Source organism: Marmota monax, unplaced genomic scaffold (assembly GCF_021218885.2).
Source record: "Marmota monax isolate L192 unplaced genomic scaffold, Marmota_monax_Labrador192_F-V1.1 WCK01_AAM20220418_F8-fsc00105, whole genome shotgun sequence".
Taxonomy (NCBI): domain Eukaryota; kingdom Metazoa; phylum Chordata; class Mammalia; order Rodentia; family Sciuridae; genus Marmota; species Marmota monax.
The window spans coordinates 6,680,139-6,740,333 of record NW_026692947.1 but is presented as its reverse complement, the minus strand read 5'-3'; the positions used below and the strand labels follow the sequence as shown (position 1 = coordinate 6,740,333).

General features: G+C 41.0%; 1 protein-coding gene, 1 long non-coding RNA gene and 1 other non-coding gene across 5 annotated transcripts; 1 reads left to right on the top strand and 2 right to left on the bottom strand.

Annotated features, from left to right (window-relative positions):
- The first annotated feature begins 13,225 nt into the window (after positions 1 to 13,225).
- LOC131424460 (uncharacterized) lies at positions 13,226 to 50,595 on the top strand. Of its 2 annotated transcripts, none has more exons than XM_058581965.1 (3): positions 13,226 to 20,855; positions 47,147 to 47,272; positions 49,625 to 50,595. In XM_058581965.1, the coding sequence occupies exon 1, from the start codon at positions 14,239 to 14,241 to the stop codon at positions 15,286 to 15,288; it is 1,050 nt and encodes a 349-aa protein (XP_058437948.1). In that variant the 5' UTR covers positions 13,226 to 14,238; the 3' UTR covers positions 15,289 to 20,855; positions 47,147 to 47,272; positions 49,625 to 50,595. The 2 variants fall into 2 exon arrangements, with proteins under 2 accessions (XP_058437948.1, XP_058437947.1); XM_058581964.1 differs by having other exon boundaries at positions 47,147 to 47,313.
- Positions 29,364 to 29,494, bottom strand: LOC124097730 (U8 small nucleolar RNA). Its single transcript, XR_006853349.1, has one exon. It is a non-coding gene; the product is annotated as a U8 small nucleolar RNA (small nucleolar RNA).
- A 338-nt stretch (positions 50,596 to 50,933) lies between the features above and the next one.
- LOC124097714 (uncharacterized) lies at positions 50,934 to 59,988 on the bottom strand. 2 transcript variants are annotated; one of them, XR_006853341.2, is made up of 3 exons: positions 59,683 to 59,988; positions 53,933 to 53,983; positions 50,934 to 51,553 (listed from the first exon to the last, which is right to left on the bottom strand). It is a non-coding gene; the product is annotated as an uncharacterized LOC124097714 (long non-coding RNA). The 2 variants fall into 2 exon arrangements; XR_009227496.1 differs by lacking the exon at positions 59,683 to 59,988 and adding an exon at positions 54,118 to 54,388.
- Between the last annotated feature and the right edge of the window lie 207 nt (positions 59,989 to 60,195).

The window sequence follows — 60,195 nt, the reverse complement described above, 5'->3', positions numbered from 1 at the left end:
GGCTAGCTTCACTTAGCATAATCTGCTCTAATGCCATCCATTTCCCTGTAAATTCTATGATTTTGTCATTTTTTAATGCAGAGTAATACTCCATTGTGTATAAATGCCACATTTTTTTTATCCATTCGTCTATTGAAGGGCATCTAGGTTGGTTCCACAGTCTTGCTATTGTGAACTGTGCTGCTATGAACATCGATGTAGCAGTGTCCCTGTAGCATGCTCTTTTTAGGTCTTTAGGGAATAGACCAAGAAGGGGAATAGCTGGGTCAAATGGTGGCTCCATTCCCAGCTTTCCAAGAAATCTCCATACTGCTTTCCAAATTGGCTGCACCAATCTGCAGTCCCACCAGCAATGTACAAGTGTACCCTTTTCCCCACATCCTCGCCAGCACTTGTTGTTGTTTGACTTCCTAATGGCTGCCAATCTTACTGGAGTGAGATGGTATCTTAGGGTGGTTTTGATTTGCATTTCTCTGACAGCTAGAGATGTTGAGCATTTTTTCATGTACTTGTTGATTGACTGTATGTCCTCCTCTGTGAAGTGTCTGTTCAGGTCCTTGGCCCATTTGTTGATTGGGTTGTTTGTTCTCTTATTGTCTAATTTTTTGAGTTCTTTGTATACTCTGGATATTAGGGCTCTATCTGAAGTGTGAGGAGTAAAGATTTGTTCCCAGGATGTAGGCTCCCTATTTACCTCTCTTATTGTTTCTTTTGCTGAGAAAAAACTTCTTAGTTTGAGTAAGTCCCATTTGTTGATTCTAGTTATTAACTTTTGTGCTATGGGTGTCCTATTGAGGAATTTGGAGCCCGACCCCACAGTATGTAGATCGTAGCCAACTTTTTCTTCTATCAGACGGCGCGTCTCTGATTTGATATCAAGTTCCTTGATCCATTTTGAATTCACTTTTGTGCATGGCGAGAGAAAGGGATTCAGTTTCATTTTGTTGCATATGGATTTCCAGTTTTCCCAACACCATTTGTTGAAGATGCTATCCTTCCTCCATTGCATGCTTTTAGCCCCTTTATCAAATATAAGATAGTTGTAGTTTTGTGGATTGGTTTCTGTGTCCTCTATTCTGTACCATTGGTCCACACGCCTGTTTTGGTACCAGTACCATGCTGTTTTTGTTACTATTGCTCTGTAGTATAGTTTGAAGTCTGGTATCGCTATACCGCCTGATTCACACTTCTTGCTTAGCATTGTTTTTGCTATTCTGGGTCTTTTATTTTTCCATATGAATTTCATGATTGCTTTCTCTATTTCTACAAGAAATGCCATTGGGATTTTGATTGGCATTGCATTAAACCTATAGAGAACTTTTGGTAATATCGCCATTTTGATGATGTTAGTTCTGCCTATCCATGAACAGGGTATATTTTTCCATCTTCTAAGATCTTCTTCTATTTCTCTCTTTAGGGTTCTGTAGTTTTCATTGTATAAGTCTTTCACCTCTTTTGTTAGGTTGATTCCCAAGTATTTTATTTTTTTTGAAGATATTTTGAATGGAGTGGTTGTCCTCATTTCCATTTCAGAGGATTTGTCGCTGATATACAGGAATGCCTTTGATTTATGCGTGTTGATTTTAAATCCTGCCACTTTGCTGAATTCATTTATTAGCTCTAATAGTTTCTTTGTAGAGCCTTTTGGGTCTGCTAGATATAGAATCATATCATCTGCAAATAGTGATAATTTAATTTCTTCTTTTCCTATTTTTATGCCTTTAATTTCTTTCGTCTGTCTAATTGCTCTGGCCAGTGTTTCGAGAACTATGTTGAAGAGAAGTGGAGAGAGAGGGCATCCCTGTCTTGTTCCAGATTTTAGAGGGAATGCCTTCAGTTTTTCTCCATTCAGAATAATGCTAGCCTGAGGCTTAGCATAGATTGCTTTTACAATATTGAGGTATGTTCCTGTTATCCCTAGTTTTTCTAGAGTTTTGAACATAAAGGGATGCTGTACTTTGTCAAATGCTTTTTCCGCATCTATCGAGATGATCATATGGTTCTTATTTTTAAGTCTATTGATGTGGTGAATAACATTTATTGATTTCCGTATATTGAACCAGCCTTGCATCCCAGGGATGAATCCTACTTGATCATGGTGTACAATTTTTTTTATATGTTTTTGTATCCGATTCGCCAGAATTTTATTGAGGATTTTTGCATCTAGGTTCATTAGAGATATTGGTCTGTAGTTTTCTTTCTTTGAAGTGTCTTTGTCTGGTTTAGGTATCAGGGTGATGTTGGCCTCATAGAATGAATTTGGAAGTTCTCCCTCCTTTTCTATTTCCTGAAGTAGCTTGAAAAGTATTGGTATTAGTTCTTCTTTAAAGGTTTTGTAAAATTCTGCTGTATACCCATCGGGACCTGGGCTTTTCTTAGTTGGTAGTCTTTTTATGGTTTCTTCTATCTCCTCAATTGATATTGGTCTGTTTAGGTTTTCTATATCCTCCTGACTCAATCTGGGCAGATCATATGACTTAAGAAATTTATCTATGCCTTCACTATCTTCTAATTTATTGGAGTATAAGGATTCAAAATAGTTTTTGATTATCTTCTGTATTTCTGAAGTGTCTGTTGTGATATTGCCTTTTTCATCCCGTATGCTAGTAATTTGAGTTCTCTCTCTTCTTCTCTTCACTAGCATCGCTAAGGGTCTGTCGATTTTGTTTATTTTTTCAAAGAACCAACTTTTAGTTTTGTCAATTTTTTCAATTGTTTCTTTTGTTTCGATTTCATTAATTTCAGCTCTGATTTTAATTATTTCTTGCCTTCTGCTTCTTTTGCTGTTGTTTTGCTCTTCTTTTTCAAGGATTTTGAGATGAAGTATGAGATCATTTATTTGTTGGTTTTTTCTTTTTTTAAGGAATGAACTCCAAGCAATGAATTTTCCTCTTAGAACTGCTTTCAATGTGTCCCATAGATTCCGATATGTTGTGTCTGTGTTTTCATTTATCTCTAAGAATTTTTTAATTTCCTCCTTGATGTCTTCTATAACCCATTGATCATTCAGTAACCTATTGTTCATTCTCCAATTGATGTATGCTTTTTCCTTCCTTCTTTTATCGTTGATTTTCAGTTTCATTCCATTATGATCAGATAAGATGCATGGTAATCTCTCTACTCCTTTATATTGTCTAAGAGTTGCCCTGTGACATAATATATGATCTATTTTTGAGAAGGATCCATGTGCTGCTGAGAAAAAAGTGTAACTGCTTGATGTTGGGTGGTATACTCTATATATGTCAATTAGGTCTAGGTTATTAATAGTGTTATTGAGTTCTATAGTTTCCTTATTCAACTTTTGTTTGGAAGATCTGTCCAGTGGCGAGAGAGGTGTGTTGAAGTCTCCCATGATTATGGTGTGGTGGTCTATTAGACTCTTGAACTTGAGAAGAGTTTGTTTGAGGAACATAGCTGCACCATTGTTTGGGGCATAAATATTTATGATTGTTATGTCTTGTTGGTGTATGGTTCCCTTAAGCAGTATGTAGTGTCCCTCTTTATCTCTTTTGATTACCTTTGGCTTGAAATCTATTTTATTTGATATGAGTATGGACACGCCTGCTTGTTTCCGAAGTCCATATGAGTGATATGATTTTTCCCAACCTTTCACCTTCAGCCTATGTATGTCTTTTCCTATCAAATGCGTCTCCTGTAGGCAGCATATTGTTGGGTCTTGTTTTGTGATCCATTCTACTAGCCTGTGTCTCTTAATTGGTGAGTTTAAGCCATTAACATTTAGGGTTATTATTGAGATATGGGTTGTTCTTGCAGCCATATTTGTTTATTTCTGTTACTAAACATTGTTTGTTTTCCTCTTTGATTGTTTCCCCCCCCCTTTACTGTCCTACCTCCCACTGTTGGTTTTCATTGTTATTTTCCATTTCCTCTTCCTGTAATACTTTGGCTAGGATGTTTTGAAGAGATGGTTTTCTAGCTGCGAATTCTTTAAACTTTTGTTTATCGTGGAAGGTTTTAATTTCATCTTCCATCCTGAAGCTTAATTTCGCTGGATACACAATTCTTGGTTGGAACCCATTATCTTTCAGTGTTTGAAATATGTTATTCCAGGATCTTCTAGCTTTCAGAGTCTGTGTTGAAAGATCAGCTGTTATCCTGATTGGCTTGCCCCTAAATGTAATCTGCTTCCTTTCTCTTGTAGCTTTTAAAATTCTCTCCTTATTCTGTATGTTGGGCATCTTCATTATAATGTGTCTAGGTGTGGATCTCTTATGATTTTGCACATTCGGCGTCCTGTAGGCTTCTAGGATTTGGGATTCTGTCTCATTCTTCAAGTCTGGGAAGTTTTCTTGTATTATTTCATTGAATAGACTGCTCATTCCTTTGGTTTGGAGCTCTGTACCTTCCTGTATCCCAATGACTCTTAAGTTTGGTCTCTTAATGTTATCCCATATTTCTTGGATGTTCTGCTCATGGTTTCTTAACAGTCTTGCTGAGCTGTCTATGTTCTTTTCCAGTTGAAATACTTTGTCTTCATTGTCTGATGTTCTATCTTCTAAGTGTTCTACTCTGTTGGTAGTATTCTCCATTGAGTTTTTAAGTTGGTTTATTGCTTCCTGCATTTCTAGGATTTCTGATTGCTTGTTTTTTATAACCTCTATCTCCCTGTATAGTTGATCCTTTGCTTCCTGGATTTGTTTGCGTAATTCGTTGTCGAAGTGATCTTTCATTGTCTGATTTTGCTGTTTAATGTCTTCCTTGATACTCCAGATCATCTGAAGCATGTATATCCTGAATTCTTTATCTGACATTCCATCTGCTGCAGCTGTTACCTCTTCTAAAGTTGCGTTGACCTGCATTGCTTGTGGTCCTTTCTTTCCTTGTCTTTTCATACTGCTTGCGTATCTTTCCTGCAGGTGCGGGCGGCGGCTCTGCTCTCTCCTTATTCCAATTGGGGTGTCGTGGCTACCACGCCGGCAGGTCACTGGGCCTGTTCTGGGAGCTGGTGGCGGCTCTGTTCTGCCCCTACTCCAATTGGGGTGACGTGTCTGTCGTACCAGCAGGCCACTGGGCCTGTCCCGCTGGTCTGTCGCAGATCTGCCCACCTTTCGGGCACGGGTGGAGGCTCTGCTTTGCCCCTACTCCAATTGGGGTGTCGTGACTACCCCGCCTGCAGGATGCTGGGTCTGTTCCTGGCAAGGGAGGCGACTCTGCTCTGTCACTACTCCAATTAGGGTGGTGTTTGTACCACGCCGGCAGGCTCCTGGGCCTGATCCGCCGGTCTGTTGTAGGTCTGCCTACCTTGAAGGCGCGGGCGGCGGATCTGCCCTGCCCCTCCTACCACGCCTGCGGACCCCTGGGCCTGATCTGCAGGTTGATCACTGGTCTGCTCACCCTGGGGGCACGGGTGGCGGTTCCGCTCCACCCCCACTCCAATTGGGGTCACGTGACCACCACACCGGCAGGGCCTGATCCGGGCGTGGGATAAGGATCTGCTCTGCCCCTACTCGAGTTGGGGTGACGTGTGTACCACACTGGCAGGCCACTGGGCCTGACCCGCCAGGCTGTCACAGGTCTGTTTACCTTGCAAGCGCGAAGGGCGGCTCTGCCCTGCCCCTCCTACCACGCCCCTGTACTACTGGGTCGTGGGTCTGCCCACCTGGCGGGTGTGGGTGGCGGCTCCGCTCCGCCCCCTCTCCAATTGGGGTCACGCGGTCACCACGCTGGCGAGCCGCTGGGCCTGCTCCGGGGGCTGGCGGCGGCCCGGCTCCTTCCCTCTGGCTCGAGGACAAATTGAGGAGACTCGGGTGACTGAGCCTCACCCCCCTTACCAGGAGACCAACTGCTTATTTCACCGCTGGTATTGATGAAGATCTCTCCTCCACCGCTTTCTGCTGACATCAGATCTCTGCCATGTTGGTATCCTATGCGAATGGCAGCATTTCGTTCCCCTTGCCTGGCAACCCAAGCAATGGGTGAGTCCTGACCTGCCCTCAGCAGGACCCGGACCGAGACACAGTTTCCGCGGGCTCCTAGCCCCGGTCCAGGGAAGTTCCGGGAGCCGGAACTCGGCCGCTCCGTGCTCGGTGTAAGCTCCTATAAGTGTAAGCTCCAAGAAGCAGCCCCCGCGGGCTCAGTTCCGGGAGCCGGAATTCGGCCGCTTGGTGCTTGGTGTATGCTCTGATAGTAGCAGGGTCCAAGAAGCAGCCTCCGCGGGCTCCGCAGCCCTGAGCCAGGGCGGTTCCGGGACGGTTCCGGGAGCCGGGACTCGGCCGCCCCGCGCTCCGTGTTCACTCCGATAAGATCAGATTTTAAGAAGCCCCCAGGCGCTGAACCCTAGCAATCTGTCTGCAAGCCGCAGGCGAATTGCAGCCTGAAATTACCTGTTCTATGGCTGAATGAGCTGCGGTCAGTCAAAAACAGGTGTGGTGACGTCAGTTTACCAACATGGTGGCTGCTGGCCTCCTCTGTGGTCTGACCGGTGTGGAGAACCGAGATGGACCGCTTCCTTCCCCCGTCTCGAACCCAGAATTCAGCCCTGAGTGCGGTGCTTGCGCGTCTGGCAGAAACTGCAGCGCTGTAACCCTGCGTCCAGTACTAGATTTTTGAAAGCAAAATATGAGTTCAATTTCATCACAGGCAAACAAACTCTTTCCTCTGGCCAATTAAAAAGAATGGAAGTACAATTTTTTTTTAAGTCAGATACATATTTTTACATAAGTTATGTCTTATTTTACTTATAACTTTAACAGATGTTTGTCTTTAGAAAAGTCTGTTTGAAAAGTTATGTTTTGAAACCTATCTAGTTTTGCGAAACAAAATTCAGAGGTTATAAACAAAACATCTCATCTTTTTTCACATTTATCAATTTAGAGGTACAGGACTAACAATAAATTCAAATAATCTTTGACTTCTGACAATAACTATAATTCTAGAACATCTTTTACTAATAAGTGTGAAACAAAGACAAAACTAATTAAACAAAATATAGTTTTTGAAGACATTTAAGATTTGATAGCCCTGAATGCAAGTTCTAAGCCCCGTCATTAAAAAAGTATTTTTTCAGGCACTTAACTTCCTTAGCCATTGTCTATAAAGTTTATTCATCAATTAAGCAAAACCTGAGAGAGTATCTGAGAGCTAAAAATCCCATGCACTTTTCTCCCTACTTATAACAAAGCTTCTCTCATGAAATGACTAGAGAGCTAATTATTTAGAACAACAAGAATGAAAATCAGTTCCCAAAGGAAGCTAAACAGAATGACCCCTGTGGTCCTATTCAGCACTAGAAGACTCAATTAGATACACCACAGTAAGATTATAGTAGGTGCAATTAGCATCACCATTCCAGTAGGAGGTGTGTGTTCCCAAGAAATATCTTGCCTTCAGTATCCAAGTTAGAAACAGGTTGTTTGAATTCCATCATGTGAACCTATCATATTCAGCAAACAACCAAAAAAAAAAATCTCAGTAGGATTCTTTAGGAAATCTGAATCAAATTACAAAATTTCTAAAATACTTCATTACTCACTCAAAAAGCCCACATAAACAAATTCCTTTAGGGAAGAGTTCAAAAAGATAGACATAAAAAAATATTCTTGAAACTGCTTATTAGTCAATTATCCTGCTCAGACAAGTAAAATCTACTTTGCATAAACCCAGACTGTCATGTAAAACTCTTGCAGCAATTAAATTCCTTGTTACATAATAACACATTAAAAGTAATTATATATTTTAAATCTCTTCCTTTCATCTCCTTCAAGGACATCCTTGTAAATAAACTGCACCTCGACTTTAGAAATTACTGTTAACAAATTATTTCAGTTTATTCAATCTTAAATATACACGTTTGTGTTAGAGAATCAACCCAGTAATACTTTTCCACACAGTTTTATACAATAACTTTGTAGCAACAAATCAATGTTACACATCACTTACACTAGTCATTGGCCAAGTACAAGAACAAACAATCTTTTGCTTTAAACCTACATTTACTATTTACTATCAAACTATTAACCCAGAATTCATTTACTTTAAAAGGCTTGAACCAATTTTAGGAGAAATATATTAAAACAAAACCCAAGTAAAGAGAAGAAAATCAATCTCTGGTAGACAGCATCGAACATCACTGGAGTCTGTAATCCCAGTGGCTCAGGAGGCTAAGGCAGAAGGATCGTGAGTTCAAAGCCAGCCTCAGCAACTCAGTGAGACCTGTTTTTACATAAAATACAAAAAAGGGCTGAGGATGTGGCTCCGAGTGATTAAGCACCCCGGGGTTCAATCCCCAGTCCAAAACATAAAACAACAACAAAAACCCTGATCACTGGAAAAAGCACCATCAATGGTGGTGGGGTGGAGGGTAGAGGCTAGAAGACAACCAATAGGTAATTTCCTAGTCAAAGTAGTGATTGTCTACATGATCACATTTATTATTCATAGAATACTATATCAAGTACTATGATGAGTTTTGAAAAAACAGTAAAAGATATCTGTTTTCACAAAATAAAAAATAAAAAGTTATCACATCATTCTAGACAGAGAACATCACTATATAACAACTGAACACTCACCCAAATGACAAATCAACAAATACAAGTATTATACAAACTGGAAGCAGAAAGGTTGAAGGCAAAATAGAGATACGAATAAAAGGGGTTCTGGATTCTCACTGCCGTACCTTCAATAAAAAGCTGTGGTCCAGATTAGGGGCTGGGGTTATAGCTCAGTAGTGGAGCCCTTGCCTAGCACATTTGAGGCACTGGTTTTGATCCTAAGACCACATACAAATAAATAAATAAAATTATTGTGCCCATCTACAATTAAAAAGAATATTTTTAAAAAGATTACATAAAACCATAAATATGAAAACATTCTGGAGAAACCTATTTATTGATCTAAAATAAATACAAAGCATGAGCAAAACCACAGTAAAGTCCAATAGTTCAGTAGCTTTTATTCAACATGTCAGTACTAATAGGTCTAAATCTTCAAGAAGCTGATCAATATGTATTATATAAAAGAAATCAGTTTATCTTCCAAAGTGGTGGGAGTCATCACTTGTTATCCTGAATGAGGGGATTAAAAATAGGCAAACCTCTACTATGTATTCTCAATTTTACTTGCCTACTCAAGACTCTGTTCTAAAAATCAGAGTAAAGAAAACTGACCACCTGGCACTGAATGATAGCTGAGCCTTAATTATGATAGTACAGCAAAATCTAATAAGAATTATATCAACATGCCTAAAACTCCAGAATCTAACAAGCACTATCCCCTTCAGGAAAGCAGCTGATCAGCCATAGGGGGCAGCAAAGTTAAGAAAGTGAACGTAAATACCAGGGGGTGAAGTGAGGGCAGGAAATGTTAATAGGCTGGGTAATGAGCCATGAGTATCAGAGAAAAAAGGACAAAGTCTCAATTAATGAATTAAATCAATAGGACAGATAATGCTAAGCCAGTGATTCTCAACACTGACTACACATTAGAATCACCCTGGGAGCTTTTAGAAATACACAAGCATGGATTTTACCTTGAACCAATTAATTTAGAATCTTCTGTGAGGGGGACCCAGATATTGATATTTTTTTAAAGCTCTCCAAGTGTATAACTAGAACTAAGCACTGCAGTGCTAAACACATAAAAATAGAAATAAACTCATCTCATTCCCCAGCTGTTTACAATTTTAAAGGCTAAATTGAAAATACAAAGCATAAAAATTTACTTTTTCCCAAATCTATTATTTTTGTTGATAAACTTGTTTTTGAAATCCAAAGGGGGTAATAACTCATTAAAGACTAATTCATCTATGATTTTTATCAAGGGAAAAATGTTATTCTTACAGGTGAAAATAATTAAACTAGAGTTCAAAGGGGTTAAACAACTTGCCCAAAGCAATTGTGAATCATCACTGATGTAGAAGACGACTTAAATCTACTCTTCATAGGACAGGGCTCTTCCCCAATGGTCATCAGTTTGCCGAATACATTTTCCTGGATTATCACTTTATTCACTTCATAAAATAATCCAAAATTAAATTAATAATCAAAGAAGATAATAAAATGGGGAAGAGGATATAATCCTGAATAGAATTCTGAAGATGTTAGACTTAAAAAGCTTTTCCTCCATGTGGCTAGATGAAATGATATTAACTTTGTGAACATCTATAAACCTTAAAAGTTAGTTGAGTAGCAGTATTACCCACATCCCCCCACACACCAAAGTTAAGATAGTTATGAAACTTCAGCTGACAGTGTTCTTGTCTCAATTAACTCAGAAGACCATATACCTCAACACACACACACACACACACATACACACACACTTTTCCCCTAATGCTAAGCCAGCCACTTCAATCAGTGGTACTGTTACTGGCCTCAATACTTCCAGTGGGACCCAGTTTCTAAGAATGGACCAACAAAGAATTTTAGTGATACTTGGGAAGTTCTTGACCTCATCTGAAGGGGACTTAAATCTCAAAACCAATTTCTTCTTTTCTTTCCTATTTACTGGCAGTATCCTATGAGAAATTAATATCTATAAAATTCATGAGAAATGAATATCTATAAAATAACTGAATTTATTTGGTTGGTTAAAATAAAATTACCACAGCTTTTGATATTTTGAAGAGTTTGATTTAACCCTATTTTCATTTTTACATGCATGCTGAAAATGTTACAGTCTCATCTCACTTCACATAAATCACAATTAGGAAAGTTTACGATTTAAATAATCCTATTAATTCTTCATTTAAAAATATTTTTAATCTAGATTTTCAAATATCAAAGAAAGTGGGAACTAACATTCTTTGCCTATTTTTAGGTATTTAAATTATTTCACTAAATCCCTTCAATCCTGGGAGACAGGAGGCATTATCCCCATTTTACAGATAAGAAAAACAACTCAGAAAAATTAAAAATTTATCTTTGACTCAGAACTAACCTTAGTCACTATCTATCATACTGCTTTAATTTACGTAAAACAGATTAGTAGCAAAAATACTGAAATCATTTGACCTGAGTCCCAATATCAGTTGCAACACCATCCAGATAAATAATCACAGGTCTGAAACTAATCTGTTTAAGCTTCAACTTTCTCATCAACAAAACAGATATACTATTGATTTTGCAAGAAGTTAATAGAATGTCCTAATGAAATAACAATATTTGTAAAAATACATTGAGCCATGGGCTATCACACAACAGTATTTCCTTCTGGTGTGAAAAAGCAGATATCAGAAATTAAGAATTAGATACCTTTGGATTGTTCTACTTGTCATGAGCAAGACTAACTTTTGATTAAAAATAAAGAAAAACATAAAATGATTTGAAAATGCTAAATTGTCATAAATGTAAGGCATCAACTACTTTATCAAACTAATCCTTCCAGTAACTTTAAACAAAATAGGTTAAACAGACTGAAAAACCACCTGTGAGTAACATGTTCTTTAAAGTTTCCTAATTGTTGGTTACCAGATGAAAAGTTTAAGGTGGAAAAATTAGGCCCACTACCAATATAAAATATATTTCTATATTTTAAATATAGAAAAAAAATTGATAAATGTTCCTAATTTTATTTTTAGCATCTCTCAGATGAGCTTACATAATTAACAAGAGATAAAGTGTTTTGAAAAAATAATTAGTTTTATAATATATGGCTGTTTAATTTTCAGGACCCACACAACAGTTTCTTAGTTTTAAAAAGCCTTTTAACAAGACTTGTTTATTTAATACTTTCTATAACAAAACTATTTTGTATATTTTCACCATTAAATCCTGAAACCCACTTACTAAGTGATTATACAAATATAAACTTCTGGTAGATGAAAAGGTTGGATTATTTTGTTAATCCTTACTCGCAGTATGCTTTGAGGAAAACTCCTTGGCACCTTTCCAGTTTAGACCCACGTGGACAAAGTGTAACATAAGCAGGTTGTTATAAACACTTAAAAGATCTTGGATGCCCACGGATATCTGAATCATTCCACACTAAGATTATATTTCAGAGGAAGAAGAAAAATTCTCTTTCATACACATACTAAGTGGTTCTCCACTGTTTTTTGTTAAAGCCACAAATGGAAAAAACTACTACTGACAGAAAAACACACAATACTGTGGTATCAAATACACCGCCAAGCTACAAACTGAAACAACTGAATTTTTCAAAAAAGTCACTTTTCAAGCATTTGGCACCTGCAGCAAAAGTAGTTTTTCCTATTAGTAAGTAACCCAAGTAAGGTCTTATTTTCCTCAATTAAATCTGCATAAATTTACCTTGGGTAATTTTCCTATAAGGAATACTATATTTTCATGCAAATATCTAGAATTAATCTGAAATTCCAATTTTACTATTTTTTGCCCTATTATGACTAAACCCTATAAATAAAACATTTAAGGCACCTTCAACTTGTTGAATAAGACACTATATAACTCAGATGATTATTGAGTCTATGCATATTTTCCCCAGGCTTTTAAAAGTATACAATAAGGTGCATCTCCTGGCTGAAACAAATAATATTCAATTTATTTTTATTAGATAAAGTGGAATATTAACAAGTACAATACTAGGAACCAGAATATCTTACTAAAAGCAAGTTCAATAAATATGAAAGAAAAATGTTAGCAACAAACCTTCAAACTGCAAAGATAACTTGATTAATGAAAAAAATAAAAAGCATAAAAATACTATGATTTCTAATTAAGTGTAAAATGACAAATTAAAAAAAAATTTTAGTTGTAGATGGACACAATACCTTTATTATTTTATTTATTTATATGTGGTACTGAGGATGGAATCCAGGGCCTCAAACATGCTAGGGAAGTGCTCTACCACTAAGCCACCACCCCAGCCCATAAAACAGCAAATTTAATGCCCTCTTAGGTAAGATGGTATTCTTTTATAGCCATGACATTACTCAAGAATTAAAGTCTTAGCAATGTCTACCATTGTGGTCTACCATTGATTAATATATGTAAATTGCTAAAGAGCAATCAAATGTGATAGCACAGATATCTTAAACATTCTTCTCAAAAGTCAGTTTATTCTGGCTCTGAAATATCCTTGGTTTAGAAGCACCCCAAGAGGCAGGGTAATGTAGGGTCTGAATGGGGTTCCAAAGCTATTATAGGTCAGTTGTGATTTGATCTAGGGTTTTCTTTAGACTCCTTGCCAACTCAGGCTGGATTCATAGGCCCAAAGACAAATCAGAACCAGATTGGCCTTGCTGGATCTTTTTCAAATGGACTGAAAATCTGCTGAACATTTATCTATTTTAGTATGAACCTTCAATTTCCTGGTCTTGTAAAACAGATTATCTAGATTTCTATCGGGTATCTTTTGTTGCAATAATTTTTAAATGTCTAGAAGCATAATCATCTTGTTCCATAATATTTCTATCTCATAAAAAGCAAAGACATTAAAATGTCTTTTAAAATTAAAAGCCAGTAATTCTCAAAGAACAAGAAAGAACACCAGAAAACAACTTACTGAAAAACCTCTAAACCTAGTGGGAAAGTGTGCCAAAGGGAGTGCCAAGTACTCCTGCAAGGCATTAGGCATGGTTACCAACTTGAATTACTGTACAAACCTACAAAGTCCCTGGAATCACTGTCTAGTGAACTAAGTTCCCACTGCATTGCAAAGCAACACTATCTATTCCTTGATACTTCTCCAAACTGGTCGTGTGTATCCTCTTAGACGACAGAGTATTTCAGGGGATAATATTTAAACCGAGTGATACAGTTTTAAAAAATACTACACTGATCTGATTTTTAGTTTTTTACTTTATAAATATATCTAAAGACAGCTAATTCAACCGCTGGTTGCATTCAGATTCCTGGTCTAATGACTTAGGAATAATCAATGGGCAGGACAATTGATAAGAGGGTGGTGCGCACAGATTTATAATAGAAAAAGTAAAGGGCTAGCTAAGAGCGGCTGAAAAAAAAAAAAAAACAGGAGCTGAGACGGGAAAAGTGAGGGTCGAACGACAGGACAGGATGTTAAAGCAAGATAGGGAAAGGATAAGTCTCCGGGAAGAGTGAATAACTCTATCTTGCGGGACGCAAGAGTCCCAGTTGGAAGGGCAGGTTAAGCAAGCGCGCAGGTGGGAAGGGGTGTTGGCTTCCAAGATGGGAAGAGTTAAGGTGAATCAGGGAGAAGTAAGAAGCAAATGCCTTCGCATCAAACCTGTTGGAATAAAGGGCGAGGACGACGCCAAGGTATCTAAAGGAACACACACCGAGACCCCAGCAGGGTAGGAAAACCAAGCTCCAGAAGGAAATGGCTCAGCTGGCACAGAGGCGAGCGGAGCCAGCCCCTGCGCTCGCTCCCGGGGCTGCGCCCTCGGAGGTTACCTTTGAGTTGGGGCAAGGGGTGCAGCTCCGCCTGGCTACCCTGGCTGCGGAACTGCGACGAGCCCTGAGAGCGCTTCTGTCTCTGCGCCTTGCGCACCGATTTCCGGGTGAAGCCGTCCACTTTCTCCGAGGCCGAGATGGCGGCGCTGGCAGCCCCCGCCGGCGGCGACGACGACGACATCTCTGCGGCCCTGGCGCTTGGCAGCTCCGGCGGCTGCTTGCACCGCACAGGCAGCGGCAGCGACGGCAGGAGGAGGAGGCGGGGGAGAGGCGCGGAGAGCTCGCGCCCCTGCGCCCCGAGCTCCCGGCCACTCCGCCCTCCCGCTCCCGGGCACCGCCGAGCTTCTCCTCGCCGCCCGACAACGCCTCACGGCCACATCTCAGCGCCGGAGGTTCCTGGTCCCCGCGGCGCGGCGAACTCCCCGGGCTGACGGAGGGAAGGGCGGGGGTGGAGGGGGGTGAAGAAGTTGTTGACTCCGGGCGCGGAGGGCGGGTGGAGGGGAGCCTGAAGTTTAGACAACTGAGACGAGAGCGCGGGGTGGCGGACGCGGAGTGCGCCTCTCGTCCCTTTAGTCCTAGTCGCCAGCCGGCCAGCCGGCCAGCACCTCAGCGCCCGCTGCCAGAGCCGTCCGCCCTGCCTGGAGCCTCCTCCCGGGGCGCTGCCATCGCGGATCCTCTTGGAGCCGTCGTCGCGGTGCCTTCTCTTTCCTGTCAGCGCTGGCCCCTCATCGCCCGGGCGGTGACCCGCTGCCCCGACCCTCGGTGCACACACACTCGCCTCTGGCAGCGTCGCGCGGTGCGAACCCCCCTCCCCCAGGCGCCCGCCAGCCGCCCACGGAGAAACCCGGCGAGCGACCGCTACAACTTGAGAAGGTGGTTGGTACAGGCAAGGGAGAATGTGTGTGCGTGTGCGCGCACGCGAAGGCGCGCGGCCCGGGGGAAGGGCTTCGCGGGGGGGTGGGAAGGAGGAGTTTGACTGACAACTTCCGCGGGGTCCCGCCAGCCTCACGAGGCTCGGGAGCCGGTAGGGGGTGAGAGAGCATGCCAGCTCCATCAGCCAATCGCAGGGCTAAGCGGCAGAGACGGGGGAAGGCGTGGCCTCCTGGGCAATCTCTCAAGTGTCAGGAGCTGGGAGGGAAGGCAAAGAGGGGGGCGTGACGGGGTGACGGACTTCAGCTACAGCCAATCGCAAGTGAAGGCGGTGAGCGGAGTGCCATCTGCGTCACAACAGTGTAACAAATTCTCTCACGAGGGAGGGGAAGTGCCCCTCCACCAGCGGGCCTTGTACGCCTGCGCGCAGCTCCAGCCTATAATTGCTCTGCTGACAGACTTTGAGACCAGGCTAGAGGGTAGTTCGGGAGTCAAAATGGGTCGCTCCTTGCCTTCCCTCTCCTCTCTACTACCAATGAAGAACTGGAGCGACGGGTGGGGAGTTTCAGGGCAAGGGCGCGAAAGAGTGCCAGTTTTGCGTCACTGAAAAGGGGCGGAGCAAAGGTTTGGGTGGGCGCGCCAGAGGTGTGATTGACAGGCAAAGGGGTGTAAGCGAAATGAGTTTGTCCAATCCGAACGAGGTACTGGACTCCTGGGCGGGCTTTAGCTCTTCGCTGGCTCTAAACCACATAATTGGTAGTTGGGTAATAAATTTGTAGCTTTGGTGGTTTAGGCACCGCAAGTCCCTGCGAGGTACTCTTGCGTGGGGTTTGGGCGGTCTAGCATCTACTACTTCAAAGAGTTCTACAAGTCCATGACCTTCAAAGAGAGGTTCCTCATTCCCAACTCAGTAGCCCACTAATTTTCACTCCTTCAGCCAAAGGCCTCAAGACTCTGAAAGTACAAATTTTCTGCTCAGTGGTTTGTGGATTTGGGAGCTTACCGTTTACTCTTGGGGTCTCTTCCTTGGAGATTCCATCTAGATTTTAAATATCTTAAGGACAAGAATTGTCCGTCTTAGTTTTTTGTGCAGTGCTTTCCACATGATATTTAAACAAGTGAACTGAATAGTCTGTCTCCTTTTGTTCTGGTGCACCCAAATCTACAGTCTTCTTCTGCGAGCCCTAAATCGTTTCCTTTCGACATGATAAAAATAACTGCCATGTATTCAAGCAAAGTTACTTGCTACATAGGAACAGAAAATTCTGATTTGGGGTAGGAAGTAGACCTGTACTCAAAACATTTTCTCTTCAGACTCACTGGGTGGTGAAATTATACAGTTTTCCCAGTCAGGGAAGATTGGAAACCCCAGTAGCATCTAGAACACTTTTGTATTTCTTATCCTATCAAGCTCCAGATTGTGTGGAATCTGCCTTCACAAAAGTTCAACAACAGTCCTTTACAATTTGCGCAACCGACCACCAAACATAGTTGAGGGCTTTTAAAGTGACTGCCACTTTTATTTTATCTGCATGTGTGAAGAAATACCTAGAGAATACAGTCCAAACTCAAGGATCTCTTCAGTCTGACTCTTGACTGTATTCCTATTGCATGTATTATCCATATCATTCATAGGGTCAGACATCATTTTCTGTCTGAGATGGTTGTATGTTTGTTACCCCCCTGAAAGTTTGTAAATATCAAGAGAGCAAGAATTTACTTTTTGTCTCCATATTCTGAGCACAGGATAGATATACAGTATATAACAATCTAATTTTTAATCCTCAAAAACAGATTTCTGAACCTGTGGTTATTGGATCACCTTCATCAACATTCTCTGGGGTGTTTGTTTAAAATTCAGACTGCTGGATCTCATCCTTGAAAAAATAATCAGAGCATGTGGGAAAAGCTCTAAAAAAAAATTTTTTTGGGGGGGGTACCAGGAATTGAACCCAGGGGTGTTTTAACATTGAGCCATATCTCCAGCACTTTTGCAAGCACAAGTACACATTAATTTTGAATTTGTTTGTTTCTGGGGATTGAACCCAGGGGTGCTTTTCAACTGAGTCACATCCCCAACTGTTTATTTTGGGGTCTCACTAAGTTGCTTAGGGCCTTGCTAAGTTGTGGAGGCAAGTCTCAAACTTGTGATCTTTCTGCCTCAGCTTCCTGAGTTGCTGAGATTGCAAGCATGCACCACCTTGCCCAGCACTTGTGTACATTGAGATGATTAGAAATCTTGCAATTTTTAGGAAGGACCTTTTGTTAATAGGGCGATACCAGCAGTCATTGTTTTCAGTTGCTCCCACTTTTTGCTTTTTAATTATAATCTTTTTAGCTAAGTTTACCATTTTAAAATATAGTTTGTTGTGGGCTATTGTACAGGCTATTTTGTTGGTCAATCAGGAATTTATAAGCGACTGAGAATTAGATTAGAGATTTTGTTTGAATGAGGATATGGACAAGACTTGCTGATGGATTGAATGTGAGCTGTTGGTATAGCAGAGGTAATATTAATCCCAAACATGCCAATGTATTTATACTTTCTGATATCTGATAAATTCCTTTTCTGTAGCTATGAAGTCTTTTGCACCATCTAAATGGGCTATTATAATAAATTTCCATTAGCTCCTGGTCTACCCATCTATACCCTGTATAGATGAGAAACTAGGACATAATTTGAAAGGGCTCAGCTCATGCCACATATCATTGTCCTTGCAGAGTGGGACTCAAAATCCCTGAGGTTGGCAAACTCTCTGCACTTTAATTCAACCCTGCAAGCATTTCTCAAGTGTCCTTTTTGTGTCAGGCAATATGCCAGTCACTAAGAATGAAGAGATAAATAAAGCACAGCCCTTAAAATTAATCCAGTAAAGAGGGACAACATAAACAAGTGAATAAAAACTTATCACAAATGTTCTCCTTTTATTGGTTCCTTTTAGTTATTCATGACAGTAGAATCGATTTTGACATAATTATAAAGGCACAGAGTATATCTTATTCTAATTCAGTCCCCAGTACCTGTCCTTCCCTTTCCCTCCCCCCACCCTCGCTCTGTTTCTTCTATTGATCTTCCTGCCAATCGCAAATGTTCTTCATGGTGTTATGGGGGAAATGGTGGGGAAAGGACTTCATCTGGTTTGGAAAGAAAGAGTCAGAGAAAATTTAACGGAAACCAGAATGTTCGAAGGGAGTCTTGAAACAGACAAAGTTTTCATGTGGTAAAGACAAGAAGAAAAATAATCTGCCATTGAAGAAACTGGCTTACCCATATTTCTTCATCACTATAATGATTTCCATATCTAAATGAACTTACTTATTTCACCCACCATGTTATTAAAAAATAAGATTCCATGACAGCAGAAGAATATATTATGCTATATCTGTGTCAGAACTTGACTTGATGGTGGAGGGGCAAAGAAAAAGCAGAGATTAACTTCAACACATGACCATCCTCCAAGTGTATTATGAAAACTATGATGGCAAAGAGTACTCTATGGTTCCCCTCATATGCAGATTTCATATGACTCTATCAATGGTCTTCTTTCATCTACCTATAAAAAGAATCTAATAGGTTCTGAGGCAGTCCCTATTCTAAAACACCTATCTGCTAAACATTAACATTGTAGTCTTTCTCCTTGACTTTCTACTTTGGGTCAAACTTGCAGAAAAAAAAAATCAGTTTGAAAATCAAAAAAAAAATGACCTTTATCTTCAGTGTACATTATTGTGTACAGTTTGACGAAACGAAAATGATAGATTGATTTTTCAGGAATTATTGAATTGAGAATTCTCTAATATTTTCAAATTCTACAGTTTGGCTTTCATACCAGAGGATATGAGTTTTTCGAAAATATGTGTGTTGCCAGGCACTGTGGCGCATGCCCGTAATTCCAGAGACTAGAGAGGCTGAGGCAGGAGGATTGCAAGTAAAAAGCCAGCCTCAGCAAAAAGTGATGTGCTAAGCAACTCAGTGAGTCCTTGTCTCTAAGTAAAATACAAAATAGGGCCGGGATGTGGCTCAGTGGTGGAGTGTCCCTGAATTTAGTCCTTGGTACCAAAAAAAGAAAAAAGAATGTGTGTGTGTTCAGGTATGTAAACACAATAAATACAATAGTTGCTATAAATTTAACACCTACTATGTGCTAGGTACCATTCATATGAAGAAACTAGCTTTTTGGGGGGACAGGGGGGTTAGTATCTTTGGGGATCTTCATTGTTTCATTTAAAAAAACCAATAGAAATTCAAGGTTTTCTTTATTAATTCTGTACAAAGGCATTTACAAAAAATGAAATTAGAATGGATTGGACTATTATTACCAAAGGTCATTGTTCCTATCTAGAATTTTGTGTGTGTGTGTGTGTAGAACTACAGAGTTACGAAGAAAATGAGACTATCAAAAGACAGAGAGACTTAATGTTTTCATTCATTCAAAAAGATTTTTTTATTAACTCCCTATAATGTTTCTTGCCCTTTCAAGTGCTTGGAGTATAGCAGTGAATGAGCTAAAGCTCACCATCAGTGTTGAAGGCTCACATCTATTAAAGCCCAACTATGGGAACAAAGTAGGGGAATGCACCAGAGAAAAACACTATGGGATAGTATGCATGGACAGCTAAAGTGGCTTGGGTGAATCCATAGGGTGATCAAATTGTCCTGTTTGCTAGGGATTTGCCCAGTTCTACCACTGAAAGTCCCATATCCCAGGAGCCCCCTTCATTCTGGACAAGCAAAATGGTTGGTCACACTATGCACATAACAAAATGACAACACATATTTATTAAAGGCCCATTATGAGCAAGGGCCATAGATAAACATTGTGGTCTCCACACTAAGGGACCATGAGCTCCAGAGGAAGTGATGAGACACACGTTCAGGAAAAGATAACCGCTCATTCAGGCCAAACAATACATTCAGAGCACGCTCCCAGGTGGTGTTTGTACTGAGAAGGAGGAGATGGGATTTAAGCTGGACCTGGAGGACCAGGCATAATGACAAAAGTAGAGGAAAAGGAAAGAGGTAAAGGAAAGAGCACTAGCCCACTGTTTACTGCACAACTCTTAAACTCAACAAGTTCAACTTATTATGTCCACCCCTTCCTGTTCCTTTTGTCTCACTGTGTGGCGTCACTATCCATCTGTGGAGGAGAGAAACAACATGAAGCCATGGAAATGGAAAGTACTGATACATAGAGGGGAGGTTATAAGATGTGTTGATTCAAAAGGAAGTTCCTGGAGAGAGTGATGGGACAGAGAACCGGAAAAGATACATTCATGTACGTACTCAGCAAACATTCAGTGCCTATTATTGGCTATGTTTTGGTCTAGGATCTAACTATGGAAAGAAAAAAAAATACTGTTTCCTCTCTTAGAGAGTCTGTAGGGGGAAGCAAGCAAAAAAAAAAAAAAAAACACTATAGAGAGCATACTAAATACTAAAGACTGAAGGAGGATGAATGAGGAATCTGTATCTCCTGGGTGGGAAGCAAGAGAGTCTTCTAGAGAGAACCTCTCTAGATTTGAGAATTGAAGAAGCAGAAGGAGTTTGTTGGAAGAACAAAGAAAGGGTAAATCATTCAAGCAGTGTGGACAGAATACTTCAGGACCCTGAGAGAAGGGGGCACATCGGGAAGCTAAAAGGAGCTGGTCTGGACTTTCTGCAGTGGGCAGAAGGTAAGTCTTAAGAAAGGGCAGAGTGGAAAGGGCTGTGTGGGCAGCTTTTAGACTTTATCCTCAAGTCAGTGGGGATATACTTAAGGGTTTTAAGTAAGAGAGTGGCACGATCAAATTTGCAGTCTAGAAATATGACACTGTTGGCAGTGGGGAGGATGAACTGATTACAGAAGGGAGACCAGTAGGACAGAAGAAGACTAATGAGGCATTGTAGGGAGCTACTCTGAATGATTCACGTCTCCCGCCCTGGAGTAGAGAGGCTTTTGACTGTCACTACTTCTCGTAGTGACCTAGACATTGCTGCGGTCCAGAAGTTTGAGGATGCGTCTTCAGATGTAGGCGATGGATTGGGCTACATTCACCTATTCCTTTGTAATCCTACCCCTTTGCCCTGTTTGGGATACAATGTTCCATAGAAACGTCCTTTGTGTGTCCCTTCTCTTGCTGTGCTTTTGGGTGTGGCCTTCCTAGATGTCAGTCAACCTGCTGACAGCAGACATCACTAAGCTAGACTCAACTCCCTGAAAGCTGACCCCTTGCCTCATTTGAATGACTTCACCTCAATAAAAGGGTTCAGCACGTGCTCACTCTCTTTCTGCGGACCCTTAAGGTCACAGGACCCCAAAGAAAAAGATATCTCTGTTTCTTGTGTCGTTATTTTGTGCAGCCCAGTTCTCCTGGAGTGATCCTGAGTGTTTTAGTTGTGAGCGACAAGGTGAGATGCAGGGATCAGACTCAGGAGATGCTGTGGATAAAGTGACTTGGTGTTTATTGGGTGAGTGTGAGGTGAGGGACAGAGAGGAGGGAAGGATAACTCCCAGGCATCTGGATTGAGTGACTGGTGAGACAGAAAGTGAACACTTTTAAGTTTGGGAGACAAGCAGTGGGCAGTTGGATAGTGCAATCTGGCAGGAAAGAGATCTGAACTGGAAGGAGAGAGTTGGTCATCATCAGGATGTAGATAGTAATGCAATTCTAAGAATGCAATGATTCTTCCGGGCAGAGTGTGTAGAATGAGAGTAAGAGGGGGTGAAAAAACTCCCAAGATATCCATATATGAAGAAGCAGCAGAGTACAAGGTAATATCAGATATGGAGTGTCAACAAGTTTGGACCTAGTCCAGAGGTCAGTGGAGAGATGATGAGGAATGTTTGAATGGGAGATGTTGGGTGGGGGAAGTGGGGGATTGGTTGAAGATGATTACAAGTATCCAGGTGGCAAGGACCTGAATGGTGCTAAGCAATGAGTTCAGTAGCACACAGAAAGCTTTTTCATGCTTTACATCCCTATCTCTTCAAGCAACGTAAGAATCTTATGATAAGCCTGTAATCAGTGGTGCATGCCTCCAATCCCAGTGGCATAGGAGGATGGAAGGTTCAAAGCCAGCCTCAGCAACTTAATGAGGAACTAAGAAACTTAGCGAAAACCTGTCTCAAAAAAAAATTTTTTTTTAAAAGGGGGTATAGGTGTGGCTCAGTGGTTAAGGGGCTCTGGGTTCAATCCCTGGTACAAAGAAGAAGGAGAAGGATCTTTGGTGGTAGAAGCAAAAAGTATATTTTTAAAAATTCTCCTAATCCTACCCTATTCCTCATTCCTTGGTGATGAGTGTGTTACAGTTTGGACATGAGGTGTCCTCCAAAAGTTCCTATGTTAATGCAAGAATATTTAGAAGTGAAATAATTAGATTATGAGCACTGTAACCTAAGCAGTCTATCTAGTTTGAATAGACTAACTGGGTGGTAACTGTAGAGAGGCAGGGCATAGCTAAAGGAAATGGTCACTGGGGGTGTTCCCTGGAAGGGTTCATCTTCCCTGGGGCCTTTTACTCCTTTTCTCTCTGCTTCCTGGCTGCCATGAGGTGAGAAGCACTCCTCTACCATGCCCTTCTTCTATGACATTCTGTCTCATTGAATAGGTAAGGTAGTCAGATAATAAGACATAGGCAGACAGTTAGGGTAGTGAGCCCCAAAGAGGCTTCTCTAAGTATATGGGAAGTACCACCTACTTCCCTGGCAACCTCCCTTTGACTCAGAGAGGCAAGAAAAGGGGAAGGCAAGATGAACCGATAATGTTGAACTCAACAGCATTTGATCACTCACTTAAAGGGACCAACCAATTAGAATGTTGCAGTCCCAACCAATAAACAGGTCATCTTCCAGATACCTAATTGTCATAAAAGTTAGGCAACATTCCAAAACTGTTGGTCCAATAGATTTAACATTTTTTGATACATTATCAACATAAATATTGAACAATGCCTCCTACCCAGTGGCCATATAAGCCCCTAGACTAGTACACTCGAAAGACAACCCTCTATGGAGATCCCTCTCATTCCATGAGAGCTCTGTTTCTTTTCTTCTTGCTTGAATAAATCTTACCCTTTCTCACTTGCCCTTCATTGTCTGTGAATTTCATTAGAGTTCATGAGACAAGAATCTGAGAAGGAATCACTTGTGGTCTGCGACTGAATGGTAACCCCAGAAGGTGTTGCCTGTTGTGGCACTAAAAGAGCTGTAGCACAAACAGACCCTGCCTTCCCTGATGGTAACAGCACAAAATCTGATTTCATCACCTTGGGCCCAAAGAAATAGAGTCAACCCACCATGGACTACACCTCTGAAACCATCAGCCAAAATGAACGTTTTCTCCTCTAGGTTACCCTTATCAGGTATTTTTGTCACAGCAAAGAAAAGTTGACTAACACAAATCTTTAAACTAGAATTGACCTTGGGAATAGATGTGATGAGTTCTTAACAAAGAAAAGCTAGAACTGTTTGATTAAAAATAGAGTCGGTGGGCTGGGGGCAGGGGTGGCATATCAAAGGGAAGAATTGCAGGTGATGCCAAGAATTTAACTGGGTGATCAAATGAATTTGGAACCCTTAACTAAAGTCCAGAAATGGAGCCAGTTTTCTTTTGTGAGAGGAATGTCCAAGGAAGGAAGGAAAAGGGAAGCAAAGATGAATCCAAGGTTAAACAAGTTGAGTTAGTAGAGTTTTGTTTTGTTTTAGGTTGTTGAAGCTGGATCTTTATTTTTAAAAAGAGGTGATGACATGTTGTGTATTAATTTGGGGAAAGAAGAAGACTATGTTGAGCAAAAAAGGAAATTATACAAACAATACAAGCTTCTTTTTCCTCTTCAAGGGAAAAAAAAATAAGGCGGAAACAAATGAGCAAAAGATGTGCAGCACATCATGTGCTTCAGGGTTTTCTCTAGTGCCAAGGAGTCAGTAGGACTACACAGGAAAAGAACCCCAGAGCCTAGAATAGTTCCTTGTATCTCCTGTAGCTGTGAGCCAAAGACCAGGAACAAGGTGGCCCTCACTATTCACAAATAGGGCTGAGTGACCATTTTGGCTATACTGTATGTGCACACACACACACACACACTCTTACACACCCTCTCTATCACTTACCTACCTTGTATTGTTAATTCCTAATCACCTTCCACACAAAACTATAACAAATCTTTTCATGATATCTTTACAGAGGAAGCAAACATCTATCTTCCTACCAACTAAGTACTTCCTCCCTGTTTCAAGCAAAGACTATGTGAGGTTTCCAGAATTTCCAGAAGAAAGTGAGAGAACAGCCACATAGGGGAAGAGCATGAGCAAGGTCACTGAGACAGAAGTATACATGATTATTTGGAGAACTGCAAATTGTCTCATTTGGCTGGGGTATGGAAGAATAGTAGGCAATAAAGTTAGGAGCACAGGTTGGGGGCCTAGATAAAAGGTTTGTATGCCAACATGAGAACCTTGTACTCAATTCTTTTGGGCAGAAGGGAGCTATTGAAGACTTTGGGTCAGGGTAGTAACTGATTAGACCTGGATCTAAGAGGCTTACTCTCACAGCTGTTAATGGAAAGAATGAAGAGGAGAGAGGCTACAAGCAGAAAGAAATTTTGGACACGTTGGGCTTAACATGTCTCTGGACACTCCAAATAAAAGTGTTCATTAAAACTTCAGGAGGAAGATATGGTTAAGGTGTTTGTAGCCTGTTTCTCCATCTATAAAACAGGGACAAGAATGCTTACTTTGAGGATTGTTTGGGGGAATCAGAAAGAATTCTTATAAGCAGTTATCACAGTGCCTCACTCCCAATGAGCATGTGAGAGAGATTTAGTGATGGTGGTTGTGGCAGTAATTACCAGAGATAGTTGAAAGTTCTTCCCTGTAGCCCTTTTGTTCTCCCCAGAATTCTGCCATGAGTTCAGGAAACAAAACCATGCAACAAACCCCTGCTGTAGCTAGAATTGCCCTTCTACTAAGATAACCAAGCCTGTATTTTAGGACACACAGTTACACTGGCTCCTTTCCCCCTAAGGTAACCATTCTCCTGGAGAACCTGTAGCCCCTGCTCAATAGAGCTCTATTGAATGTCTCTTTGTTTTCTCTTCTGTGTCCAGACACAGCAGCTCAGATAAGTTATAACCTGGGATGGATACATGAATGGAGCTAAAAACATGTAAAATGCTATTCATTGTTTAGGGATATATGGAGAATATAAATATTTGTTAAAAAAATATACACACAAAAATTTATATACCCATGTTCTTACACACACACACACACACATACACACCATGTGCTCGTGCGCACGCACATGCACACATACACACACTAAATGAACATTTAAAGCGCTGAATTCAGGAAACTGGCTACTTCCTAAAAGAAGGGTAGAAAGGGGAATACAAATAAAAGAGATATCTAGAGGATTTCAACTATATCTGCAATGCTTTATATCTTGTTTAGCCGGATCTTAGATGGGTAGGTTTGTATTATATTATTCTCTACATAGCTTCCATATAGGAAGTAATTTACTTAAATAAGTATATAGAGTGAAGAAGGTACAATCTCTATTTTTAGAAATGGTGAGCTTGAGCTGAAATTTGGGCTTTCACGAAAAGGGAAACCAGTGTGGAGAAAGTCCTTTGCAGCCTGCATTTGATCCAGCCAGTGGACAGACTGCCAGCTTTCATGCACCAGAGTAGGGATTTCCCCCAGAAGAGCTGGGTAGTGGAAGAGAGAGATCCTCAAGCACTTCCCTAGAGGACACCCTTCACAGAAAAAGTGACACTGAAGTAGCATCAGCAGAGAAAAAAGCTAGTGGAACAGATGTGTTGCTGAAAGAAAAACATGGGAAATGCAATTCCTTAGATTCCTGGGGGAGAAAGAAGCACAGATGATGAAGTAATTGCCTGTGAGTGTCTGCAGTCAAGAAAATTTAAAAGTGAAGACAGTTTGACTTGTCCAGAGAAATATTTGTATCGACTTGAGCAAGAACAAATTTAGCAGTACAAAAAGCTATGAAGAAACTTCCACTTCCAGACATGAACATTGACTGGAACAAGATTTGCCCTCTCACCAGTAAACAACTAGGAAATTGGGTAAAATGTACCAAACCATTGTTTTCATTGGACAACACACAGTGCAGGATTGTGATCCCTGAAAGAAGAGAAGCAAATGAAGTGATCCCTACAATATTCCTGGCTCTCTGCCTGGAGGCACTTTCCAGACCATAAGGAAGGGAATCCAAGTAGACAACAACAGTCTTGCTAAGTTGAGAAGGAAAATATCAGAGTTTGGGAAACTGGGGTAGCTGAAATTTGTGAGGCAGGGTCCCCCAAAAAGGAGGTATTCAGAGAAAGAGCTCCAAAAATCTGAGTCTCCATGAATCTTAGGCTAAATACTAAGATCAGTGAGCTTCATCAGGTACATATCCATAAGAATGGGCAAAGAAAACTCTGAGGAAACTGCAAGCTAAACCATTTTCTGAGCTCCGCAGGATTGGGAAGCACTCAAGTTCTAATCAGGCTGCATGGAGAGACCTGATGAACCCTTGTGGCATTCAGAAGAGACCCTGCCCTGGATTTGATCCCCAGCAGCACTTAAAAAAAATCCATCAATAGAAACAGACCCCCCACATAATAGCAATTATGCAATGAAGTGGCAAGAATTATAATAATGCTATTATAAATATGCTCAATGTAAAGGAAAATATACAAGTAATGAAGAATAAATAAATAAGAAACTATAAAAATGGCATATCTAGAATTGAGAAGTACAATATCTGAAATGAAAAATTCACTGAGTAAACTTAACAGCAGCTTGAACAATGAAAAAGAAAAGATCAGTGGACTTGAAAATATAGCAACAGACACTAGCCATATTATGAAGAGGAGAAAGACTGGAAAAAACAAATTAACAGGTTCTCAGTGACACCCATTTTTAGTATAATTAAAATCCAAAAGAAGGGTGGGGAGAGCAGAAGAAATAATGGCAAAACATTTTCTAAACTTGATGAAAATGATAAACTCATAATTTTGAGAAATCCCACAAACCTCACATAGGATAAAAACTGAGATAGAAAGTGCATTCTGAATTTTTTTCAATATTAGAGTGATTTTATGAATGGACTGTACCTAAAGGTTATAGTCCAGGCTGGGTGCGGTGGTACAGGCCTGTAATCCCAGTCAGGAGGCTGGGGGAAGAGGATCATGAGTTCAAAACCAGCCTCAGCAACATAGCAAGGCCCTAAGCAATTCAGTGATCCTGTATTTCTAATTAAATATAAAAAAGGACTGGAGATGTGGCTCAGTGATTGAGAGCCCCTGGGTTCAATTTCCAGTACTAAAAAAAAAAAAATGATAGCCCAGGAAGACAAGGGAAAGTTCTGTAAAATGCAGGGAACTGTACATCTTGTGGTGTAGAAAAGTAGAAGGCAGCTTTGGGGAAACAAAACGGGAAAGATAATAAAGGAGAAGAGGTGGACCACGTAGAGGAACCCACTACTGGAAGGTATAAATTACATAATAAGTAGAGAAACTCATGGGAATAAAAGGGTGGAGTGGCATCTCCAGTTTTTATCCTTTCCCTTTGTCCTCTTGTCCCCATACTTCATTTTGAACAACAGACATCTCACAATTGACCTTGAAGCTTCGATCTTTTTCTTATACAACCTATCCTGCAGTTCACTGACAGCATAGTGAGCTTTCTCAACCAGAAGAATCACATCTGTCAAACATCTTTAGAGAGATTGATACCCTCAGAAGCCCCTACATAAGGTGGCCACAGAGGTAGACAGACCATACCTCTCCACTATTAAGTGTATCAGTTTGGCCCATGGCTTCTCCAAGCTTCCTATCTTTAGAGCTTTGTGCTATTCCCAGCTTTATTTTTCTTCTATTTAAACCAAGATCTCTTTCTGTCTCTGAATCACAACCTCCAGAGTTGGTTTATGCTTCATTTGCATCCTTTTGCTACTAAGTACACCCATGCCTGTCCTCTCTACCTCTTACTTGCCTGGAGTTCTGCTTTGTTACTTATGTTGGCTCTGAACCCCCATTTATAGACCTTGAACTTGGGAGGCCACAAGAATGTCTCCCTGTAGCCAGAGAGAGCTCCTTCCTTGAGAAGCAATGAGGCATTGAGGAAGGCATGTTGGACTTAGAATTAGGCCTGAATCACAGCTGTGATTCTGCTATAGACAGTCTAGGACTATGCTGTTCCATACTGTAGCCACTAACAAAATGTGACTGATGACCATATGAAATGTGTGGTTGAAGAACGGAATTTTAAATTTTAACTAAATGTAATTAATCTTAATTTTGATTTAGCACATGCAATACTGTAAGTCATTTTTCCATTAAACATTGTAGAAAATATTGCTATATTGTAATGCATGTGTTGGGTACATGCATAATTTCTAGTATACACAAAAGCAAACTTCTAGTTGACATTAGTAGATTGATTGAATGATTTTTTTATACATCAATTTAACATTGTTTATTTGAATATTTTATGCAGACAAGGCAAGTTATAGTGATATCTACGAAAGTCGAAACTTGGAAATACTTATTTTAATTTTAAATGATATAATAAATTATATTCTAGCTTTAAATATAAGTATGGAAAAAATTTAATACTTAAATGAAATTCTACTACTACAAAATTGAGTAGAGGTACAGAAACTATGAAGTAGTAAGATAGGAACAGTGGAGACAAGACACTGAAAGAGAACAAGTCACAAATTACACAATGAATGCTGCTATGATTTGAATGTCCCCTACACAATCATGTTAAAATTTAATTGCTACTGTCATAGTGGGAGATGGGACTCTTAACATTATCACAGGAGTGGGTTAATTATCCTGGGAGTGCCTTTATATAAAAGTAAGCATTCTCTCTCTCTCTCTCTCTTAGCTTGCTCTCTCTCTTTTCTCCTCCTCCTCCTCCTCCTCCTCCTCCTCCTCCTCCTCCTCCTCCTCCTCCTCCTTCTTCTTCTTCTTCATTTTGGTCAGTAAGAAGAATCCTGGGAGTGCCTTTATATAAAAGTAAGCATTCTCTCTCTCTCTCTCTCTCTCTCTCTCTCTCTTAGCTTGCTCTCTCTCTTTTCTCCTCCTCCTCCTCCTCCTCCTCCTCCTCCTCCTCCTCCTCCTCCTCCTCCTCCTCCTCCTCCTCCTCCTTCTTCTTCTTCTTCTTGTCATTTTGGTCAGTAAGAAGAATCAGGAGCAATCGGGTGTTGCAAGTCCTGACCATACAAACTCATTGATCACATACCATACAAACTCCAATCATCATTTTCTATTCTGCCTTCCAAAAGTAGACACAGGTAAGGATTATGTAAGCTGACAATGCTGCTGCTCTCTTATTCCCAACTTTTCTCTGCTTGCTTGTGGGCTTCTTCACCTTGTGATGCTTTCTGCTAAGTTATGACACAATGTGAGGGCCCCTAACAGATGCCAGCGTCATGCTTTTAGCCTTCTCAGTCTTCAAAACTGTGAGAAATAAATTTCTTTTCTTTATAAATTACCTAGTCTGTGGTATTCTGTTATAGCAGCAGAAAACAGACTTAGACAGATGGCAGTTGCAATTTGCTGCAGCAAAGCAAAATGAAGAAGAAGCTGTTTTATAAAAATCTTTTAAAGATAAAGTAGACAACAGCAGGAGACATTTCCAACAAACACAGTGAATTTAATGTTTCTTCCTAACAGCTAAAACAGAATCAATATTTGTTGCCTGAAATTAGTATTAGATGTCCAACAAATATTTTAAACAATTTTTAGCAGGGTCTGAGCTTATAATGTTGGCCAATTATAAGATGACTTGGATTCTTGTACAAAAAGAGAACCATTTTTAGATGGAGAGGTAGTCAAAGAAATTACTATTTTAGTTATGGAAATTTTGTTGGAAAAAGTATGAGAAAAAGCTTGTAAGATATTTTACAAATAGTGAAACCTTGGTACAGCCAATATGGAAAACAGTTTGGAGGTTTCTCAAAGAATTAAAAGTAGAAAAACTACCATATGGTCCAGCAATCCCACTTCTGGGTATATATCCAAAGGAAATGAAATCACTATCTTGAAGAGATATCTGGACTCTGTTCATTGCAACATCATTCACAGAAGCAAGATATTAAAATAGCCTAAATGCCTATTGGTAAATGAGTGAATAAAGAAAATTATGTGTATATAAAATATATAATTTTATATATTTAAATATTTAAGTATATATAAAATATTTAATTTTCAAAATTATACATAAATCATGTATATTTTATATATGTAATTTTCTATATCCAACCTTAAATAAGGAAATTCTGCCATTTGCTACAACATGGATAAACTTGGAGGACATTATACTAAGTGAAATAAACCAGATATACAAAGACGAATACTGCATTATCTCAATTATACGTAAAATCTAAAGAAGTTGAACTCATAATGAAACAGAGTAGAATGGTGGTTACTAGGGAAATGGGAAGATGTTGGTCAAAGGGCACAGATTTTCACTTATAAGATGATTAAATTCTGGAGATCTAATGTATAGCATGGTGACTATAGTTCATAATGATGTACACTAGAAGTTTCCTAACAGTGGAACTTAAGTGTTCTCACCACATACACAAAATAAGGATCACTAAGTGAAGTGCTGGTGTGTTAATTAGCTTTATTTGGTAATCATTTCACAATGTTTATCAATAACTCATATAGAACATCTGAAATTTTTAAAGTATTTTTTTACTTGACACGTAATTTTTAATTGTCAATCATACTTTAATAAAGCTGGAGGAGGAAAAAAAGCCCTAAAAACTCTTCAATTATGCAAACAAATAATTGTTCATTGAATACAAAATTTTTTGTATTTCTAACAATATAAAACAATTTCTAACAATGTCAAATTTTTTTGTATTTCTAACAATATCAAACTTCAACTGATTCAAATTTTGAAAGATTGCAAGGATTTTCTTCAACTTTAGAGGAGTCATGAGATATAAGAGACACCACCCAATTAATACTTCGAATATGTCTTGTCTCAAAGGACTTTCAAACTTAAAAATTTTTTTTTGTTGTGTTGCAGCCTAAAGATTGAATTCAATGTTATAAATATTTTCGTCTTTCACACATGCCAAAGAAAATTTTCAGCCAAATAAGAAAAACATAGCTCCCATCATAATCAAGAGTTCTCTAGCTATGTTAAATCAAAAATCTGGATTTATTGTATTTTTAAAGCAAGAAGCTGATCTTTTGTCTATTGATTTGTCTCTTTTAAGTGATACATCTTAAAGATATTTAAATGTGTTCATCTTTCTAAACAGTTTCATGAATATTGTTAAAATTGTTTTATATGTGTGAAAATGTTATGAATCATCTCGTTGTAGAAAGAAATAGAAGAAAATGAATCCAATGACCTTGTGCTCTTTACCAATGCTCATTAGTTGAGTAGTGAAGGATTTTTTTAAAAAACTATTATATTGTTAATTTTTACTTAAGATTATCTTGAAACAAAAGGAAGACTTAACCAAATAATCAATAATCGAAGACAGCAGTGTGATTTATGTTTTCTCACTGATATCATGACACTGCATATGAATGAACTAAATTTGAAGCTCCAAGGCAAAGAAAAGTTTATCTGTGACCTAGCTTGACAGGTACAAGACTTTATGTTGAAATTGAAATTTTTTATAATATAATCAATAGCAACCTTACACATTCACCTAACATGAATTAATATGCAGATTTTCATTGTAATAAAAATGTTATGCAAATTAGTATCAAAGATTTAAAAAATTTAGAACACCTTATAATACTGGTGAATTTATGGTTGCTTTTCAATTTTGTAGTACCCTTTGAATTCAATGGGTGTTTTTTTGTTTGTTTGTTTTGTTTTTTGTGGTAATGGGGATTGAACCTAGGGTGCTCTACCATTGAACTATGTCCCTATCCCTTTTTATTCTTATTATGAGACAAGAGCTCCCTAAGTTGCCCAGGCCCACCTCAAACTTATGATCTTCCTGCCTCAGCCTCCTGAATTGCTAGTATTGCAGGAGTGCACTACTATGCCCAGCTAAAGACAATGTTAATAATACTGAGTTGGCCAAGTGCAGTGGTGCCTGCCCATGATCTCAACTACTCAAGAGGCTGTAGCAGGAGAAATGCAAGTTTAAGGTCAGCCTGGGCAACTAAGTTAGACCCTGTCTTAAAATTAAAAATTTTAAAAAGGGCTGGGAATGTAACTCAGTGTTAAAGTACTTCCCTAGTATGCATGGGGCCCTGGGTTTAATTCACAGGATTTTAACAAAATAACAATAAAAATAAATTACTGAGTTGACACAAAAATTAATGAATTCCTTAAGAGACACAATTTTGAAACTGATGGGGTTTTACTTCAAAGACATTTCTAAAATAAATAGTTTTCACAGTATGGATGCAAATATTAAAAGAGAAGAAAATTATTTTTGGTACTCAACTCAGTTTTTAGAAAACTGTTAAGTATGTTGGGAATAAATTGGGCATGTGAATCTATTTTTTCAACTAAATATTATGTGAAATATAAATACAGTACAAGTATTTCTGATGCAGATTTAGTATTTGAATTAAAATGTGCTGCTAGTTTAAAAATATACACTGGATTTAGATGATTTCACATAAAAAAGAATATAAAATATATCACTAATAATTGTATTCCCTACAAGTTGAAATGATAATATTTGGGGATGTTGGCTAAATAAAATGTAACATTAAAACAAAATTTACCTGTTTGTTTTTACTTTTTAATGTGGCTACTAGAACATTTAAAACTATGTGGGTTGCTCACATTATATTTCTATTGGCAGCTTTGCTCTAGAGTTGGGGCTTCAGAGGCTGGGCTCTGAAACCAGGCAGCCTAAATTATTCATGAGTCTGGTCTCTGACAAGCGTTAGTTATACACATTAGGCAAATTTTTAAATGTCTTTATACTTAGTTTTTTTCCCATCTAAAAAAGGGGATAACAATTGTTCTTACTTCGTCTGGTTGTTTTAAGCATACTTAAAAAGTGTCTGGCACATAGTAATTACTGTGTGTAATTGCTATTATTATTATTACCATTATTATTAATGATGCGATCTTGAGAAGTTCCTTGCCATTAATTTACTCACGTGTAAAATGGTGATAACAACATCTATCTCACGAGATTATTCCTTGAGTTAAATTAGACTAGATATGCAAAATTGCTTATTGGAGGTAGGTGCCCACTGTACATTTGCTGCATGTTCTAGATTGTAACTGATGTTCAGAAGTCTCTGTGATCTGTCTCAGACACAAGTCAAATCCAATAGTATATATGGTGTGTGTGAAAGAAGTTGTAAATTATAAGTTGCTTTTAATTGCTAGACATTATTTTTACTGTTCTTCACTTGTGAAACTCTAGAGAGGATATGTTGCCTAAAGGTGTCTTGGAGCCTCCCTGCCTCCACTCTCTTACTATCTAGGCTGAAGGGCCATTTTTCTATGAGGCCCTCAGTGTGGACTCCAGCCCTAGTATAATCTCTCTCCCCATTAAATCCCTGAAACATTTCCTGCCCAATATATATATTTGGCATTTGGTCCCATGGCTACCTTGAATTGTTGTTTAATGGCATGGTGTTTTGTTCCCTTGGTCAGGTTAGGGTGACTGTTTTATAATTTGTGAATGCCCCAACAGCACCTGATAATTGCTTAAAAAAAAATATTTAGCTAACAAATGGAAACATTTGGAAAAACTAAGGGGAAAAAATTTGACCCGGCAGATCCTGGTATCCTCTGCAAAGAACAAAAAATGTCACTGGAAAGAGGAAATTTTACGTAAAAGTCTAAGATAAGCATAAAAGGACTGAACAGAGCTGATATGGAAATTGAGAAGAGCAGAGGTGTGGTCCAAGACAGAGGTCAGGGAGCCAAGTGGACACCCACCCTGCTGGACAGTCACAAAACTCAAACAGAGATCCTCTTTCCCATACACCCAATAACAACTATTTTGGCCACACTTAATTTTAGAAAATGATATAAGGTCTCAATCCAATCAGTTCATTTGCCAATCTGACAGCTTATTCCCAGAGTGTCTTCCTCCCGCCCTCGAAGTGGTCCCCTTACCCACATATTTAAAATGTTTGAAAATTCTTCCTCTACATGAAGTTTTTGGTGACCATTCAAAAGTGAGTGAAATTAGGCCCCCTTCTTTCCTGCCTGCTGGACTCATACATCTCCCCTAGACACTCTGTTAGGAGAAGATACCTTACCATCTGGGTCAACTGCAGATCCTACCAACCCCAAACACAATAGCTACTCCAAAACACTACTCCATGACAGCTGAATGAATTAATGTCACAAAGTTGATTCTTGTTTGGGCTACAAGGGAGGAAAAACACAGCTAACATCAAGAGAAAGAAGCTGCTGTTGGGGCTAGGGTTGTAACTCAGTGGTATAGCACTTGCCTAGCAAATGTGAGGCACTGGGTTCGATCCTCAGCACCACATAAAAATAAATAAATAAATAAAACAAAGGTATTTTGTCCATCTACAACTAAGAAAAAAAAATTTAAAAAAGAAGCTGCTGTTCACACATGACTCAGGGACTTAATGCCCGACACAAGGTTCAGCTATGTTTTGCGTTTTTGTGGCTCTGAAGTTATGGTGAATTGGCAAGAAGAAACGAGACAGCATGGTGGAAGTCAGGAGAGGTGTGATTCAGTTCTCACCAACTGCTGTGTGAGTTTGGACTGGGTATCAACTCATTTGGGTTTGCAAAATACAAAGGTGCCTTCCCACCTCAAAATTCTGTAATTTTAATGTTCGACTGCTTCACTGGGCATGATGCACCCATGACAGTCACACTGGGAAAGGGATTGATACTTTTCAGGGAAAAGGATCACTAACTACTGGACTTGGAGAAGTAGGACTTATCAAGCTTGGTCAGTTTGGCAACTGAGTTCAAGGACGTGAACCAGCAGAGACCAGCATGCATGGAGAAGGACTTGGCTGTCTTCATTACTCACTCATGCTCTCTTTTCATCCTACCAAGTTCATTCAAACCCCCTCTCTGTCTTTCCAACTTTATTTCCAGTCCCCAAACCAAAATCTGATTACATAACTAGGTACTCAGGAAATGATGCTGATTTTTAAAACTATTTTAGTTGTAGATGGACACAATATCTTTATTTTGCTTATTTATTTTATTTTTTTATGTGGTGCTGAGAATCGAACCCACTGCCTCACACATGCCAGGTAAGCGCTCTTACCATTGAGCCACAACCCCAGCTCCCATGATGCTGATTTTTAATGGACAATGCTGCTTCCTGTTTGGAAAGAGACAGATCCATATTAAAAGCTCATCTGTGCCCACAGTATCTACTGTGTCTCAGACATCAAATGGGCATCATTTTAGAGGAAAAATGGATAAAAATAGGTTAAACTTCCCACAACAGGGCAGGGGGGGAGCTTTTGAAAAGAGAAATTTTGGTAGCAGGATATGACTAAACAAAAACTAATACTGGATAATCTCTCTCTCGCTCCCGCTCTCTCGCCTTGCTCTTTCTCTCATATATTCAACCTACTCATTCTCAGAGTGTTCTAGACTGATATAAAAAAGATCATGAATATGCTGACTCTCTGAGCCTGACTTTATTTCAGAGTGGCCAGGTAATAGAACCTGTAAGACATTGGGTGCATCTTCCTAGTGAGTCACTTCCCAGTCTCCTGATAACTTTGGAGGACACCTTGGAATGAGTTGCAGAAATTCATGATGAAGGTCATTTAGGCTCTATACCAGAACTGTCAATATTCCTTAGAGGAAGTGGAATTAGGCTACCTTCCCAACATTCTTGATCTGTGCACTGACTAGTTCAAGAGGCAAGGGGGAAGGGGCAATGTTTGAGGTAGTGGTGGGTAGGAGAAAAGGTAGGCAGTGAGGAGAGGTGTTGGAATTATTCTCCATAAAAGCTTTTCTATCTTCTCAACCAAAGTCCATGATTACTGCTTCAGGATTACACACTAATTCTATTAATTTCATGCTTAAAATCTTTCATCCCAACAATGTTTGCCACTGCATCCTTGGTGTGACATTCAGACTTGATTCTTCCTGTATCTCCAAATTCATTTCTCAACACTACCCTGCTACCCCCAAACTCTTGCAGACTCCATATGCTTTCTCCTTTTAATGCCTTTTCTGAGCCTGAAAACACTCTCTCTCTCTCTCTCTCTCTCTCTCTCTCTCTCTCTCTCTCTGCCCTTTCCCACCTTCACCTTCTATTTTCTAATTATTCTTGTTTCATTTTGGTTGTTTTTTTTTTTTTTTTTGTACTAGAGATTTAAGTCAGGGGTGCTTTACTACTAAGCTACATCTCCAGCCATTTCTGCTTTCTGTTTTAAGACAGGATCCCACAAAGTTGCTTAGGGCTTCACTAAATTGCTAAGGCTGGCCTTGCACTTGCAGTCCTCCTGTTTTAGTCTCCAGAGCTGTGCTGGAATTACAGGTGTGTGTCATCGCACCTGACTCTCTATTTATTCTTTAAGATATTCAGATGCCACCATCCCTGACACCCTTCTGAACTTGATATCCCTCCATTTACCTTTGAGCACCTCAGGCAGATCTCTGTCCTAGTCTTTATTATAGGATGCTGTAATCATCTTTGCTTTTTTTGTTTGTTTGTTTCCTTGACTAAACTGTAAGTTCTATTAACTTTTGTTGTGTATCTGGTGCCTTGTACAATGCCAGTCACTTTTAGAAGCTCAGAAAATATTCATAAGTTAACTAATTAGGTACAGGTTGGAGGTAGAAGCATCCCAAACAAATGTCATTGACATAGTGCCATAGAATACAGCTGGCCTTGTCTCCAGATCTCTCCTGGGGGTGAATCTGGAGCTCCCAAGGCACCTTAGGAGCTGGGTGCTATGAGTACACACAAAATTACACTTTTCTTTCTACCAAGGTTTGAACTCTTCAACTCCAAGCCCCATGATTGCTGTCTTTTAGAAACAGTTCCTGTTTAAACCCACTTGGTTCCTTTCCCTTCACATCTCAGCCCTCCTTATTATCTGTACTATGTTTTGGGTATGTGTTTCTATGTCTGTTCTTGCATGATAGGTGTGGGCCCTGTCTCCTCCCCCCAGGTCAAAGTTCCCCAGTGGCCATGGCTCTCCACCAAGCCCATTTCACTGCTGTGTGCACAGTGAGGTTGCCTTCTTCACTAGCTCAGGGTCTTTGGGGATAATTCATCCATACTACAGTCCAAAGTCATTACTGAAAGAGACTAATTTTATAGCTTTTCCCCATGACTATTCATTTCTCTGTATTCTAAGCCCTGTAGGATGCTAAGTTACTAAACACTGAAGATTTCAATTCAGTTTCAGGGATGTCCAGTTGGTCTGTCTTAATCTCAAAAATCTCAGAACAATTAAACAAAATGTGACATCTCAACCAGGTTGGAATACTCCTACCCTCTCCTAGTGCACATTTTGGAAGAGAAGGAATAAATGTGAAGTTTGGCCTTTCAGGGATCAGGATTTCCTGAAACACTAGGGCTCTCTACTGCAAACAGAAACATTTTTTATATAAGGTTATAACTCTTGACCATAGGGAATATGTTTTTATGGGTTATTTATTTATTTAAAAAATTAGAGAGTTGTGCTAAACCATTTTCATTCTCATCCAGTGGTTTGTGCTTGAGAAATGATGGCTAAAATTAGGAGCATTGCCTGTAACACTGGGGTGGTTGGAAGTGGTCCACAAAGGAATCAGATTCATGACCTTAGCCCTATTACCACAAAACCAACTAGGATGTGGGCCCAAAGGCCTGGAAAACATGGAGCTTGAAAACAGCTCTATTGAGAAAGAGCAGGCTACCCTGTAGGTGAGCAGTTACAGATCCCCATGGCTTCTATGGCAGTCTCAGAAGGGATCCCTGGTGACCAACTTTCCCCCTAAAATGGCTTTTTATTTAAAATGGTCTTGCCCCTGTCAGTAGGTAGGAATAAGCCAAGGTAAATGCCCTCCAAGCAGTGATTTTGTGATGGTGAGCGAGCAGAGGACTAGGGTCTGCATCCCAGCACTACCACTTGGTTGCTATCTTGTTGCTATCTTGTCTTGAGTAGGTTGCTTAACCTCGCTAGACCTTATTTCCTAGTGTTTAAAAGAGGAATAGTAATGGCACCTACTTCATGAGTTTGCCAGGGGATTAAAGAAGAAAAAAGGCATGCATGTAACATGCTAAGCCCTGTGCTTGGAAGATGGCAGAAACTCAGTGGTATCTCTCAGATATTAGTAACATTAGGAATAGTTGTAATCAAAAGCCATATTTAAAGTGATTACACCAAGACAGGACTATGTTGACCGTGTTGTCCAGCTACAATCCCAGTCACTGCTCCCTGCTTTCTTCCAAGGTGACCCAGCTCTGTCCAGGGCTGCTTAATGAGGTAAGAATCTTGGCCAGTGTCCAGCTGCCTGGGCTTGACCCCTGAGCTGGCAGCAGTGGGAGGAGATACAGAAGGAGCAGGGAGAAATAGGGTATCAGTGGGCGGGCTAGGGGAGGAAGTAGGTTTGTGGTGGGGCTAGGGCGGGATGCAGAACGGGGATGGGCAGAGTTTGAGAGATTTTGAACCGGAAGGAAGGCAGTTGAGAAAAAAAATAAAAGCCACATCATGTCTTGTTGGCCTCTTGGTGTCATTTTCTGACAATGAAGAATCAGAAAGAAGAACCAGTGAAAGGTTTCTAGGGTTTCACAAAATATCAGACTTTTTAAAAAACTTTTAAAAAATTTTTTTGTTGTTTTGGTTTTGGAGGGGGTCTTATCATTGTCTGATCTGTAACTCCAAAAAAAGAAAAAACGGGCTGTGTTTCACAGATGGTCAGACCATTAGACCAAGATCGAATGTGCCTTTTTCACCCTAAAAATCTTGTTGCACAACCGGGTGTTATTTCTACAGGCGAGTGAAGTAACTCTGCTCTTGACATTCTGCCCCGTGTGACTATTTTTTTTTCTCTTATTTGTTAACCCAGTAATTAAACAATCATGACAGAAAAAACAGTCCTCCAGGTTGGTGGGGCATGGACCTGGGAGGTCATCAGCACCTACTGGGGACATCTCTGGAAACAAGGCAGTCTATCTTGGGCCATTGGTAGGAGGTAATAGAACTGGTCCCCACTCTCGGGGACCAAGTCTGATGCTTTGTGTCCTTCTTTAATCATACAATTATAGTAAGAGGCAGCTCGGTGCAGATAGCAACTGTGTCCCAAGGAACACGGGGGAAGTTCTCCTGTCACAACAGGAAGTCATAGAGGAGCAGGATTTCAAAAGCAAGTTTTCTTCAGGGCTTGTGGAGACACCCACTTGCTTCTCCGTCCTCCCTATAATTTCACTTCTTATTTCTTATCTCTCACTTTTCCACCCTCTTTTTAAAACTTTTGTCTCTAAGATTTCACCAGGCTTTATTCTGGGGAGAGGGACAGGGCTGAAAGGTTTAATCAGTTGATCTAGTAATTCTGTGTCTCCTCCCCTGAAATCCACCCTGAAATGGCCTCTTATTGGGAACAGTCTATTATTTGAAAGTGTCTCAACTTGGTGGTTCTGTCCTCACCTCAGATTTTGCACATTCAAATCACCCTCTCATCCTTATTTCCCAAATCAGCACAGTTTCCTTATTTTTGTTAAGCAGGACCACCATGTACCTAGTCGTTCATCTTTGCGTTGCCCCTGATGACTTTATAAATGGTCTCCAGTAGATTGGGCTGATTCTTGACTCATCTGAAATATCCCTCATCAACTGTTACTCCTGTACAGTGCAAGCCCCTGTGACTTCCTCTTTCCTGAGGGGTCACAGCTTCGATCAGACCTCCAGGACTCACTCTTTCCTGCCCTGCATGCCCACGCGAAGCCTCTGGAGTAAGTGAAGACCGCGTTGCATCACTTCTGTGTGCACAAAAGCCAAGTCCAACCAGACCCCCAGCCTGGCATTCCCTACATGCCTCTGCTGGCTGACTGCCGGATTCCCCGGGCAATCATCCCTGTCCCCAAAAGACACCCACACTCTGCCCTGCCTGGCCACTTTTAATACTGCACCCTGCCTGGTATGTGGGAGATGCTAACACAGAAGAAGGAAGAAAGGGAAGGAAAGGGGAAAGAAGGAAGGAAGACCTGAAGACACAGCTATATCTCCTCCACAAACCCTTGTCCAGGTGCCCTGGTCCTCACTTCTAGCCCCCTCCTCTCAACTCCTCCCCCATTGGTGTCTACACCACTCATTAAAAGACAAACAAGATAATAATGTCCATCACATTCCACCATCATTTCTAACCCCATGCTTCTTCCTTTCCCCTCCCACCCCTCTGCCCTAACTAGAGTTCATCTATTCCTCCCATGCTCCCTCTCCCTACCCTACTATGAATCAGCCTCCTTCTATCAGAGAAAACATTCAGCATTTGTTTTTTGGGGGGATTGGTAACTTCACTTAGCATTAGCTTCTCTAACTCTATCCATTTACCGAAAATGCCATGATTTTATTCTCTTTTATTGCTGAATAATATTCACTGTGTATATATGCCACATTTTTTTATCCATTCATCTATTGAAGGGCATCTAGGTTGGTTCCATAGTTTAGCTATTGTGAATTGTGCTGCTATAAACGTTGATGTGGCTGTGTCCCTGTAATGTGCTGTTTTTAAGTCCTTTGGCTATAGACTGAGGAGAAGGATAGCTGGGACATTATTATCCAAAGTACATGTATGAAGACATGAATTGGTGTGAATATACTTTGTATACAACCAGAGATAAGAAAAAATGTGCTCTATATGTGTAATAAGAACTGTAATGCATTTGCTGTCATATATAAATTTAAAAAAATTAATTAAAAAAAGAAGACAAACAACAAAGGCTAGGTGCAGTGGGGCACACCTGTAATCCCAGTGGCTCTGGAGGCTGAAGCAGGAGGATTGCAAGTTCAAAGCCAGCCTCAGCAACTTAGTGAACCCTAAGCAACTTAGTGAGATGCTGTCTCAAAATATTTTTAAAAATGGCTTGGGATGTGGCTTAGTGGTTAAGTGCCTCTTGGTTCAATCCCTGGCACATCCCATCAAAACAACAACAACAACAACAAAACAGATGAGCAAAACCAAGCCCTTTTTATTACAAAATTTTCCAAACTTATAAAACAAACCCTCATGAACCAATCAGCCAGCTTCCATAACCATCAAGTTTTACTACACTTATTTCATCTATTGTCCCCCATCCCCACCCCCTTTTTCCTTTTTCTTTTTATTTATTTCGGTCAATTTATTCCCAAATACTTTAGCATGTATCTGTAAGAAGTAGTTTGCTTACGTAACCAGAATGCTATTACCATGCGTAATAAAATTGGTAACAATTCCTCATTGCCTATTACTTAGTATCTATTCGAGTTTCACAAAGTTTTTTTTTTTTTTTAAGGCCAATTTTAGACTTGGTAATTTAATCAAGATCCAGAGTCAGGTCTGTTATTCATGGAATTCAGGTATGTCTGTAGTCTCTTTAAACTCTTCCATTTATTTAGTTAGTTAGTTTTGTTTTTTGTTTTTTTTTGGTGATGGGGTGGGGTTAAACCAGTCTTCACACATGCTAAGTGCATGCTCTGATACTGAAGTAAACCTCAGCTATCTTTTAACTCCTTTAAAACTAGAATAATCTCTTCTTTGCTTTTCTCCCCATGCCATTGACTGAATAAATAATAAACCAGGTTAACTGTCCTGTAGAATATCTGACGTTCTAGATTAGCCTGGTTGCTTCCTTGTGGTATAATTTATAATATACTCATTGCAGCTTGCATACATTTCCTTGCCCTGTCGTTGATGTAACTTTTGCATTTGTATGTAGCCCTGGTTCCTGGGGAAAGTACAAAACTTCCAAAGAAATTCTGATGTGTAAGTGTGTATGTGTGTATGCATGTGTGTGTGGCTTCAGTGCTAGATCCTCGATAAGCATTTAACCTCAATAACATCTGTTGAACTTCACTATCTGCATAATTGTGTACTAGAGGGGATGGAATATGGAGACAGTTTTTTTTTTTTTTTATCTCTTGGTACTGGGGATCAAATCCAGAGCCTCACACGTGCTAAGCAAGTAGTCTGTCACTAAGCTACAACCCCAGCAGGAGACCAGTTTTTAAACTGTGTTTCCGGTCCTGTTAATTATACAGGACAGTGATTCGAAAAGTTGCACATGCATCAAAATCACCTGAAGAGCTTGTTAAAAACCTAGAAATAGATAATGCTTCTCAAGGAAATCATGTTAGTGAGGAGATGAAGGCCAAGTGTAGAACACAGGAAGTGCCTGTACATAAGGGATGGGTGGAACATAAAGGAATTCATTCCCAAAGAATGAGGCAGGGGACAGAAAGAATAAAATAATAGGAATTATTGCAAGGAAAATTTCAAGATAGGCCCTGAGAATTTCTAACAGGTTCCCATCTGTTGCTGCTGGATCAGGGACCAATCTTTAAGAATCACTAGTACTACCCATGGACTTCAAAAAGTCTCTCTAAGCCCCTGGTGTCCAGGCCATTGCTACAGTACTAATTCCCAAGGCTGCTATCTCCTGAGGTCTCTGGGCTCAGGGAGTGGCCTGGGCATTTAAACCTATTGATGGGGAGGAGCTACTTTGAGGACATGTTCTCAGTGTGGAAAGGAATGAAGCGAGGAAGTTGACAGTGAGGTAGTGGAGTGACTTGTTTTCATGGAAGAAGGGGTCAGCTAGGTTCTGGAGTCACAGAAAATTTGGAAGGGGCCTTGCCCAGGCTGGATCCTGGGTTTTTCAAAGTGTGTGTTTGAACTCTGGGTTCAAAGTGTGTGCTTGCGCTTGCGCCCTGTGTAGTGGTTCCTGCCATCCTTCACACAGGAGCACCACAGAACTACAGGGCAAGACAGGACTGAGGCTCGTCACCCCCTGTCCCTACTCCAGTGTCCGTCATCCAGATATGGGAGGAAAAGATGCACAACACAACACAACTTGAAAGTCTTCCGAGAGCATCGTAGAATCCAAGTGCTTAAATCAAAAATCGTGCTTTGCCCAAGACCCTCAACCAAACTTATTTTTTCTATCCCACACTTATTTCTTTTCTTACAGACAACACCTAGTGATTTCTTCATATTTTCCTTGTGAGAATTCCTTTATTCTTTCTGTCCTCTCTCTTATTCTTGGGGAATGGATTCCTTTATTTCCCACCCACCCCTTACATCTGGGAACTTGCCCTGTTCTAAACTTGGCTTTCATCTTCTTATTGACGTACTCTCCTGGAGACACATTATCTATTTCTAGTGCTTCAACTTTCACCCATATGTTCATGGCTCTCCACAAAATATCCCCAGCCTAGACCTCTCACCCTCCACACCATTATGCCAGCTTCCAGCTAGATGTCTCCACCTGATGGCTCACAGGGTACTTCCAACTCAGTACATTTAATTCATCCTATTTTTTCCATCCCGACTCTTACCTCTTAGCCCTTCCCCCAGCCTTGTATTTTATCACTGTTCCTCCTGCTTTCCCAAACCCTGCATCACACCTCTTGTGTTGGTTCAGCTTGAAATCAGCTCTCCACTTGTCTTTTTCTCACCCAGCCTCTCTCTACTTGTTCATCAGGTCTTATCTCTTCACCTGAAATATCTTCAGAATTCCTACTCTTCTTGCAATCTCCCTTGCCTTCAACTCATTCCCAATCCTCCTCATCTCTTTCCTGAATTGCTGCAATGTGTCAAATACAGCTGCTGTGAAATGAGTGCATATTCTTCTGTGCCAGGAACGCAGTGCTCCAACCCTTACTTCCCTTTACCTGATTTAATTACAAGCCAATGAGGTAGACACCATCATCCCCATTTTACAGATGAAAAAACTTAGAACTGAAAATAATTAAGTAAGTTGACCAAGAGCCTTGCATTTTGGTAAGTAGTAGCCAAGAGCCTGTGTTTTTTCCCCCACATTTTTATTCGTGCGTTATAGTTGTTCATAGTGGTGGGATTTGTTGTTATATATTTGTATATCCACAGAGTATAACAATATAATTTGGGTAATACCATTCCCCAGTATTTCCCCTTTCCTCCCTTCTTCCTTCCACCTTTCCTCCCTTCTTCCTTTCCCCTACTGATCTTCCTTCAATTTTTATGAAATCCCCTTGACCCCCACCTTTCTTTTCATTTTTTCTTCTCTAGCTTCCACAAATAAGAGAAAATATATGACCCTTGACCTTCCGGGCTTAGCTTGTTTCATGTACCAGATGTTCTCAAGTTCAATCCATTTTCTTGTAGATAACATGATTTTATTTTTCTTTATAAGAGCCTGTGTTCTTAACCACTACCCTGTACTCATGTGTTCCCAAGCTAGGTTTTGTATGTCCCAACCTTGGCACATTAGAATAACCTGGGTTTTTAAAGACTCCATTATCCCAGCCTTATTCCAGACCAATCAAATCAAAGTCCCTGAGGGTGGGGCCTGCATGAGTATTTAAAAGGTCCCCTTAGGCAATTGTCATGGACAGTCAGGGCCACCCCCTGATTTATTGCTTCTACAAGACCACTTTCCCTGCTCCCTGGCCTGTGCCACTCCAGAATCCTGTCCAGTTATTCTTTTGATTCTTATGAAGTACAAGTACCACCATGTTACTGTCCTGCCCAAACCTCTCAGTCAACCCCTCTGCCTATAGAATAAAGACCAAATTCCTCAGTGAAGCTTCCAGACAATTTATAGCTCGCATCCTCCTCTCTGAACTCCTGTCCCTTATCCCTACCTGCAGGTGCACCATACACTTGAGATTTCCAGGACCTTTGCTCACTATTTGCTCAACCTGAAGTGGCCTGCCCTCCTTCCCTCCCACCCAACCCAGTCTCTACTCTGGCAAATAGCTTCTCTCTCTCTCTCTCTTTTTTTTTTTCCACATGCATTTAAAATGTTACCTCTACAATTTCCCCAGACAGTATGGATGTGTTTTAGTCAGCTTTTTCACTGCTATGATCAAAAGACACAACAACAACAATTTCAGAGGAGGAAAAATTTATTTGAGGGCTCACAGGTTCAGAGGTCTCAGTCCATAGATGACCAACTCCATGGCTCTGGGCCCGAGGCCAGGCAGAATATCATGGCTGAAGAGTATGGTGGAGAAAAGGGGCTCAAGAAATTACACCAGGAAGCAGAGAGAGAGAGAGAGAGAGAGAGAGAGAGAGAGAGAGAGAGAGAGAGAGAGAGAGAGAGACCTCTCCTAAATAGGACAAAATATAAACCCCCGAAGCACATTCCCCAGGGATCCACCTCCTGCAGCCACACCTTAACAGACTACAGTTACCACCAGGTTAATTCCTATCAGGGGCTTAATGCACTGATTAGATCAAAACTTTTGTAACACTCATTTTATCTCTAAACTTTCTTGCATCATCTCATACATAAGCTTTTGGGAGACATATAACCTAAACCGTAACAGGATAGCTTCTCCTTTGTTCTTTTGGTAATCTGCTCAATTACTCCAAATTGTCTAATTTATTTATATATTTGTCTCCCTCAAAAGATTTTGAGGGGCTGGGGTGGTGAGCTCAGGCGGTACACAGCACTTGTCTGGCATGTGGGGGCCCTGGGTTTAATTCTGAACACCGCCTATAAATAAATAGATAAAATAAAGGTCCATAGACTTTGAGTCTCAAGAAGATCTGTGTCTTGGTCACCTTTTGACCTCTATGACCTAATCCATGTTAGGCACTCTACAAATGATGAGTTAATATTCAGGTGAGCTCTGGGACCCTTGCCCAGTTGTGCTGCATACTGTCACCTGCCTCTATCCAGCAGTGGTCAAAAGCAATTTCTGGAGTCGGCTGGGTCCAAATTCCAGTTCTGACCCCCTGGCAAGGTTATCATGGCCTCTCACTGGAGACTAACTTTATCTATTCTCTCTAGGATTTATCTCCTCACTTGTAAAATGGGAATAGTGATACTACTCACTTACCTCAAAGGATTGAATCCTGAGAATTAAATGAGATTAATGCATGTTAAGGGACAGTGCAGGGCCTGGCACATAGCAAGCACTCAGTAACTGTGCATTATTATTAGCTTAGAAAACAGACTTCTAGTGTATTGATAACACTAATGGAGAAGTACATCTACAGACATGTACCTGTGTGAAGAGATGCATGGAAAAATGCTCACTGTGGTGATAATAGTGTTTCTTTTACTTATATTTTTTCTGTCTCATTGGTATTTATTTCACTATAAATACCATTTTTTTTGTGTACACTTAGCCTCTTCAACTGCCAAAATACACACACACACACGTAAGTACAAACAGTGCAACCCCCTGATACGCAAACCCAGAAACACACAGAAAAACCACAAACATACATATTCCCTTAGGAGGCAGAAACTCAGTGCAGATGTGACCCAGCCTCGGGGACATTGAGAACGTGCCTGCTTAGAATGTTTAAACCTCAGGCCATCTCTGGCTCAAAGCCAATAGCCGGGTGGGCAGGCACACTGCCAGCCCTGGAACCAGGAAATGGTACCCCTGTTCATCCAGAGCTCCAAGTAAACAACCAACCTGGACATCTGGAGACAGATTCCTTATGAAGTGCAGACCCTGCAGGAGAGGTGGACTGTGCCAATCTTCAACCCACGGAGGTGAGGAGAAGAGGGCAGGAGTAATACGCAGGAATTTGGAAAGTTAACTGCCTTCCTGACCAAGGTTTTCAGAGGAAAAGGAACTAACTAGTTTCAGAAAATGATTTGCTTTTAGGTCCCCAAATTCAGGAAATGCAGGAGGAACTGGATGGAGGGAGCTAAATCCCACATTTTCATTGGAAGCTTTTCTTTCTTCCAGTGAACAAGAAAACTTGCAGTGACTTTTGAACTGACCTTAGTGTTTAGGCCTCAGTTTTGCTGGAGTTTAATATCAACCATGTTATATAAGCAGTCTGCTCCTTGGCGGAGTGTAATGTCACCAAGAAAAATCAGGTGTCACGTGACTTCCAGAAATGAAATCTGCTTTCTTGTTACAGGAATCAGATGATGTCAAGAAGTACCAGGACAGAAATGAGGCCGATTTCTGGACTCATGAAGCAACCCTGAACTTTGGAGAAGAATCTGGGGAGATTCAAAGCAAATAGAACAGAGCCTTGCCCAGGGTAAAGACCCTCAAAGGGGACACGTTGGTGCTCTGGTGCCAGTACGTGGTCTACATTCAGGTTGGGGAGATCACCGTGTCAGGGAGCACCAAAGGTGCCCAGCTTAGGCCAGGAAAGGAAAAGGGAATTCCTTTGGCTAAAAGGACCTGATCTCTCCTCTCAAAAAGTTTACATTGTAGTTAAGGATACTAGATGGGCACACGTGGAAACAATTAAAAGAAAATTTCCATTGTTCTGTTTTGAGCAGTAGAGATCCTAAAATGTTGAAGAAGTTTGAAAAATATAAAACCAGGGCCACCACAAACAAAACCTGTACACAGGGGCTGTATAGTATATGACCTATACAACCGCATCTCCTTCAGGACCAAGAATTTGTGCTGTACAACTTAACACTGAGTTACATAGAGTACACTTCATGCATCATTGGTGGTCTCAGTCAACACCAGCTTAATGAGGGACCATTTTGGCAACCAGGGAAGGAGCAGTTGTAACATTAATAATCAAAATTTGGGGGCTGAGGTTGTAGCTCAGTGGTAGAACATTTGCCTAGCATGTGTGAGGCACTGGGTTCCATCCTCAGCACTGCATAAAAATAAATAAAATAAAGGTCCATTGACAATTAAAAATATTTTTGAAACAAAGAAAGAAAAAAAGAACTAGTGCTGCTTTAAAAAAATAATAACCAAAATTTTACTACCTTACAGCCTCCCTATCAAATCAAGGCCTCAGCCCTTCTTCCAACACCTCCCAACTTCCTAGTTCTTTCTTTTTTAATTGAAAAATAGGTAGGTATCACAAAATTTACCCTTCTAAAGTGTAAATTCAGTGCCTAATAGTATATTCATAAGGTTGTATAACCATCACCACTATCTAGTTCCAGAACAGTTTTATGACTGAAAAAGAAACCCAACACCCATATAGTGATTTCCTATACCCACCTCCTCCCAGCCCCTGACAGCTACCAATCTGCTTCCTGACTGTATGGATGTTCCTGTTGGGTATTCCATATAGTAGATGGAGCCATATGACCTGAGGCCTTTTGTGTCTTTTCTTAACATCATGTTGTCAAGGTGCATCCATGTTGCAGCATGTTTTGGTGCTTTCTTTATTTTCCCAGTTATTTCTGGACATCCCAGGTGATGGCTTCCAAGTACTAAGACTTGAGTCTACCATAGATATCTATCTGCTCCCCAGAAGCCACTTGGAGGAAGAACCTCACAGCTGCTACCTCTGTCAGTTCTGTCAATCCATCAGTCCTCTCTTCCCTGCACTGGAGATAGTGTCTGTCCAGACAGGGACATTGTCTCTCTCCCCAGCTGAGCGCTGCTTTTGTTCCTAGTCTGTAGGTCGTCTGTATCCTAGCTTTTGGTCACACGTTTCTGGTTCTGAAGGCAGACCTGGTTTTCCATTTCCCCATCTTTCTCATCCTGATTCTAGAAACCTGCGCTGGGAGGAAGCCCAAAACTGAACAAAACTTTTATCTTCATCTGGGTTTCCCCCCAACACATCCTAAGACAAGAACTGGTGTGAAATTGATTTTTTTTTAAAAGGGAAAACCAGTAAGAGAGTGAGAAAGTAGGACAGGGAACATGTGAAATCAACAAGGATGTGAAGTCCACAGAGGGTAACTTGAGCTCAATCCCACAGAGCAGTGACAGACCTCAAGGTATGGTGTTTATCCTCTGCATCTGTCAGTCATTGGTTAAGAGCTGTTCTCTGGGCAGGTAAAGTACAGGCCCTTCAGTTTTCTGTGGCACCAGGCAAAAGGGGTCCTGGCAGGCTGAGAGCAACCCTTTGACATGGAGATACTGGTGCCACTGTTAGAAGTAAAAGCATACATTTCTGCTTCATTCCTTTGTGAGGTCCCCTTTTCTCACAAACATATCATCAGAACCTCCAACCTCGTCTAGCACAGTGCCAACACTCGGTATATGTTGACTGACTAATGGATAGAAAGATAGACCTCACCAGAGGCCAAAAAGTAATTTTCTTTATAGTCATAAATTTCAATCATTTGAAAAAACAGAATACATTGTATACATCCCTGGCTCACTCTTTTCTACTTACTGTACACTTGGGCATGTGCAAAAGAAAGTGAAGCCAGTACCTGTTACACTGTTGATGTAAAAGAAGGTAACTTAGAGGCTGGGAAAAACCTGCTTATGAGAAGTTACAGGTGAAAGACCTGATTGTCAACGAAGAGTTCAGTGTTTGATAAGCCAGGGATTCGGGCTAATGTACTATGTGCTAGAGATTCCTCTTGGGTGTCTGGAATGAGTCTCATTTTCTTCTTTTCCATGGTGCTCTGATTGGGCATGCTACTGAGTCTCTGTTTTTCTGTTTCCTCACCAGCTCTGCCCACTTCCCAAGGTGATGGAAAGATGAAATCATGAATGTGAAAGGTCTTGAGAAGCACAAGTTGCTCACAAATATAATATAGATTTTAAATGGCCTTTGACTTTTTAAAGGGGGTCTTGGGCAACAAAGAAGAAAATCCTGGAAGAGTGAGGCTGAGAAATTACCCTTGGATCCTCAGTGAAAGCTGAGTCTCAGTGGGAATTGACTGTGATCCCAGGCCTGACCAGAGACGGTACATGCATTAACCCCACCATTAGCCATGACATTAGACCTTCCAGGCGATAGCTGGGCTAATCATTAAAGGGACTCCAACAGAACAGAAGTTAAGAGAGAAGGCAAAGGGTGAGTTGGAGAAGCCAGAAATGGAAGAAAATGTGTGTGGGGGAGAGAGGAAGGGAGAGTACATGTAAGAAAGAGACAGAAAAAGATGTGGAGTAAACTGATAAAGAAGTGGAGATGAAGGAGAGAGGAAACAAGAGGTGACAGTGCCGGAGATGATGGGCACCACTGGCAGCTGCTCCTGTGACATCCATGACATGGACTCCTCAGGCACTGGTTTGATGGCAGACGCCACACTCGACACATTCTCATCAGAGCCCTGCTCTCAACTCTTGGTATACCTGCCCCAATTATTTCAGAGAGAAAAAGTTGAGGAGGGTCTCCAAGGCAACCTGATCTTGACTCCTCCCACCCCAGGTCTCCTGCAGGCCTTGGGCAGAAGGTGGCCAGGACAACCAGAAAGTAGAGGGTATGACCCAGCCAGCAAACAGAGGGCTCTCAGTTAGTGTGCCAGCCTGTAAATTGTCCTTTTGTTTTGCAGGCTTTACGGAACACGGTTTTATTTCATGTGACTGTGCTATTTCAGGAGGAGTAAATATTGCCGGCGGTCTGTTTAAAAAGGCCAATGACCTGAAATGTTTTTTTTTTTTTTTTTTAATTTTTTTTCTTTTCTTTACCGTTTGAATCATCTCTAAGAAGCAGGCCTGCCCAAGCATCATGCAGGTTTAATTTGTTACCTTTCAATTCCAACCTTCCCTTTTTGTCTTGTGATATGTGAGGCTGACCAACAAAAGGGGGCAAAGATATAGGGATAAAGAGGTGAAGTGCTGGCCCAGGCTTGGGGACAGAAGGAAGAGATGTCCAGAGTGTCATCGGAAAAGCGCAGGGAGTCCTCAGCTCTCTGCTGCCTTCACTGCTTCCGGAGCTGGTGTTTGACCTATAATTATAGTCTCTTTCCACTGATTTCCTCTGTGAAAATAGCAACATTCAGACTAAGTGCAGTGTAGGAAAAAAAAACACTACATAAAGAATCAGGGATTTATAAATACAGTTAAAATTACAGGATTGTTACCCCCATGGTTTAGTTTTCTAAAGAGAGGGCTGGGAAGAGGGAGCACAGTTCTTCAAACTTGACTTAGGTCCTAAAATACCCAGGTGTGATTCTTTGGGAGGCAAGTCAAGCAGAGATTCACTGCAGGTTTTTTGTTGTTGTTGTTGTTTTGTTTTTTGTTTTTGCCCCCACTGGATGCAAAAAACCATTGTTTTTAAAAACAAGAAGAAGAAAAAGAAGGCTGTTCTTGGCCAGGATTTTTATTTGACTTCTTGAGGATTCTCACTTGCCATTTAATTGTTCAGTTTCTTCTCATCAAATTTATTATCTCTAAGAACAGAGAGGGGGAGAGGATATCCATGTCTTGGCCCTGACCTTTCCATCTTCTGGGGCCTTCATTCATTCCCTGGGGCAAACAATGTGTTCATGTTGGAATTTTCATCTTATATGACCCAGCACTCTGGTCCCAGCTGGTCCACACTGGCCCTTTTGAGGGCTGTCTTAACTTGGAGCAGATGAGAAATCGTTGGCTAAGTTCATTTCTGGTGATGGAGACACATGGAAATACAGGCAAGGAAATAGAGACAGCCTCTCTGCAGTGAAAGAGAAGGAAGCCACCGTGAGTAAGGAAAAGACACGAGAGACAAAGGTTTGGTGCCCTGAAGTCTCTGGTTCCTGTGGTTCCCAAGGCTTGGATCCATGTCCCCCTAGCCTTTGCTCAGTTTGGAGAGTCAACTTTTACATGGATTTCTTGAGCTAGTACTTTCCCTCTTTTGCCTGAATTGGTTCATGTGGGAGTTCTGATGTGTGTGACCAAAAGTCTTAACATAATAGTGCAAGTGCAAAGAATTCTGCAGAGAAGTTGACAAAGCAATAGTTTCATTGCAACATCTGAAGTTGGTTTCACAAGGGTTAAGGGCACACTGCTCTACTTTTCAGAAAGATAAGTGTTAAGAGAAGAATGAAAATATCTCAAGTAGCATTTATGACCCAATAATTGAATAAGAGGAGGAAACTGGGAGGGAAGCCCGGGGCCTGGCCTCTGCCTTCATGTGACTCACCTACAAGCTTTCCAGATAGCTGATCTCCAGAAAAGGCTACCATAATTGCCTTCCCATCGCTGGTGACATTGTCTTAACTCTCACTGTGGAATCTGCAGTTGGCCACTGAGGAGAGCTGCAGAGCTGACTGACCATCTTCAGCATCACTGTCTTTCCTGTGCTTAGAGTTGACACCTCCCTGCAGAGTGATCCCAATACTCTCTGTGCGTCACCGAGGCAAATGTAATGGCCTGGCATGATGGTGTAGAAATGTCCTGCACTGGGAATCTTAGCACCTGGATTCCAGCCCAGGTTTTGTCACCCACAATTTACAGGAACAAGCTAAGACCCTGGATCTAGCTTCTCATCTGCTAAATAAGGAATTGGGCCTGATGATCTCTGAAGCCCCTTCCAGCTCTCATATTCTAATTATTAAGTCAACTATGGGCCTATATTTTTCTCTACAATGACCAGTATTTGCTTACCATCAAAAATAGGATAAGAAAGAAAGAGAGAACAACAAATCAATTTTTAAAAAATATTTAAGGTGATATGATTTTTTTTTAGAAAACTCAGGTTATTTCTAATATACCATTAGGTTTTTAAAAAATAACAGGTTTATTGTATAAAAAATGCAAATACAAAAAAATACAAATAAACAAAAGAACTTAATCTAACCTGTAATCCTTCAGAGATAATATCTATAAATGTTTATGTATATAAATTAAAATACTTTCTATAAGCATGTTATGGAGGGTATCACCCAAATTTTATGTATTAGGAACTTAATCCCCCAAATCATATAGTAATTGTATTTGGAGGTGGGGCCGTTGGGAGGGAATTAGGATTAGATGAGGTCATGGGGATGGGGCCCCCTCTTTATAAGAAGAGAAAGTAGAGCTAGCATGATTCCTGTTTCTCGCCATGTAATACCCTCTACCACGTCATGACCCAGCAGGAAGGCCCTCACCAGATGCCAAGCTGAGGTTGGCACCATGCTGTTGGACTTCCAGAAACATAAAGTGAATAAACTTCCATTCTTTATAAATCACCTGGTCTGTGGTATTCAGTTATAGAAACAACAACAAAATAGCCTAAAACAACATGCAAATACATTTTTTCTTTATGAAAATAGGATCAGACTATCCATTCTGTTTTTCAAGTTGATCTTGACATTTAACACAAAATTGAAAAAAACATTTTTTAATGTTAAAACATTTACTTACATAGCATTGATTTCAATTGCTATATGGTAATCTGGTGTTTGTGGGGACCTGAATTTATTTAAACAATCTCTTATGGCTGGATAGTTGGATAGATTTATTTTTTGGTAGTATTACCAATATTATAAACATACCTTGTGCAAACATGTATGTTTTTTCAGGCTTCTGAGTGATCAGCAAGCAGCAACTCAGCATGATTAGGGAGATAGAGGTATCACACCCCTTCTTTGTGGATTCCTGTGTTGTGCAAGCTCTTTCAGGTTGCAGCGAATGATTTGATTTCTCTCTACCATGCAACCTCTACCATTCCAGTCACAATTGATTGCACTGGCATCTACTTCTCCTGTAATGGTAGCTATCTGGAAGCAGACCAAAAGCCTCTGAGGTGTCTGGCAGAAGACCTATTCCCTGAGACAATTTCATATTCTGGCTGGACACTGGGCAAGCTGAACAAATTCTCCCTCAGGGCATTAAATGCAACTATGAGTAGCCTCAGTAGCAAGGGCAGGAGCAGACATGGTGCTGGATTCAAGGGTTGAACCCCATCAACTGAAGCCACCAGTGAGTCCCTCACAACCCGAGAAGAAGAAATGTCTTCCAGTGTGGTTCCCAGAGCCACCTTCCCTGACTCCAGGTGACTGAACCAGGAAGATAAAGGTGTGACCTTCTGGAACCTGAGAATAAGGAGCCCGACTCCATCATTTCTTACCTGTATGATCTTTGGCTCATCCCATCACCTTCCTGTTCCATGTTTCTCCATCTGAAAATGAGAATATTGAAACTACAAAAGATCACTGTGGCAAATAAATAGGGGGGAAAAAAAAAATATATATATATATATATATATTCCTTTAGAAGAATGCCTGTCGTACAGCTGATATTATCATGCCTCACCAGCAAGCTGGGTTGTACTTAGAATCTCAGGAGTTTAAAGGGTCTCACAGGTTACTGATATCCACAAGGACAAACTAACGACTTCAGATATCCTAGTATTAGTTTACTCTATAAGTGCTCCTGATTCCTCCAGCAGATTGGTGAACTCCTTGAGTTTATGGCCATGTCCACTGTGCCCTCCACCGTGCCTTGCACAGGGCAGTGCTCAATCTGTGACGGATTCTGCTGACAGGTTGGAAAGCCTTCTCCTTGCAGACCCAGCACAGCCGGTTTGGACCAGTGTAGCGGGCAGCTGGGCCAACAGCCTAGCTCCCCTCCCACCAAGGCAGCCTTCCAGAATCAGTGCTCCCTGGAGGGCAAAGCACCAGCAGCCCTCACAGCAAGCAGAAACCTTGTGCTGTATGCAGAGCCAAAGCCTTGCAACTGGAAGTTGTTGTCGCCTACTTTGCTTTGCAGGCTTACAAAAACATCCCTTTGAAGCTAGACCAGAACCTCCATTGGCATGTGCCAGAGCTGACAAAATGTAGAGCTAAATCTGTTTTGGGGACACCTCCTTCCAGAAAGGCAGGATGCTTGCCTGATTCCTAAGTGGAACCCCCAAGTCACCACACTGTGTCTTCCCTCTTTGATGTATTCCTGAGCCTAGAACCCCAGGCCAATAATGGAATGAAGTCAGTGAATATTGATGGTCCTTTCCACCCTTTTCACCTCCTCTGGACACACCTGCTGACCTATCTGTGCCACCAAACGTGGGCCTGATTGCCCAGCAACTACCACGACTCCAGTTTCATGTTAGCTGGAGAAAAGTCTTCTAAACAGGACAGCTAGAACAGAAGGAGCTCCACAGCACCCACAGCAAGTTTAGAATTCAAGGTTTCAGTGGGAAGAGATTCAATTTACTTTTAACATTACTTTGTGCTGGATATTCTACTGGGTGTGTTGCATAATCATATTAACAGCTAAGACATAGCACAACCACCTGATGACTGCTATGCCAAGCATCTTACACACACTAACTCATTTAATCATTATCAAAAACCATTGAATTGGACTGGGAATGGGTTCAGTGGTAGAGTGCTTACCCAGCATGCATAAAGTCCTGAGTTTGATCCTTAGCACCAAAATAAAAAAATAAATAAATTGAAGTTAGATAGTAAATTCACTTCATTTTACAGATGATAAAACTGAAGCACAATAACTCGTTCAAGGCCTTACAGCTACTAAATGACATACCTGGATGTGCACATAATCCCTATTCAAAAGCTTTACAGTTCAAGTTTAACTAGGATCAGGTATGCATGTAGACATTTAATTCTTATGGTATCACTACTAGTGAGGCTAATGTGGTTCCATTCTATGGATGAGAAAACTGAAGCTCCGACAGGTTAAATATGTTCAAATCACATAACTAACAAGTGGCAAATATCGTGCCAACTTTGTCTAGCTCCACCATATCATGGCACAGGAAGAAAACCTTGCAAAATGACAGGAAAATACTCAGTGAGTTTGCAAAGGAGGTGACTGAAAGATTACAAAAGTTGGGAATGTGTAAATCAAGTCTGCTGGAGATAGAACTCAGGCCCAGCAAAGGGTGGAGGCTCTAGACCCAAACTTCTGTTTATCTGTCCTGTAGCTACTTTCAAACCACACCAATTAGCCAGATTGGTAAAGATTTAAGTCTGTTAGTGGCAAATTTCTAAATGCCTTTTAGACAGGTGAAACTTGCAATGCTGGGAGAAAAAAAAAAGGCTCTTAATGCAACCAAATCTCAATTGGAAAAATCTCAAAACTCTTCTCACCCTCCCACTCACTTCCTAAACTATCTCATTTGGGAGAGGGGGTACCAGGATTGAACTCAGGGGCATTCGACCACTGAGCCACATCCCCCGCCCTATTTTATATTTTATTTAGAGACAGGGTCTCACTGAGTAGCTTAGCACCTTGCTTTTGCTGAAGCTGGCTTTGAACTTGCCATCCTCCTACCTCAGCCTCCCGAGCCACAGGGATTACAGACATGCACCACTACACCCGGCACTATCTCACTTTTTATCTTCTTGTCTCCTCTGCCCCTGAGGTTTTTCAGCCCAGCTTCAAGTTATCTGTAATTCCAGGTAGTTGCAATCCTAGAGTCACAGACCTGCAAGGAGCCTCAGAGAGGACTCACTGCCTTTGTCCGTTTTAAATCTACTTCAAGGGCTGGGGTTGGGGCTCGGTGGTAGAGCACTTGCCTAGCATGTGTGAGGCACTGGGTTCAATTCTCTGCAACACATATAAATAAATAAAGTCCATTGACAACTAAAAAAATTATTTTTAAAAAAATCTACTTCAAGCAACAGTTACTTCTCTTTGGATGTTTAGTCATTTTCTCCCTGCCTGAAGTAGGTTTGCTCTTTAGTGGGGCTGAGTGACCAGCTAGTGGCAGAGTCATTTTAGGCATCTGGAGGTAGCTCCTTACAAATGACTTTGTTGGCCAATCCCCTACTACCACACCAGCAGCCCAGGTCCTTATGGGAGGATCAGAGGGTCTATCCCGCCTTTTCCAAACCCAAAGGTACTCTTGGAAGGATCACCAGGAATACAGAAATAAATAGGATGTATTCAGGAACTCACATGAAGATAACAACAATACCATGGGACTGTCAACAATCTGGAACACCTGTATGAGCTTGCAAAGCAGAAACTATCAGTGTCTTCAGGGGTCCAGAAACCTCACCAAGGAAAAGGCCCCAGGAAGGAACTGGGGCCCAGAGAACCTGCAGGCCTGGAAGGCAGCATGGTTTTTCCATTGAAGGCAGGTGGCACAGGTTTTGCAATCTGACCTTTCCCCTGCTACCCGTGAGACTACAACCACAGACACACCTTGGCATTCCCAGGCTTTATTTTCATTGTACAGGTGTTTGGGTGGCTCCCCACAATAAAGAGGAAATGAATGATGACTATAAAATTAAATTGTATTTTAGATCGATCTTTATCATCTTTTCCAGGCACTAATTGATTATCTGGCTCCTTGCAGATTGACTGAGTGAGGTCTGACCAATAGAATAGAGCCATATGCTGAGCTCAGCATTTCCAGTCCCATCACCGCGGTGGCTGCCTTCCCAGTTGTGGCACTGCTGATGCCCGAAGCTCCCAAGATAACGATTTGTCTATGGCACCAGTAGGCAAAACAGGACACCAATAATCTTAGTTGCACATCAGTAGTTTCTCAACAGAAGTTAACAGCGGGTACTAATTCAATGTCTACTAAGTGTCAGGTACTCTGGTGAGTGCTCCAGGTGCATTAGCCAATGAAGCAGTATGTCACCGCCATTTAACAGATGAGAAAATCACAGCGTAAGAGGTTAAGTCACTGCCATTGACTGGTGAACTGAAAGACTGCCTCATTACTGACTCTCCCATGCATCTTGAACAGGCTAGACCCAGGAAGATGTTCAACATGAATTCTTAGCCGGGCATGTGACTCAGTGGTAGAGTGCTTGCCTAGCATGTGTGAGGCCCCAGGTTCCAACCCCAGCGCTACAAAGCAACCACAACAAAAAAATATTAAATGGATGAATGGACAGGTTCTAAATGGTGCAGCAAAGAGGAATATGCTCCTCAGAAAGGAAAATGTAAACAGGGAAGCAGAGAGGAATACATTCTGCAGGCTAAGTAGAAGAGCTGTGGTAATCGACAGCTGTTTCAGCCTTCCTTTTCTCTGTGTATTTATCCCATTGAGCATTTTGAATGGGAAGTGTCTAACTACTCTGTGGGTGTACGTACTGGTTGCTAATTTTGGAACACTTTTGAATCCTGGGTCCAGAGTCATGACCAAGACTGGTGAGTCATACTCCCCATGCAGAGCACCTCCACATAGGCTGTCAGGATAACCAGCAGTCTCCAGTGTGTCCCCTGCTCAGGCTGTGTCATTTTACCTTCTTTTTTAAAATAATATTTTTTTTAGTTGTTGACAGATCTTTATTTTGTTTATATGCAGTGCTAAAAATCGAATCCAGTGCCTCACACATACTAAGTAAGCGCTCTACCACTGAGCTACATCCCAGTTCTCATTTTACCTGAAGCTGAGGGTGGGGTCAGGGTAACAGCAGACTTCTGGATATCCCTGCCCTTTGGAAATCTAGAGGCTACATAGGCTCTCCTGGGGACCTCCTCCTCTTTCCTCCCATTCTCCTGGAGGAGTTCATCCCTCCCCCCAGGATATCACAGCAGCAGGCAATGTTTCCATCTGCCCCACTGTGTCTCTCCAGGTAGGTGTGTAAAAGAACCCATCACCAGGTGACTAGTTAGCCTCTTTACCAAAGGACACATCCCATCCCATCCTCAGAGAAAAAGGTTTAGAAGAATAAGTGCTCCAGAGACAGAATCTACACATTGGGTTAAAGTCACACAATGGCACAAAGAGCTGGGGTAGAAAGAAGCAGAGTACGGGGGACAAGACAGAGAGGGAAGTGGCTTGGCACCTATCACAGACTCTTGGGTACTTAAAACACAACCTGCTGGCTTTCTTTCTTATTGTGTTTTTTTCAGGCTCCTTTGCCTGGTCATGCTAGATGGCTGAATTCTTGCTCCTAAGTCTTTCAACTGGAAGCGATGTAGAGCCAGGGAGAAAAGAGAAAATCCAAAGCAGGTTGCTGTGCTTGTGAACTACCCTGATCAAGTTCTGATAAGTGAAGTGGTGAGGCTAAAAGTTCAATGGAGAGTTTCATCCTCTCTTCAGATTTTGACTTTGATCATTTCTGCCCTCCCTTTAAAATAAAGAATGGAAGCGGAGACAGGAAGTCTGGGAGTTCAAAGCCATCCTCAGCCACAGTGAGGCACTAAGCAATTCAGTGAGACCCTGTCTCTAAATAAAAATACAAAAATAGGGCTAGGGCTGGGGCTCAGTGGTCGAGTGCCCCTGAGTTCAATCCCTGGTACCAAAACAAATTAATTAATTAATTAATTAAATGACATAGAGAATGGGCTGGGAATGGAGGTGTGCACGTAATCCCAGCAGCTTGGGAGGCTGAGGCAGGAGGATTGCAAGTTCAAAGCCAACCTTAGCAATTTAGCAATGACCTGTCTTAAAATTGAAAAAAAAAAAATTTTAATGGGCTGGGGATGTAGATCAGTGGTTAAGCACCCCTGGTTTCAATCTCTGGCACAATAATAATGATAATAATTTAAAAATAAAGGACAAAGAGTGGGTCGTATTTGAATGTGTGAGGAGGTTCTGACTGAATGAGCAGATGCATGCATGCTCCAAACACCAATTCCTCAGCCTAAAGTTCCCCCATAATTTCATTCCTCCTGACCAAACTGCATAAAGCAGGCATAAGAACAGAGAGAAGCATGCTTTTAAAAATAGATCTGACTTAGTAGTCTTTAAATAACCAAGGATTATGATATGGGAGGGGACTACTTTGCATCTCCTTCTCAACGAAGAACAGAACTGCCTTGAAGCTAAAGTGATTTGGGTTGCTAAGAAAGATGTTCTAAAAGGTAAGAAAACTGCTAAACCAGATAAATATCTTTTTTTGAACTACCATCTTATTTGACTAAGATGATTATTGAAATATAGCCTACCTTGACTCCAAGGGGTAGAACAAATCCTCCGTATCCAGTGTGGCCCCAGCCCAGCACCACAGGGAGCTTGTTACAGTGCAGATTCTCCTTTTGAACCTGAAAGACTGAAGCACTAGGCTCAATGACCTTCTCAGATTTCTCCTCCTTGAGGACCTGATGAACCTCCCCTAGGGTGAGAAGTTGGGTAGCCCTGCTGTGGAGGAGGCCCTTAACTGCTAAGGCAGTCTGAGGTGCACTGGTGTCCCCTCCCATGCCACGGCTTTCCACATGTCTGTGTTTACAGGTCACCATTCTCCTCAGCCACAATGGTACCACAGCTGCCGGTCCCTGAACACATACCAGACTCCCCACAGCAAATTCCTGGCAAACCACAGTGTGTAAGAGATCATCGGAGCCTTCCTCAGAGTCATGGATGACTCCCAGAGCAAGGACAGGGTACAGTCCAGTAGTTTGTGCAACTCCTACTCTCCTGTCAGTTGTGAGGGCCACCCGTGTTATGGTTTGGAGGTGAGG

What these genes read in the sequence shown, in the direction of transcription:
- LOC131424460 (XM_058581965.1), top strand. Translation starts at nt 14,239, where the DNA reads ATGGCTCAGCTGGCACAGAGGCGAGCGGAGCCAGCCCCTGCGCTCGCT.